The sequence below is a fragment of the Hyaena hyaena genome, unplaced genomic scaffold (assembly GCF_003009895.1).
Source record: "Hyaena hyaena isolate Hyena2069 unplaced genomic scaffold, ASM300989v1 scaffold_116, whole genome shotgun sequence".
In the NCBI taxonomy this organism is placed as follows: Eukaryota; Metazoa; Chordata; class Mammalia; order Carnivora; family Hyaenidae; genus Hyaena; species Hyaena hyaena.
In genome coordinates this window covers 887,349-957,672 of record NW_024080748.1, presented here as the reverse complement: position 1 = coordinate 957,672, position 70,324 = coordinate 887,349, and the positions used below count along the sequence as shown (strand labels likewise).

The window sequence follows — 70,324 nt, the reverse complement described above, 5'->3', positions numbered from 1 at the left end:
CTTTTGATGGTGACCGCTGAGGATGGCCTGCTCAGCTCTTTGTTTGGGCTTTCCCCTCAAGGGAATGAGGCAAGTGATACCTGTTTATCCCTACAACAAATATTTATTGAGCACCTTTTATGTACCCATAAGTATTGTCAGTGCTGGAGTTGCAGCAGTTGAACAAAATGAAATTTTTGTTCTTGTGAAGTTTTTCATTCTAGTGGAGAGACCATAAATATATGATGGGGTGTTACGTGCCCGGAAAGAAAATAAAACAGTGTGAGCAAATAGATGGATGGGGTTGACTGGTCAGGGCAAGTTCTCTGAGAAGGGGAATTTTTTTTTTTTTTTTTTACAAACAGTTTATTGTCAAGTTGGTTTCCATATAAGACCCAGTGCTCATCCCCACAAGTGCCCTCCTCCATGCCCGTCTCTCCCCTCCCCCCCACACACCCATCAGTCCTCAGTTTGTTCTCAGCATTCAAGAGGGGAAATTTGAACTAAGACCTGAATGAAGGGAGGTAGGGCGCCATGTTGATACCCGGAGAAGAGTGTTCCAGGCAGAGGGAGCAGGTCCATATGCAGCTGAAAGCACGACTGGCCAGTTAGAGGAACAGTAAGGAAGCCACTGTGGCTCAGGTGGAGTGAGTGGGGATGGGAGCCACAGCAGCAGCAGGCATCAGAGAGGTAGCTGGGGGCCAGGTGGTGTGGAAGTGTATAGACCACAGTCTAGACTTGTGGTTTCCTTTAGAGCTAGGGTGCCACTCGAAGATTTGCACCCTGGGGACACATGCCTGGCTCCACCTTAGCGCTTCTAGCCCCCTCATCTGGGAGGGGAATCTGTGCCTTTGGACTGAGCCCCCAGGAGGCTGGGTAGTCCCAGCAGGGAAGTGAACAGTCATGTCAGCAGGGAGCCCAGCGGGCCTCACCAGACCTCACTAGCTGCCGTTGTGTGTTTTTCTCAGGGTCGGGGCCAGAGGGCCTCTCAGAGCTGCCTCCTTCACAGGCCCTCATTTTGGGCAGCCTCACACTCCCCAGGAATTGGAACATGTTCCAGAAAGAGTCTGGCAGCAGGGCTGCAGCATTTCTTGTACTGTGCAGACCCCGCATCCTCCGGGATTGCCGCCTCTCCCGCTGACACCTGCCCCAGGCGAGGAGGGCTGGCTGGTGGGTCCCAGCCCAGCGGCCCTGGCCACTCACCAGGCTAAGGGGAGGGTGCCACTTCCCACGGGACCAGCGGGAGACCTTGGGCCGGTGGCTTATAATTATCCAAAAGGGCAATTTTGCTTTCAAATGTTACACATTCTTTTATGAAGTAGGGACATTCACAAAGGAAATTTCTATTTATTAGCCCGTGTAGTATGCTTACCTCCCAGTCATGCGCTTCATTCAAGAAAGAAAGAAAAACAGAAGCTAGAATTCAGAGTGACGAAGGCACCAAGTCAGGCCCTGTCGAGTCACGAGCTCACTGTTGCCTCTGGAGCTGGGCACTGCTCACCTGGAAGCTCCTTCCGCAGTCGTTCCCATACCTTCCCGGTTCTCACTCAGGTTCCTAATCCCTTAGGCTCACCAGAAGCCTGTCTTTTGGGATATTCATTCATTCATTCATTCATCCATTCATTCATTCATCCATTCTTTTATGTCTAATAGGCACTTCCACCTTAAAATGTCCACAGCAGAACTCTCCATTTGCTCCCCAAGCCCAGCCCTCCCCCAGGTCCCTCCACCTCATAAACAGCACCACTGTCTACCATCGCTCAACGAATCCCGTCACTCACTCCCTGTGTCAGTCCTTCAGTAGGTCCTAGACACCCTACTATCCATCCGTTTCTGTCCATTCCCACTGCTCCCAGCCCACTCCATCCTGCCCCCTCACGCCAGGCCCTCTGCAGTGCAGGAGCCTCCTGAAAATCTCCCTGTGTTTCCCCCTTCACAGAGCAGCCTTTTCAAATGTAAGTCAGATCTTATCAGACCCTGCTTAAAACTTTCCAGTGGCTTCTCTGCATTCTCAGAATAAACTCCAGACTCCTCACCAAGCTTCCCTTTCCTCTCAAGGCCTGCCTCTCCCCAGCTCTCGCGACCCCACACACACAGAACTGGCAGAACTTCCCACTTTGGGATTTTATATGTATCATTGTCTCTGCCTGGAATGTTCTTCCTCTGGGTGCTTGTAGGCCTGGCTCCTTCACACCCTTCAGATCGTGGCTCAGAGGCCACCTTATTGGAGAGGATTTCCTGACCACCTGTCCTTTTAATCATATTATTCCATTTTGTTTCTGTATAGCTCTTGTCACTGGGTGCGCCCTGTTGATCTGTGTGTCTCCTTGCTTGTTGCCCCAGTAGAATGTCCGCCCCTGGAGGACAGGGGCCTGTGTCTTGTTCTTCTCTGGGTTCCTCCTGCTAGAGCCGTGCGTGAACCTCACGGGCACTCTAGAGCTGTTCCTCACTCATGCATTCACTTTGGTGGATAAAACCATAAATGAATAGGTGGGGCGCAGAGGCCTAGGGCAGTGGAACTATTCTGTCTGACGCTATTATGGTGGATACCTGTCACTGTGTATTTGTCAGAGCCCATAGAATGTACAATAATGCCACGAGTGACCCCTAATGTAAACTGTGGACTTTGGGCCATAATGATGTGTCAGGGTAGGCTCATCAATTGCAACAAATGTACCACTCAGGTGTGGGCTATTGGTAGTGGGGAAGCAGTGAGTGTATGGAGACCAGGAATTTTCCATACTTCATGCTCAATTTTTCTGTAACCTGAAACTGCTCTAAAAAAATAAAATTTTCCTAAAAGGAAAAAAATAATATATTAATTTAAATTTAAAGGTTTAATCCCTTAGTTTTTTCCTGTTTTGTACTGTTATATTTTCTTTCTTTCTTTTTTGGCTGTCATAGAGTTCAATAAAAATTTACTATCTGAAGAAGAGAAGATAAATAACAGACAGGCTCTGTTCCCAGAGGGGTTTGATCCTTCTGAAGAGTTGGCATGTGTCCCTGACTTAGCGCTCATACTGTGGGGGGGGGCCTAGTTGCTGTGCGCCAAATGCATCGACCTGAATCGGGTACGGCGCCAAACACAGAGCAGACGCTCAGAAGGTACTTAGTAAGTGGTGGGACAGCGAGGGAGAATTCCTTCTCAGGTTTGTGTCATCCAGCGGCTCCTCTCGAGAGCCCTAATCTTCTGATCTGCGTATAGATTCTTCCGGCCCTTACCTCCTCACCCCTGCCCCCACTGCTGCGCTAATGCCCAGCCTCCTCTCCTGCACACTGGTGATTCCCAGACAGGCACCGGGAGGAGGACAGTGTAGGGAGGCTCTGTTGGTGACCAGGTTCCGGGAATGGCAACAGCCCCACTGCCCCTGGTGCCAGAGCTGGATCTGTGCCACTGCCCCTCCACTGGTGCCCCTCAGGGATTTCTCTATTCATTCAATAAGACGATAATGGTGACAACTGGAAAGTTCTGGCAAGGTCCAGAATGGCAGCACAGAAGCCAGGCCGGGGGCCACAGCACAGCTTCTCCTGCACGGTTCAGGAGTATACATGGGCTGTGGGCTTAGCTGGAGTCAGCAAGCAGACCGGGACTCCAGCACAGCTCACGTGGCCTCAGCTAACCGGGCATAGGCAGCCTCCGGGACAAGGTGGACACCCAGAGGGGCGTATGGGCTGTAGAGAGATGTGGCCAGCTCTGGGCACACACTTAAAAAGGGATAATGGCAGCGTGGAACCTACTGAGAGGAGGGTCCCTGGCTGGCTGTGAGGACAGCCCAGCAGCTTGTCAGATCCAGGGAAGAGATCTTAGGGGACAGGAGAGGACTTGCAACACTTATAGGAATGGAACTGCAAAGCTGCCGGCCTGTGCCCTTGGCACTCCTCCCGCCCAGGCCAGGCCCCTGCTGGCCGGACCAGGCTGCGCATCAGGCCCACTCATTTCAGGACCTCTCCGAGCCTGCTGCTTCACCCACAGAGTGTGACCGCAATACCGTCTTCCCAGGGCGGCTCTGTTAAATGGGACGGAGTCATGCAAAGGCCTTGTCACCAGCCGTGGCCATAGTAGGCCCTCAAGAGGTTAGTTGCCTTTTCTCTTCCCTCCCCCTGTGCAGCCAGGAAGCCCAGAAAGCCGGCAGTTCCACAGAGAACACAGCACTCAGAAAGACAGTCCGTGGGGAGGATTTCAGTTGTTTATAAAACAGGCCAACACGTTTCCACCTCGTAAGTTCTAAATCCATCACTCCCAGCTCCCTAGATCTAAGAATAGTCCCCCAGTGGAGCCAACGTGCCACGTGCCACGGCACGCTCTCTGCGCAGGTGACTGGGGAAATGTAGCCACGGCAGCCCCAGCACCTCCTACTCTGGGGTGGGGGGAGGTTGGGGCGGAAGGCTGGCCTCTGCCTCTCCCAGCTTAGCTGTTTCTGAACCTCTCCCAGACTCCGTGTGCTCTTCCATGCAGTGCTGATCCAAATACCTTCCTCGCTGAGCTGCCCCAGCCATCACATGCAGTGCCTGAAGCGATGCAAAGGGAGAGGCGTAGGTGAGGACCTCAGCACAACGCTGCCCCACTCTAAGCCTCAGTTTCCTCTTATGTAACGGGACAGAGATCGACAAAGAACTGGACAACTTTTTGAGATACAGGGTTTTAAAAGAGGTTCTAAAGCAGCCTCCACCTTGCAGCCTCAGAATGAGACTTTGGAGGGCAAACCCAGGAGTTCAACACATTTCTATTTATCATCTGAACCAAGGCCATTCATCTGTCATGTGGGAGGGAGCCAGCCTGAAGGCCTGGGGCCTGGGTGGGTACCCCCTACTCTGCTCTTCGGCCTCACCATCCTCCCTCTCACACACACACACACACCCATCCACACCACCACACAAGCTGTCCATGGTCAGAGGACTTCTGATTTGTCTCATCCAGACTCTGCCCACCGTAGGAGGACCCGTGCCAGCTGGGGGCTCAGAACCTCCAGTAGCAGGCCACCTGCTGCTCCCCTGGGCAGCCCCCCAGCCATCCCAGCCTTCTTCCTGAGAGTGAGCTGCAGTCGGCCTACCCATGGCATCTCCTCCCCACATCCGCAGGCTCTCTTTTGGCCCATTATATATATATATAAAGAAAAATAAAGCAGGTGAGGAGACAGAGATGGGGATGGTTATAGATTGCCACTTCATATAAAGTTCTCAGGGAAGGCCTTTCAGATAGATAAGGTAGCAAGAACAAATACCTGAGCAACATGAGGGAATGAACCTGTGGATCTCAGGGCAAGAGCATTCCAGACAGCGGGAATAGCAAGTGCAAAGGCCTTGAGGTGAGTACTATTTGAAGAATGAGAAGCCAGTGTAGCTGTTCTGATGTCAGTAGGATGGAACACATGGGGCTTGAGGTCAGAGAGGAAGCTGTTGTTTATCTGAGTAAGAGGAGAAGCCATTGGAGCATTCTGAGCAGAGCAGTGCCATGTCTAACTTGGGTTTTAACAGGATCCCTCAGGCTCTGTGTGGAGCACGGATGATGAGAGGCAATAGAGGCAGCAGAGAGACCGGTAGAAAGCCCTCACAGAGTTCTAGTATGAAGTGGTGAGGCTGGTGAGAAGTGGCTGGTTCTGGCTGTGTTTTGAACGTTATCTTCCTAAATCCTTCTTCCACAGGCCCTCATCTTTTCTTATGTGTAAACACCCAGCCCTCCTCCTCTTTGCCTTCAGCCTTCACCCCACCTCCCCTGCTCAATGCATTCCCAGCGCTGCCATGGACCTTGGTCTGGAGGGCCCCCAGGCCGGCCTGCTTCCACTTACAGCCTTCCCTGAGGCAATTCGGGCCACAATCCCAAAACTTCCCTAGAGTGATTCTGTGGGCGCACAGCTCCACTTTCTGATTCTGGAATGGCTCTTTGCTGCTGTCTCAGCTCCTGCCTCAGGGCATCACTGGCCCTGAAGAGTGATGGGTAGACTAGTTATTGAAAGGGCCCAGCACTGTCAATGCATCTTCCCTCAGCCTGGCCCGGTGAGGCCCTCGCCCTCACAGCCATTCTCATGGCCATTCTCTGGAGGAACTGCTCCTCTTCCGGGCAGTGTGACTGGGAACAGAGACTCGCAGCTTTCTGTTCCTGAGGCCTATGGCCAGGGGGAAGTTCTGGCCACAGATCAGGGAATAAAGGTAAGCAGCCAAGCATAGGACTGGGGTTGACGGCACCCAATTTCAGCATTTTGTGTGTGCCCCCCATTTCTACTCTCTAGACAGAACAGGGGGCTCAGAAAGACTGTGGGTACAGCTCAGCACCCAACTCCCGTCCCAGCCCACAGCCTGGTGAGACAGTGCAAATATAAATACCTGTAGAACTGGGAGGGGTCTGGTGTGTATGCTTAGAGGGTTCTGGGTACTAGGCTTAGAAGAAGTGACATTAATAGCCCAGTGGGACCCAGCCCAACACGCAGCCACCATTTACTTCTGCAGCAAAACAGGATGCTGCTGGGATCAATGAAAGCAGCTCAGAATGGGCAAATTTCATTGGGTACCCCCTATTTAAAACTCCTGGGCGCCTGCGTGGCTCAGTTGGTTAAGCGTCCAGCTTTGGTTCAGGTCTGGGAGTTTGAGGTGTGTGTCAACCTTTCTCTGCCCTTTCCTGGCTTGTGCTCTATCTCTCTCTCTCTCTCTCTCTCTCTCTCTCTGTCTCTCTCAAATGAATTTTTTTTAAAAAAGTTAAATAAACCTTAAAAAAAAAAAAGACTGGTGAACATCCTACTCATCCTTCAAAACCCAACTAAGAATTAACCTCTGAAATTTTCAGGGACACCCATCTCTTCTCCCCAATAGAGCATACCATCCTCTCCTCTGTGCCGTCTCTGTCCCTTAGAAATACTGTTATTTTTAAAAATACAATTTACTGTCAAGTTAGCTATAGTTTTTTTTTTTTCTAATCATCATCCTTTGTTATTACTTCTTAAAGTATTTGAACAAATGACAAAATCTTGGTCACCTTTCCCCTCCATTTCTCCCTCTGTTGCTCAGAGATTGTTCACAGTTGGGGATGTATTCTTCAAGATCTGTACACACAGAAATATATAGGGGATCCACATAAATTGAATCGTCCTCTCTCTGTGTTGTTCTGCAACTGATTTTCTCTCTGAAATGTCTTAGATATCTTGAGGTCAGACCATAGAAAGCGATCTCATTATTTTTTTTTATGATCAATTTTTTAATTCTTTTCTTTCTTTTTTTTTTTTTACAAATAGTTGTTTATTGTCAAATTAGTTTACACATAACACTCAGTGCTCATCCCCACAAGTGTCCTTGCCCATCCCCCCCTCCCCCCCACATCCATCAGTCCTCAGTTTTTGTCAGCATTCAAGAGTCTCTCATGGTTTGCCTCTCTCCCTTTCCCCCACCATTTCCGCCCTTCTTCTCCCCCTTGTTCCTCCGTCAAGTTCCTCCTAATCCTCCTATACGTGCAAACATATGATATTTGTCCTTCTCTGCCTGACTTATTTCGCTCAGCATAACACCCTCAAGGTCCATCCATGTTGCTACACATGGCCAGATTTCATTGTTTCTCATTGCCATGTAGTATTCCATGGTATAGATAAACCACATCTTCTTGATCCATTCATCTGTTGATGGACACTTAGGCTCCTTCCATGTTTTAGCTATTGTGGAGAGTGCTGCTATGAACATTGGGGTACATGTGCTCCTATGCCTCAGCATTTCTGTATCCCTTGGGTCAATTCCTAGCAGTGCTATTGCTGGGTCATGGGGGAGTTCTATTGTTAGTTTCCTGAGGAACCTCCACACTGTTTTCCAGAGGGGCTGCACCAGTTTGCATTCCCACCAACAGTGTAGGAGGGTGCCCGTTTCTCCACATCCTCGCCAGCATCTAGAGTTCTCTGATTTGCTCATTTGAGCCACTCTGACTAGCGTGAGGTGGTATCTCAGTGTCATTTTGATTTGTATTTCCCTGATGAGGAGGGATGCTGAGCATCGTTTCATGTGTCTGTTGGCCATCTAGATGTCCTCTTTGGAGAAGTGTCTGTTCATGTCTTCTGCCCATTTCTTCACGCGATCTCATTATTTTTAATAGCTGCATAGTAGCTGGGTAGTGGGGGTCAAGCCACGCTTTCTTCAAACACTTCTCTATTGATGGATATTTTGGGGCTTACCCCAGTCTTTTGCAGTTAAGACTGTTGTGCGTGGCTCCTTGTGCCCACATGCCGTTGGTCCCCGTAATCCTCTCTCTCATGGCTGTCTTCCCCAGTGGGCTGGGAGCCCCAGGGCAGAAACTGAATTTTCCTCATCTAGGTCTTGTGTCCAGCACAGGGCCTAAGAAGAAAAGCCACCACGTAAATGGGCTTGTCTGCGCAAGGTCATAACCATGTAAAAGGCCTGGGTGAATGTGGGGAGCAGCACAGCACCCCTGTGAATTGCAGGAAGCAAGCACAGAGCTCTGGGAAAGAGGGGTGACGCAGCCAAGGGGTACAGAGGGCGTGGAGAGCCAGCCGACAGTCCTGTTCTTGGTCTCCTTGGTGGCAGGAGACAGGAGGTTGTCCGCAGGAAGACCTAGTTCTTGCTGTTCCTCAGCCTGAGTCCTCCACCCAGGCCAGCTGCCTCTGCCTAATGGGTAGAGGAGCTGCCGTAATTGTCCAGGCAAGACGGGGTGAGGACCCGAATTCCTCTCTCTCCTCAAGTCACCGCCTAGACCCAAAACACTCTAAGAGGCCTGAATTCTGGGTTCTTCCTTCGCCATTCCTTGCTCACAGCAGGACCCTAGGGATCGCCCCCGCAATTATTGCCAAAAGGATGGGATCCACATGAGTTTGGTGGCTGGACACTCAGAAGTTTTTCCCAAATTTGCCCAGCTCCAAGGCCAGCTGCGGCCACGATGACGTGTACCAGCTTCCTGAATGCAGAGCCTTCTCCGTGAGGGTACTCAGACCTCACCTGTCGTGGCTGTCTCTGTCTGGAATTGCAGAAGACCAGCCCCTACTGAAGCTCTAGGTCTTTGTGAGGCCTTTGACAGGAGACAAGCAGGGGAACCATTAGTTGCCTGACTTTTTGCCCACATTCCTCCCTCCCTTTCCCAGCCCACCAGATGCAGGAGAGGCAGGGCCTCATGCGGCTTTGTCGGGCCTGGGCCCCAGTGCTCGCAAGAGCTCAGTGAGGTTTGTGCTTCCCTGCAGAGTGCTTCTCTCACCAGCTACTGCTCTTGCCTCCCGCAGCTGATCCTGTCCCCACACAGGCGGGCCGCTACTCTGTATTTTTCCCTAATTACCTGGGAAGCAGCCTTTTTGCTAGAGAGGATAGTATCCTAACAGAAGATGCCCTGGAGTCCCTATGCCCAGGTTGGAACCCAGTTCTGCTGCTTACCTTGCATGGTTCACGCCATCTCTCTGGAAAACGGGGATAATGTTAGATTTTACCTTGCAGGCTTGTTGTGGGGATTCAGTGAACTAAGTGTTCATCACAGGGCCTGGCATACACTAACAATTCCGTGGTGTTCCTATATTTGCACATGGTTTGGCACTAGTGAATGAGCCTGAGATTGGGAGTCATAGATTCTAGTCCTGGCTCAGAATGGCTGTGTGACCATGAACAAGTTACTTCACCCTTCGAGCCTTGTTACATCATCTATAAAATGGAAGTCATAACATCTGGAGTCACAAATGGAGGTTGCTGTGGAGATTAAGTGACGTTTGTGTGAAACTGGGAAGTAACATCCCGAGGTGATAGCCTTCATCCTCATGGTGTGAGATGGCAGCTAGATCTCCAGCCACCACATCCACATTCCTAGTGAGAAGATAGAAAGCGCAAAGGGTACGTGCCCGCTGTCTTTGAAGGCAGGGCGCTATAGCTATTACAGAACATTTTGGCTTACCTCTCATTCACACACCCAGCTGCAAGAGAGGTTGGGAAATACAGTCTTCGTTCCACGGTTCGAAATGAAGCTGTACCGCACTAGCTCCATCACACATGCTCAGGTGTTTGCCCCTCTTAGACAAGGCCCTCCAGCAGAAATGCATCCCCCTCCCTAGTGTTGGGCTGTAGTCCCAGCACCATAAGGCCCTGTAAGGACCCAGGTTGCCAAGAAGTTCAGGCAGGTGCCACAAGGCCTGAACAGATTTGTGTATTGTGTCTAGCCTGTGCCAGGACCCCACCAGTCCCTAGGTTCCGCTGCCCGCAGGGCTCTTAGGCTGACGCAAGTGTGGTGGGCCACAAGCCCATCACTTGTCACAGCCCGGATGAGGCCAACGCCACTGAGCCCCATGATAAGGGGGCCTGAACTCTTCAGAGGCGAGGGAATCCCTCAGGAACTATGGGCTCTCCACCCAAGGCCCAGCCCTGTACCTCAGGGCCAGGAAAGTAGGTCTGGATCAATCAGGTGGGTTTCAGTTCCTCAAGGACCTGATAAGTGCCAGGCACACTGCAGAGAGCCTTCTGTAAAGCCAGAGTCATCCTATAACGTACGTGTTTTGAGAACTGGGTGTTCCACGTCCCAGTTAGCTTAGGGAGAGGCCTACCATAGGCCCTTCTCCTTCCCCTCACTTCCGCATGAGAATGGCCTGCCTAGGAGCAGCTTGCTGAATCCAGGGGGTCTTCGCACCCTCACTGTGCCCCTGAAAAGGTGGCCCTAAGTGAGCCTGGATGGAGGCAGGGGCTGCATATGAAACCGACTCAAAATGCTGGAGGGTCTCTGCTGCGAGTCCCTTCTGTACAGGGCACAGCGAATCTTTCACCTTCAAAGTTCAGCAGCCTGGGTTTTTTCCACAAGAAGTTTGTTTAAAATGTTCAGAAACTCCAAACTTCTTGTCATTCCACCCTAGGCCTTCTCATGTGCTGGTGCCCTTCCCTCTCCTCGGTGCCATTTGACACTGGCATGGCCTTTCTTGCCTTCTCCTCCCCTCCCCGTGGTCTGCCTCATACGTGGCCGTGAGCTGTCGCCGTGTGTCAGGCACTGTGCGGGGCATGTCCACTCATGCAGTCCTTCTCCTAGCGACGTTGTGATGTAGATGGGGACAGAAGTACCACTATCGCACAGCCGTTTGGTGGTGTGGGACCCAGGACAGCAGAGCACAGTCCACAGTAAATAGTGGACGTTGTATACGTATGCCAAGGGTCAGGAAAGTGTGACCCACGGGCCGGATCTGAGCTATGGCCTGTTGCATACGGCCTTGCGAACTAAGAATGGCTTTCAAGGGTTATAGTAATGAGGAAGAATATGCAACAGAAACCAAATGAGGCTCTCAAGCCTAAAATATTTACTATCTGCCTTTTTAGCATAAATTTGGCAAGCCCTGGTATAGGATGCCAGAGTCAGTGCAGATTCTGGAGCAGCACTGCCTGGTTCCTTGTGACTCTGCTTCCTCCTCTATGAAAGGAGAATGATCTCTAAAACATGGCTGCCTCACAGGGTTGTGGGAATTAAATGAGATAAAGAATCGAAAGCACCTGACTTGGAGTAGGCTTCTTTGAAAGTATTGGGGGGAAGCAATTTCTGGCCCTTTGCCAGGCTTCTCGACCCAGTGGGCATGAAAGCCCTGGCTCAAGGCCTCTGGCTACCCCAGCCCCTCAGAGTGTGTTTCCTTTGGCAGGAGGAGAGGGACCTGCCAGCTGCCTGTTGCGCCGCGTCCCGCTGGGAGGTCAGCTCTGCCTTCCTCCCACCCCCACTCCTGCTGGCCGTCAGCTGGTGCCACTCCCCGGGGTCGGGCGCAAAGCCCACACCAGGTGCCGAGCTGGGCCCAAAGGTAGCAAGCCTCTTCCACTCTCCCACTCCATGCCTCATACCAGCCTGGCCAAGACTCCCGTGTAGCCGTAGGAGCTGCGGCCTGGGGTCCGTCTTCTCTGTGTGCATTTCCTTGCTCGCCGGCCAAATAGGGAGACATCTGTGTTTCCCCAAACCCAAGCTTTTGGCCAGTGATGGCCTTCCTACTAGGGAAAAGGAAGAGGAAAAGGAAGGGTAATCCCTGGCCAGCCAGCCACCCCCTGTGAAAGAGTGGTCTGGGAAACAGATTTTCAGTGGAGAAAGGGTGAAATGTAAAGATACACAAGTGAATAAAATCATTGAAAAGTCAAAAAGAATACATTCCCATCCAGATAGGGATGGTCTTTCAGTTCTTAGAAGCAGTAGAAGAAATTACAACAGATCAATGAATTTTACTACAAAGAACCATAAAGGTAATGTTTTATATCAAAAGATGTAAGACAAAATTTTAAGTCAAACTAAGAAAAAACATTTATGCTAGATATGGCAGAGAAAGAATATTCTTAAAATAAAAATCTTTAAAACGATAAGGCTCTTAACATAGAACAGTAACAAATATTTATAAAATACTATGTGGCAAGTACCGTTTTATACCTACTTACTCATTTAACTCTTGTAAACAACTTTATGATAAAGCTTTATCATTTAACAGATGAAGGAACTGAGGCACAGAGACATTAAGTAACTTGCCCAAGGTCATTCAGCTAATAAATAGGGGAGCTGGGAGTTGAACCCAAACCATCTAGCTCTTGAATCTCAGCACTTAAACCCTCCTGTACTAAACAGGAAAAATATATGAAGCAGACAATACATGAAAGAGGAAATACAAATATCTGAGAAACGTAAGAAATATTTTTCTGTTTTTTTAAAAATTTTTTTAATGTTTTATTTATTTTTGAGAGAGAGAGACAGAGTGCACGTGGGGGAGTGGCAGAGAGAGATGCAGACACAGAATCCAAAGATTCTCCAGGCTCCGAGATGACAGCACAGAGCCCAACAAGGGGCTCACACCCACGAACCGTGAGATCATGACCTAAGCCAAAGTCAAACCAACTGAACCACCCACTTAACCAACTGAGCCACCCTGGCGCCCCTTATTTTTCAGTTTTGATGGCAATAATGTACCAAAAAAAAGGGATTTTTTGTGTGTGTGTCTTCAAATTAGAAAAGACTTTGCAACAGCATAATAAGTACTAAATATTGGCAATGCTGGAGTAAAATGGAAACTTCCACAGATTGCCATAGTTGTATTCAGTTGGCCTTTCTGAAAAATATTGTGAAAGCATTAAAAACAGTACTCAGGAATCTCAAAAATGTCCGTACCAGTTGACCAGGAATTCCCATTCTAAGAATCTAATTTGAGGATGCAAGTAGATAGAAAAAGATTCACGTGCAAAGATGTGCACAGGAATATTATTCAAGCTATTCAAAATAATGAAAAATTAGAAACAACCTGCATATCTGATAATAGAATACAGGTTAAGGAAATTGTTGAATCCCCATAATGGACAATTAGGCAGTCATTTTAAAGAAATGTGTTTAACAAAAGATACCATAAGCAAAGTGAAGAGACATGCCATGGACTTGTGGGAGAAGACACAACGCATAGAATAGCAAAAAAAGTATATAAATAAGAGAATACATCCAGAAAACTCACAAATTGATAAGAAAAAGACAAACCACCAAAGAGAAAAATAGGAAAAGAATGTACAAAGGCAATTCGTAAGAGGAGGCAACTCAGGGCTATAAATGAAGTGATGCTCACTCTCACTAGTAGTCAGGGAAATGCAGATTCATTCACTGTGCTTATCAGAATAGCAAGAGTCTAAAGGCAAAGATAGGGGGCGCCTGTGTGGCTCAGTCAGTTAAGCAGCCGACAGGATCTCGCAGTTCTTGAGTTCGAGCCCCCCGTCAGGCTCTGTGCTGACAGCTCAGAGCCTGGAGCCTGCTTCAGATTCTGTGTCTCCCTCTCTCTCTGCCCTTCCCCTGCTCACGCTCTGCCTCTCTGTCTCTCAAAAATAAACATTAAAAAAATAATAATAAAGGCAAATATAGAGGGAAACCTTCAGATCCATCGTTGATGGGACTGGAAGTGACTGCAGTCACTGTGGACAGCTATTAGCCATACCTAAACCTAAACGTGTGACCCCCTCCACTCACACATCTAGGGACCAGCCCTGCTCAGGTGCTACTCTGTACAGGGAGGCATGCTCAAAGATGTTCATGGCAGTGCTGCTTACAATCGCGACACTGTTACTATTAATTGCATAATGTTGTACATTATACATTGTATAATAAAATAGCAACAATTATTATCATTAAAGCACTGTCCCTCCGAAGGGGAATGGGTAAGTAAAATAAAAGACTTCTACATAAGGGGATTCTGAGCACAGTTAAAATAAATGAACTTGATCTGTATCAGCTCAGATAAATTTCCAGAAACAATGCTGAGTATAAAGATACATGTTAGATAGATATTTCAATACTATTTATATAAATCTTAAAAACAAACTAAAAATATTACATGGTATTTAAGGACGTATATGTAGAAAGTATAATACCAGTAACAAACACCAACTTCAAAATAGTGGCTCCTTCCTGGGAGAAGAAATATCTGGAAGGCAAGAATGGGAAGCGGGGCTTTGACTATATCTTATTGATTTATTTTCTTTTTTTAAAGGGAAGAGTTGAAGCAGATACAGCAAAATGTTGACTAATGTTCTAAATCTGGATGGAGTATGTTTCTTTCTGCTAAGTTATTTTCTGTATCTTTCTGCATATTGAACTATTTCAAAATTTCAAACATTATTTTTAATTTACTTTTTGAATAAGTTGCAGTTCTTTGGAGAAATATTTGTGTTGGTAAGGGACAAAAGCAGAACAAAATATACATAAATATTTACAAATTTCACAAGTTAAAGGTTTAAAAGAGATTATCTAAAATATTCATAGTAGTGGCAAGATCAACATCTGCTTTTCCTTTACACTCATCCATATTTTCCATATTTTGTCAGGAAGATGTATTATTTTTATAAACGGGGGGCAAAAAAATTTTAATGACTACAAAAAAATATGAGTGAGTTTAGGCCTTATGAAAGGGTCTAAACCTAGGAAGAGGTGCTGTGATGTGTGGGGGCATCATGCCGGCCTGGACACTCTGGATGTATGACTGAGTTCGTTCCATCTCTTATCTTGTCAACAAGCCCTTATTGAGCACCAGCTGTGTACGGGGCTAGAGATACGGCAATGAACGAAATGTACATGGTCCTTCCCTCCCTGTAGAGCAGATCGGCTAGTGAGGAGGGGACAGTACGCACATGACTACACAAGTCATCTAGCCACCACAAAGTGCGAGAGCCTCCTTTGGGCTAAAGTCCAAGGGCAATAACAAGAATCTAAGTTGGATTGGGTGGCCAGGGAATCTGGCTTCAGAATGACATTTAACTTTAATTTAAAAGATGAGGAGGTCTAGAGCCGGTTAAAAAGAGGACCTCAAAAACTTAACAACAGAACTCCCCTATGACCCAGCAGTAGCACTGCTAGGAATTTACCCAAGGGATACAGGAGTGCTGATGCATAGGGGCACATGTACCCCAATGTTCATAGCATCTCTCTCAACAATAGCCAAAACATGGAAAGAGCCTAAGTGTCCATCAGTGGATCAAGAATGTGGTTTATCTATACAATGGAATACTACATGGCAATGAGAAACAATGAAATCTGGCCACGTGTAGCAACATGGTTGGAACTCGAGGGTGTTAATGCTGAGTGAAATAAGTCAGGCAGAGAAGGACAAATACCATATGTTTGCACATATAGGTGGATTAGGAGGAAGTTAATGGAGGACGATGCGGGAGAAGAAGGGGGAAAATAGTTGGGGAGAGGGAGGGAGGCAAACCATGAGAGACTCTTGAATGCTGAGAACAAACTGAGGGCTGATGAGGGTGGGGGAGAGGGGAAGGGGGTGATGGGCATGGGGGAGGGCACTTGTGGGGATGAGCACTGGATGTTATATGGAAACCAACTTGACAATAAACTATTTAAGAATATAAAAAAGAGGACCTCAAGAGAAAGAAGGCCCCACAAAGTATATGCAAGGAACGGAAAGAAGGCAGGGGGTTTGGAATGTAGTCGGGGTGGGGGGTGGGTGGTAAGGGAACACACAAGGTAGTCAGGAGCCAGGTTGCCCAGGGCCCCACAAGCCAAGGAAAGGCCTTTAAGGGCATCAGAAGTCACGAAGGCTTTTAGGCAGGGGAGTGATGTGATTAGATCTGCGGTTGTCAGAGATCATCTAGATGCTCTCTGAAGATTGGGGCAGATGGTGAGTGGCCCAGTTAGTCCCTTGGCTGTTGGCATGGCCCAACGTGTGGGAGAATGGGGCCAGGATGAGGGGAAGGCAGTGGAGACGGAGAGACGGAAGGATTTGAGCTATATCTGGAGGCAGAGTCGGCAGGTCTTGGATTATTGGGGGGAGGGGAGGTTACAGTGAGGGAAGGTGGAAGGCCAGGTTTGGGACAGGGACAGCTGTGGAATGGTGAGAGTGGGAAACACCAGAAAGGCTCTGGAGGGCAGGGTGGAAGCAGAGGATGCCACCAAGTGTGGTTGAGCTTTGGTCTCATCACATGGAATCCGGGGTTTAGGACACCCTGTGTGTCCCCAGGATGAGTGTTTGAGCCCCGTTCTCAAAGCCACTTCTACAGCAGTCTTCTCTCTTCCACAGGAGGGACGTGCTACTCTTGGGGCTGGAATGAGCATGGCATGTGTGGGGACGGCTCTGAAGCCAACATCTGGGACCCAAAGCCGGTGCCGTCTCTGCAGTCGTCACCGGGACTCCTTGTGGGCTGTGGGGCTGGCCACTCCCTGGCCCTCTGCCAGCTGCCAGCCCTCCCTGCATTGGGCCAGCACCCCAAGGTCACTGGCCCTTCCCCAGATGCCACTGAGAATGCTGAATCCCAAGAAGCCATGGACAGAGAGAGAAGGAAAGAAAGACAACCAGAATCTTGTACCCAAAGCCTGACAGGTCCAGAAGCGGGGGTCTTGTGACAGAGGCCCTTTAATAAAGTGATTTTTCCTACCCAAAGTGTTCCCAGCGAATTGCTTGGTCAGGCTGTGGGGTTGGCCTGAGAAGGGGGGCTGACCACAGGCCGGGATGATGGGAGGCGGCCTGCCCGGTGCCTGGGCTTCAAGGAGATAGGCGTCCTTCCTGCCCAAGAGATGGGAATAGGGACCCCCCCTGGGGACAATAACAAGAGCCTCAGATGGTTGCATGGATGGGGAGTCTGGCCTCTAAGCGACATTTAAACCGGAATCCCCAAAGGCCCTAGAAAACAGCAACTCCAGCCTGTCTTTACCTGGTGGGAACAGAATACCCAGCCCTGTCCCCAGTGGTTATTTTGGTCCAACAGCCTTCGATTCTGCAAGAGAAAGGGCTCCCCGGCCATGCTTCGAGCAGCCACAGGCCTCTCCTGGGGTTTTGTTCTCAGCGCCCGGAGCAGTAGTTTGCTGACCCAAGGATTCGTTTGCAGGTGGATGCTCGGACAGGAAGGAGTTCTTATCTTGGTGACTAGAAGGGAGAAGGCTCTGGATTGGGGGGGGGGAGGGGGGTTAGGGAAGGAAGTGAAGATGAGTAAGTGGAAGAAGAGGCAGGACTCCTGGGAAGACCCAACAGAGGAGACCCTGGAACAGACCAGGGGATCTAGAACCATCTCAGAGGGCGGGGGTCCTCATCCGAGCCAGGAGGCACTCTGCAGCTGGCCTGTGTGACTAATGACTAATTGCCAAGCTGTGTAGTTTTGGGTGAGGGACAGACCACAGCATGGGAAGGGGACTCGGACCCTGACCCCTGACATCTGCCTCTTGGCCCTCCTTGCCTCTACAGAAGGGGGAGGAGGTAAAATGGGGTCCAGGCTAGACCGCAGGCCCCAGGCCTCCCCGGGGCAGCTGTGGCTCCGGGGGACATAGCACCTTTCTCTCTGTTGCCTCAGGAAACAGCTTTCCCTGAGGGACTGTGTGGCAGTGTCACCAGTTAGCTAGTGGTCTGTGGCCCATCCCACACCATCTTTCCTTTGGGACTCAGGAGACAATTGGCTAGACTATGGTGGCTTTAGGAAGTTACAAAATCCCAAGGTATCAGAGCTGGAGGACCTGTACTGACCTTCTAGCCTAGTGGCCTTCAGTGTGCATTTGTTAGAGCCCTAGAAGTCTCCTGAAAATTCAGTGGCCACCTGGCAGTCTATGGGTGAAGGGAAGCCATGTTGACAGAGATCTGGGCCCTCACCCTCCACCTCATTCACAGCAGCTTTATTTTAATTTATACTATATACTGGGCTCCACATAAGATTTCACTTGACAAGGGGTCCTTGAGAAAGTTTTGAAACCTTGGTCTTGTCCAACATTTTATTATTCATGTGAGAAACAGGCCTAAAAAGGGGAAGGGACCACGCCTCACTCCTGGCTCAGTGTTCTGACTGGGAGGTGACCCATCCCAGGACTTGAGCCAGACCAGGTGGCGGGGGAGGCGGGAGATGAGGCTCAACCCTGGGACCAAGAGTGGGTTCAGCTCAATGGAGTGGGGATGAGGACAATCCTGAGCTCCCCAGGCCTGAACCTAGACATCACCCACAGCCATTGGCTGACCTTGAACACCAGTGCACGGAGTCCTGCTCCCTATACTGTATCCAAAAAACAGCACTGCCCCAGCCAGCAAAGGCCCTGGTCCCCCACCTCCTAGAACCAGCAGAGGCTACAACAGCCTCTAATCATTCTCATTCTGCAGTGGGAAGAAGGACATCTCTGCACTCTGAGCTGGTCTTGCCAAGGTCCCCATGCCCTCGGAGACAGAGCAATTGGATGGCCCCGAGACGACCCATACTGGAGCAAGCCCATAGTTATTGGCTGTCCGCACCCCCCCCACCCCCCACCCAGCCCCTGAGCTGTCCTACACACAGTCCAGAAAGCAGTCCCATGCCGGAGAGTACTCAGGCCCATACTTCCCAGACAGGCTTTCTACTCACAAGGAGCCGACACACATGCGCACACAGCGTGGCAGTACAGAGTTCCCTCCTGACTCCCTCAACTTCTGTGGAAGGAACCCCAGTCCCAAGTCTTCTACTGCTGAGCCCTAGTGTCCCTCCCGAGGCCACCTTGTGGGCACAAGAAAGAAGTGTCTTGGGGCTCCTTCCCAGCCTGAAACAAGGTCAGGGGTGCTTCAGCCCTAAGCCTCAGACTCTGGCTCAGAACCTGACTCAGACCCTTCTTGCAGGCCTGCAGGACACAGATAATCCACACATGGAAGAGCGAATGGCTCCCGGCACTAGATGCCACCACAGATAGTCCCGTCACCTGGAGTCCCTCCATTCTGCCCTTCCCACAGCAGCAGGCAGGCTTTCCTAGGTCCATTCACTGGATCTGATGAGTGCCTGAAAGCTCAAGGGGCTGTCGACAGGGTCGCCCAGATTTCTTTCTGGACCCTTTGACTCCTATGGTCATCCTCAGACTTGTAGATGTCCAAGCCCCTCATTCCAAAGAGATCCCAAGCCCTTCCTGATCCCGAGTTGATCCCAAGTGATCAGGTCTTGGTCAGTTCTGGAACCCTTCACCAAGGATGGGCCCAGATACAGTAAATGTTAATGAACTGGTGTGTACACACTCAGAGCCACCAGGGGGTGGGAGGTTAAATGAGGGGGTCATGATCCCTCACATCCACCTGTCCACTGTGTTTCTCTCTTACAAATGTGCGATAACTGTGCTGTGCTGGTTAGGACCAGTTGAGGGTTATTGTCAGTATCCTCCACCTGGTTAGCTAATGAGCCATAGGAGCCAACTTTAGTAAATACCCACTCATTTTTTTTAATCACTTTTTTCTGATAGACTAAGTAGATTGGCCTTTGTATTCCTCTCTGCGGGAAGGGAGAAGGAAAAAGAAGAGGGGAGTGAGCTCCATTGTGTGCTCACAGCTCTTGGGCCTGGCCTCTGGAGTGATTGTGTGTGGTCACCACAAACCCGGTGTCAGTGGGGTGTTTACGTCCTCACCTACCTACCACATGCTCGCCCCTCCTGGTCACAGGCATGCCCTCTTCCCTTGATACCCCCACCACCTTCGGTCCCAGTAGACCATCAGACCCAACTAGATGAGACTGTGCTTGCAAAGGTGAATGAGGCCTGGGGCCTGCCTCTTCCAAAGAAAGAGACCTTGTGATAGGTGGAAATTGGGAGTTGGCAAGTTAGTCGGGGAAGTGGTGGGACCATAGAGGGAGGGAGTTCCAGGTCCTAAGGTGCATGTGTGTGACTGCTACAGACTCAGACTTACAGAGCAACTGAGGCACAGAGAAAAGAGGAGAGGTAGCTGGGGGTGAGGCAGGGGAGCATGCTGGCCAATCAAAGGAGCTTCAGTTTCCTTCCTAGGGCAACAGGTGTTCAGGCTGGAGAGTGAGGTGGCCCGATGTGTGTGTAGAGGGTTTGAGTAGCCTGTGAAGTGGTCCCCTATCATACCCATGACACTTCATGAAGGAGGGCAGGAAGCCAGGTCCTGAGAGTCCTGGGATTCAGGACGAGCCACACTAGGGTTCCTATTGATTCTGCTCCAGCCCCAAGGCGGCCCCAATTAGCTTGAGACAGCTTCACCTAAACTCTGGAGTCAGCCCACCTGGGTTAGAACCTTGGCTTCATCTTTCATTGGCTGTGCAGCTTTGCACAGTTACTTTACCTCTCTGTACCTGTCTTCTAGCTCTAAAATGGGCAGGGTGAATTACTGTGAACTGTCATTAGACAATGTCTCCCAGCTGCCCCCCACGCAGCAGACGTTCAGTGGATGTCAATCCCCTTTCCCCATTAGCTAGTGTGTCCCAGAAAACCCACATTGTAAATGACTTTGTATTAAGTCCACTCGAGTCCACCAGAGAGGCACTGCCTCCAAACTGGATCCCAGGTAGAGTGAACCTGACCTTCCCTGCAGCAGCTGAAGCTGCTTGGCTCCCACATCCCAATAGTTATGAATGGCTGTGACATACATAGTGTGATCTGGCAGCTCTATGGCCGCGTAACCCCTTGGACAGAGGCCTTACTGTACTCACTGCTCCACCAACCCCCAGCACTTGGTTCCCGGGCACCACAGGATGGAAGTTGAGGCAAAGGCCTTGAGGGGACAAGGAACAGTTAGATGAGAATTCAGCATCCACCTTCAGCCTCCCACCTGCCCATCTGATGACTGACTCAGGCCCTGCTGAGGGCATCAAGGGAACTGAAATGGCACCACTTGTTTGTGGCCCTGGGAAGATCATTCTCCTCTGTAGACCTCAGCTTCTCATCTATAAAAGGCTCAGAGGTTGACTACCATGGTCATTATACTTTCCCACCTGTACATTCCTGGATTCTCCAATGGATAAGAGAATTGGAACCCCAATCCCCACTCTATCCCCCATGAGAAACCAAGTCAATAACCCTCACAAATCAAGGCCCCTGAAGGAGGGCTCCTCCCCTTCAAGATGCCTCCAGACTGAGAGGGATGCCTGCTGTGGTCCGACCAGCTAAGCCAGCAGGGTGCAGCTGGGGGGGGCACCCAGACCTGTCAGCCCCCTTGCCCCCGCCGCTATCAGATTCCAACATGGCCCTAGGAGGGAGGTGACTAAGGTCTGCACAGGGGCTGGGAGCTCTGACATGGCCAGATTCAAGGAGTCATCAAAAGGGCATGACTACATAGAAGTTTCCATGTCAGTGAACCCTCGAAAGTATGTGCTTGTTATATGGAAACCAACTTGACAATAAACTATTTGTAAAAAAAAAAAAAAAAAAAAAAGAGTATGTGCTCGTTTTAGGGTCAGGCCCTTCTATGCCCCATCCCTTCTGAGAGCTGCCTCTATCCCCAGACCCAACGGGATCTGCAGAGGGGGGCCCAGAGTGAGGAAACTTCTTCCTTAGGCCTGTTTTTTTTTCCCCAGTGGGAGGACAGCCAGCACCTTGGCTATGTGCTCAAGACCAGAAGGGTGAGGGTTCCGGTTTACCCTAGCCCAGCCCAGCCACAGCAGGCCCGATCACATGCAGAACCGAATCGCAACACGGCCCAAGGCAATAAAAACCCAAATCTGTGCTTCGTCTCAAAAGTCAGCTTTTTATTATTGAGGGCCAGAGCCCAAGGAGGGGAGGGTGTTGAGCTAAAGCAGCATTGCTCTTTCCAGGAAATGTTTCGAGCTGCAGTGAAAGCTCGAGATGTTGCATTTTTTTTTTCAACTCAAGCATGTGTTTTTCAAAAATATCATCCTTCCCCACCCCCCACCCCACCACTAATTTTAGAATCAGACCAAAGCCAAGCTACTGTCCTCTGTTTCTGTTGGGAAAATACTATATTTATTCAAGATGCAGAAGTGGATCTCTGCAAACCTCCGATTGCTTCAGGAAAACAAATCTGCTTTAGACTATACAGAAACCATGATACAAAATTTATTTCATGCTAGAATCGCTTTGCATAACATTGGGCATGCAGTTTTTTACTCTGAAGTACTAAATTGCATACAATGCCAGGTTGTGCCTTAATAAAGGTGGAGGAGGGCCACCCCTCCCGTGGTCCTGATCTTTTGGTGCTCTAAAGTAACACTTGGAAAATCCATACGGTGTTGATTATTTACTACGAACAATTTGTTATGAAAGCTGGTCACACTGGATCTACACACCGAGAAGATGATAGAATCGACCTAGACTAGCCGCTGTCAAGGATCTTGGGAAGATGTCCGCTGGGTCACAAGCATGCCAGACAGAGAGGGAAGAAAGCAGCAGTGCGCGTTTCCACGATTCTATTTGGAGCAAAGTTCTCAGTTTCCACGTGAGAAATGAACTATGAAGGTGAGGTCAATATGACCGATGACTGACCGATTGCCCTTTTTGGAACCTTGACTCTCGATCTCGTGTACAAAAAGGGAAGCCATCCATTCCCCATCCCCACCCCTCCCCCCACCCCCAGAAATGTACAGGTTTCTACCGAACGCCGTTACAGTCTGGCTCCAACAACGTGTGTAAAAGTAAAGAGCTTTGAAAGAAAATAGAGGACTTTTTCCTTTTTCTTGTTGTTGTTGTTGTTGTTTAGGGTGATCATTACAGTTGCAGGGGGTTGGTGGGTTTGGTTTGCTGGGTTTTCTGTTTAACTTCATGCAAGTCATGCTAAGGAACACCGCCACCCACCTCCCCAAATTAAATTAAATAAAAAAAAAAAAAATGAAAAGAAGGAAAAGAAATCCTCTACGGTCAGTTACCATTTGGCCGTAGAAAAAGCTACGTCCGTCCTAGTACAAGACCTGGGCCACTCGGACTCGTCCGGCAAACCTGCATGGCGTGAATTTACTCTGTCCGAGGGTGAGGAGGGGCTGCTGGTCCACCCAGATGCTTAATAGCCACCAGTGTCCTCGGCCAAGCCGCCTGGTCAAGTCACTCTCACAGCCTCTGTCGGCATATACTTAGCAATGACAGGGCTTTCTTTGCAAAGATCTGTATGTAAAGAATACAATTAACACTTGAGCTTCTCTTCTCGGCTTTCCCATCCCGCTTGGTACTTAGTTTTTAAGGAAGGAAGAGGAAAGACAGAACAGCCGCATGCAGAGGCAGGCAGATTCTTCTCCAGCGGGCGTGGTTTTCCCATGCAGTGAGCCGGCCCAGCACGCCTCTCTTTCTCCCTCCTGGGGACCGGGTTGAGGCCCTAACTCTCCTACTCTGCATGTGGCTTATGCACTGGAATTATCCTGCGAAAAGCAAGTCCTCGGCGCTGTCATGACTCCATGAGAGCAGGGCCGAGTGGATGCGGGCGGGGGCACTTCACCCTTGGTGCCTCCCAAAGACTCTGGTCCCCACACCCCTTTGGGATTGGGGAGCAGGTACCACCTGTGGACAGTGGTTGCCGCTGAGCCCCCTTGGCCGCTACAGGGACATGGGGCTTCTTCTGTCCCACACTCCTTGGGCTTTTGGAAGCATGGTAAAGAGCCTCTCCTGTCTGGTCTTTTAGGCCCCACAGATTAATCCAATATTGAAGATGAAGGACAGACACGAAGTCTACCTGCTTTCCCCTCCACTCCCCCAGGCTGCCCCTGCCCCAGGCCTGTCCGTGGAAGGTGCCAAGGATGGGCCCACCCCAGGCCCGCAGCCCTCCACCATGCAGCACCATGCGGGCAGCGTATGCCGCACTGGGGTCCGAGGGACCTCCAGGCAGGGCAAGGAAGCAGGGACCAGCCTGGATCAGGTGGGCACACTAAGCACCAGTGACCAGAAGGACTTCCCCATCTCAGCGTGGGCTGCCTCTCCTCTTCTGGGTTTGGGTTTGCCCTTTACTTGGAGTTCTGTGTTTTCTCCTGTGTATTGTTGAGCCACTTCAAATACTGGAGCAGTTGTGAATGGCCACAGTCTACACCAACTATTGCTCTAAAACACCAACTATCCCTCCGGCCCAACCTGCTCACTCCGGTCAGCATGCACCCCGTGTGAGCATGTGAGGCACTCCCAGACATGCATGAATTGCCCAGCCAGTCCGATATGTCAAGGATGGCTTCCTCCACCTTCCAGGCCAATGCCTGAAGCCTGGGGCTAGGGAGCTCGGGGCCCCTGCCCCAAGCTTCTCTCCAGCCCATGCTCAAGCCCTAGTAGAAAATCTTTTCCTCAAGGACGTCAGCCTAAGATAGGGGTCTGATACAAGGAGGGAGACCTTGAACAGAGGCCACTATGGGGCTCAGCCTTCACCAACCACAAGGGGGCGCTGACCACACCCGGGGCGGTGACCAGGGACAGAAGGTGCTGCACAGGGTCGTGCTTAACCTTCTCTTGGTGAGTTCTCTACCTGTCACTAGCAATATTCTGACTAGCACACATCTTACCTCTGCAACGACATTGGCCTCACCCCCAAGCCCTGAAGCCACCTCTCTTCACCTGTAGTCCCTTCCCACTGGCCTACAGATTCTTTTAAAATGGTGCTCTTCCAGAACATGCATCTTGGCTGGCTAAGCCCCCAGGGTCCTGGCCAGGCCAGGCCCACCCCATTGCCCTCCTCAACCAAGGGACAGGGGAGATGACCTTGCTTTCTTGGTCTCACCTGCCATCTTCCAGAGTGGCCTGGAGGAGTCAAGGCTCCTCCCACATCCCCGGGTAACCCCCTGCCTTAGGGTCACAGCCCCGTAGCCAGCCAGCCCATCCCGGAGTCCCTTCCTTTCCCCTCAGCTCAGGCCCGACCCACAGCTTCCGGGACCTCAGATTCTCTGCCAGCCTGACATCCTACTTGGGAGAAAGGGACTCAGACCTCCAAGGGCCAACCCTGGGAGGGGAGGGGGCTCCTTCTGCTCCTTGCCCCCCCCTCAGCGTGCCTGCCTGCCCCTCAGCACCCCTCGCCCACCGCCCCACCCGCCCATCTGCAGGAGCGCGAGGCGGCCCAGCTGATGCAGAGTGCCCCCGCCTCCTCTACATACCCTTTCTCATTCCTCCACCAGGTGGGCACGCGTACTCCCCGGTTGATAAGAGGAAGCAGGGTCCGTATCTCTCGCGGGTGCCCGAGCGAGTAAAGGGCAAGCCCTCATCAGGAGTGAGGGCCTGGTCTATGTGGGGGCAGTCTTCGTTCGCCAGCGCGGCCTTCGCCACCTCCCCATTCAGTTTGGAATCTTCAAACATATAAGCAGAAGCTATTGAGACACTGAAAACTGTTTAGTGGGGGAGGGGGACAGGCCAGAGGTGGGGCATTGGCAAAGGGCAGCCTGTCCCTGAGGACAGAAGAGTGAGTGGGCCATGGAGGGAGGCAGGTGGCTGGGGGTCCCCGGCTCATTCAGGCAGCCTATGGGCTGCCCACAGTGCAGGGAAGGAGGGACTCCTGGGTTTGCTCAAAGTTTGCAAAAAGATGAGTTGGTGATGGGTCCGGCAAGTGAGGTGCTGGGGGCCTGGCCCAGCGCCCAAGGCAGGGCCGATGAGACAGGATGGTGTGGATGCATCATGGGTGGGGGGCCAGACACAGAGCTCAGGGAGAAGACAAACAGACACGCAGAAAACCTCCAGTCCAGAGAGGAGGCCTTTGCAGACCTCTCTCTCCTGCTGACCAGAGGCTGGCTGCCACCCATCCACATCTAGCTGTTCCTCAAGGCTCCCTTAGCCCCATCTAGACCCCATCTGTCAACTCCACGCCATCCGCCATCGGGATCCCAACTCATCAGGTGCTTCACACTGTCCTCCACACACCCCTATCTCATAACTCATCCTGCCCCGGCCCATATGGATCCAACCTGGTCACTCTGCATGCCCCACCCCCTGTAAAGACTAGGCCTGGTCACACAGTCTCCTCTGTCCCCACACTCACCTTGGTCACTCTGCATGCCCCTCCCTCCAAGCAGACTAGTCCTGGTCATACAGTCTATTCTGTCCTCACAGACTCAGCCTGGTCACTGTATATGCCCCACTTCCCATGCAGACTAGGCCTGGTCACACAGTCTCCTCTGTCCCCAGACTCACTTTGGTCACTCTGTATGCCCCCACCCCCATACAGACTAGGCCTGGCCATGCAGTCTCCCCTGTCCCCATACTCAACCAGGTCACACTGCATGCATCCCATCCCCCATCCAGACTACTCGTGGTCACCCAAGTCTCCTCCAGATTCAACCTGGTACTCTATCGTGCACCCCACACACAGTCCAGGCTTGGCCACACAGTCTCTTGTCCCCACACAGATCCAGGTCAACCATTCGGTCTGCTATGATCCCCACACAGATCATGCCAGAGTCTGTCATCTTGTTCTGCCCCCAGCGGGCCTGGTCAGCTTGCATGGGCACAACAGGGATGTATGCATGAGGCAGTGAGAGCAGGCCATGATTTGGGAGCGGTTCCCATTCCTCTGCCTCCTCACGGCAGCATCCGGCAAAGCAGAGCAAATGGACGTGTAAAGACAACAGTGGCGATGGACTCGGGTGGGTAAAGGGGAGTCTTGGCCTCTGTGAGAGCCTGAGGAGGAACCTGGGAAAAGGCTTGAGGAAACATTTGGTGGGAGGCAAAGCACCACCAGAACAAGAGCTCTCCCTCTCCCAAGTCCAGAAGCAGAGCTGTGGAAGCCTCTGGAGCTGGCAGAGGTAGCTCGTGTGGCCACAGGTCCCGCCCATCACTCTTGGGGACTGAGCCTACCCCACGCTCTCTGCCCTCAAGGCAGAATCTTCCAGGCCAGGGTAAGGTAAGTCAGTCCCCACGGTGGGCTTCCTCAAAGACTTCATCTGGGGTGAGCGAACCTCAGGGGAAGACGACACCAACATGGGTGTGAACATGAGGGGAGGCTTCTCTGAAAGACTAAAGAGGGGACCCTCCGTGGCCCTGTTCACATCATGTAACTACATGCACAAGTGATCCTTCTCCGTGTGCACACACTCAGCGTGCCCACGGGTGGGATCACGGCCCGTGTGCACATCATGTCACTACAAAGAGGCAGTCAGTCAAAAGAGAAATGGACCAATCAGGTTTATTCGTAAAGCAAATCCAAAAAAAAAAAAAATCCCATCATAATTTTGGAACTTAAAAAAAAGGTCTGTCGTACAAGATGGCAAAGCATTTCACGTACAGTGCGTTTCTTGACAAATCCCAGGGGCTTCGCTCCCCGATTTATTCTGAACCAGAAAGGCCAGTTACCAAGGTAACTCTGACACCACGTGACTGGGGCCTCTCTGGGGTCTGGGAGCTGCCTAGCACTTGGGGAGTGTCTGTGGGCACATACGTGTGCGCGCAGACAAGCCCCGGCCTGCCCCCCATTCTGGCTGGCCCCTGTCTTCCCTCCCAAGGGAGGGGCTGAGGGAGGAAGACAGCGGGAGAAAGAAGGGAAGTCTCAGGGAGGAGAGAGTGGATGAGGATGTGGAGGTGGGGCCCACAGTACCCTGCACAAATTGTCCTCCAGGGGAAGACAGCGAACCCTTCCCCGGCAGCATCGCCATCTGGGAGAGGAGCCAGGACTTGCTGTCTCTCTGTTGGCCATCATCTCTCTGTCAGTGGAGACATCTGCAGAGGGTAGTTCTTGCCCAGGGGCGGGTCAAAGGTGGCTGGTAAAGCCTGAGACCCCCTCCTTTGGCCCTGTGCCGAGCCCCCACCCTCCGGCTCTGCTCCTCAGTGCTGTGCCCCTGGAGAATCAAGCTCCCGTGGCCTTTAAGGGGCCCCAAGTCGGGATGGTTTTCCCCGCAGGGGCAGGGGCAGCCATTAGGCATCCCAGGTGGGTGTGAGCTGGGCACCTTTCTCTCCCTGGAGGGGCTCCGGGACACCCCTGGGGCCTGCTTCTTCCCTCAACCATGCTGACCTTTGAGGGGAAGGTGTGTTTAGATCTTGCCCTGTGAAGCCTCCAGCTTCCCTATCTGTGGTTTGGGGTGTACTCAGAAACTGGGAGCATTCTCCCTCCCCAACTCCAGAGGGGGGTCTGGAAGAGAGGCGACAAGGAGGGGCCAACTCTCTAAACCTGGAGAACCTCTGAAAAAGACCAGAGGTGCCAGCTCACCCTGCTGCCCCCACCCCGTCCTTTGCATGAGATGGCCACCAGAAGCCTCGGTTCCCACCTGCTCCCCAGAAGGCTGAGAGCCCTGCCCCCACTGGCCCCGGGCCCCTCCATCCCCACTAGACCCGCCGGCCTGTGATGATGAAATGGCAGCATGGGCAGCGTCTCACGGAGATGGTTTCCAGGCTTTGAAATGGACTGAAATAAATGAGCATCCGCAAGAGGGTCATTTTTTTTTAAACTTTGGAGCAAGGAGAACCGCTGTCCGGGCCCTCAGCCAGCGGGCCGGCTTTTCTGCCCTGCTGTCCGGCACGGCCGATGTACTTACTGTTCACACCAGCAGCGGGCGCCGGGGGGCGCACGCCGGGCTGGGGCAGGGTGGGGGCTGCTGGGCATTTCCTTGGGTTTAGCCCCGAGGGGTCTGCCCAGCTGGGGCTCAGGGAAAAAGTCCCAGGCTAACTGGGGACAGTCTGTGAGAGACACGAGCAGAGTATAATCACGAGAACTGGCACAAGTCATGCAACAAAACGAGGAGAGAGAGAGAAACATGATTAGTGGAGAGAGAGAGAAAGAGAGAAAATGTGAACAACATAGAAAAGAACACCCATGCCTGGCCCTCAGAGTGGGTTCATTTCTCTACTGCTTCCCCCTTGGCCCACCTGGGGACCACGAGGACCCCACTCCGGGCCCCAGTCCCCCACCCTCGCCCTCTAACACCAGCGCAAACTCAATAAGCCCATGTGGAGGGGCCCTGCCCACACCCTGGCTCGTCGCCTCTGCCCCATCCTGTGACCGCCCCCCCTGCTGCCCGGGTTGCCACCACTCCCAGCGCCCACTGCGGCCCAGCCGGGGGAAAGTGGAGGGCTAGGGCTGAGGGCACTCTGGATTCAGCTGCTCGGGGAAGAATCCCCCTCCAGAGATGCCCCAGAGGCTGCAGTGGTAGCTCCTGGGGAGCCCAGGTAGGCACTTTCTCTGGGACTTCATGCTGCCCTACATGCCCGTGGGCAAAAGTGGGTCGGGTCGCCAGCCCTCCCCCCCTGCAGTCCCCTGCTCACCTATGGTGGGACCCCGCAGCCCCGGATGCAGCACCACAGAGGACCAACCCGTATCACAGGAGCAGAGAGATGGACAAGACACACGTGAATGGACATGGCAGGACGGGGGGGGGGGGGCATTCCGAGCTCTCCAGAGAAAGACCCCGGCTGCAGATGGGCGGGGGGAGACCCTTTCTGGGAGACAAGCAGCTTCTCCTGGGCCAAGTCCCTGGCTATGTGGGGTGCCCTGCTAGCATCCCCCCATGAGGCGCTATGGCCCCCACAGGACGAACCCCCCCAAACACTGAGGCCATGCCAGCCATGGTACAGAGGAGGAGACCAGATCATCCCTCACAGACACACAGACCTGAAGCTTCAGGACAGACCAGGAGGTGGAGGTGACGGGAGGTGCTGCTGATATGACTGGGAGGCCTCGCTTGAGTCCTGGAGGTCTGGCCCTGGGGACGGAGGGGTAAGGGAGGCGCCAGAGCCTGGAATGCTGCACTTAGCCTTTCAGCCAGATTCTAAAAGTGGAATTGGAGAACCCAGGTTTCGTGGAGGCCACTTGACTGCCCTTGAGGGTGGAGTGAGGCTGGAAAGGCCTTGCGGGCTGCATCTTACCTCTCTCAATTCTTGTAGGGGTCGGGCCTCCGCCCGGATTGGCCTCCCTCACCTCTGGCCACCCCCACTCACTCATAGACACCCCCACACCCATCTCGGTGTGTAGGTGCAAGCAGAGAAGGAGGCAAATAGGAAGGGACTCAGTGATGCAGAGATGGAGAGGCCACCCCTTAAGGACCACAAACCTTGGTGACAGATCATTGGGGCCTCACACACCAGCTTTTGGAGGGAGGAGGAGTATTCTGGGGGTGGGGGATGAAGCTCACAGGGGACTGGGAACCAAGATGGACGGGCCTGGACAGCAGGACAGCACCTCCAGGGGAAGTGAGTGCTTGGGAAGGGAGGGAGGGCAGAGGGTGGGGCTGGGGAGAGAAAGGCAGGAGGGTGCTGGCATCTGGGCTCCAGAGAGCAAGCTTAAAAGGCCCCAGATCCCTCCTCAGCCAGAGACTGCCTGAGCCAGCACTCTCTGGGTCCCTGAGATCTGGGGCCAGGGCAGGAGGCTCCTGGGAGCAGGGCTGCCATGGCTATGGGGCCCCGGGGATCCACCAGGAGTGAAAGGGCTTCAAAGGTCTGCTGCAGCACGGGAAGAGGGCTGTGTCTCTGGGACTAGCTGGTGTGCATGTCAGAACAGCCACATCTGTACTCAGTGCAAGCGTGTGTGTGTGTGTGTGTGCATGCGTGTGTGTGCGCATGTGTGTGTGTGCACACGCGCTCTCAGCACATGGAGAATACTGGCATTTTCTAGGAGTACAGAGGAGTCTGTGCCTGACTAGAGTGAACTGGGGATCCCTGGTAGGATGTCCTGGGCACCCAAGCCTGGGGGCACTGATCCTGACAGATCCAGTGTTGGGGAGGATGTGACATATGGGCCAAATAGTGCCGTGGTGGTGTCACCCAGGTTGAGCTCTTCCTGTGGGGTCTGGACTGAAGGTGGGGTTAGGCCAGGCGATACCCTCCCCATAGCCCCAGGAACCTTCCTTGCTGTGATGGTGGCTCCTCAGGTCAACCATCCACCTAATCCAAAGCAGAGAGGTGGAATGGGAGATTTCCACCTGCAGGTGCCTCACCTGTTGAGCAGGAGTGGTGCCTGGTGCCCCACCTCAGGACCCCTGTTCTAGCCTCTGAGACCCTTGCCCAACCCCTGGCCCAGCCCCGGACACTAACCACATTCCTCTTGGGTGCCTACAGGAATCCAGGAATTGGGGAGGGGTATGGGGCCAGATGAAGGGGCAGGAAAGCCCCCATGGGCAGAGAAGTGGGCCTTGAGGACACTGCACCAGGCAGCATGGGTGTAGGGTGAAGCAGGTTGGGAGCAGGATGGGGTGGTGGGTGCATCAACAGGGAAGAAAGAATCAATCATCCACTGGGTGAGGCCACTCAAACCGGGGGAAACTTGTTCATCCAGGGCTGAGCTAGCCTGCCAGCCCTGGGCACGGGGACCTCCTCCATAGACTAAATGCTACCTATCACTCACTCAGCCTCCCTCACCCCGGCACTTCTTAGCTCAGCGTTGTCATTCGTCTCTGGGTCATTCATCTCCTTGAAATCCCTGTGTCCACAGAATAAGTCGATGGTATTCCATGGGTAGAGGTAGACTATGGGCTTTATATCTTCGGACCAGAGCCCTGTGATCAACTTTATGTGCTATGTGCAGGTTCTCATAAAACTGAGATAGTCCCATAACAAACCACTAGCCATGGAATATGAGAATATATCCCACGGTGACTAGTATTGTTTCATGGCCCCCCTCCCCCCTGGACTCCCACTGAATTCACGGGAATGTGGTTGTACACTGGTCTGGATGTCATGTATTGCTGCTGCAGTCCCCACTGCCGGAAACGGGGAGAACCCTCGGTGGGAGGTTGTTGCTGGTCTATAGTGCTTTCGTCTAAGCTGCCCGGGGTGGTGGCCCCCTCTAGTCCTTCGCTCACCAGCCGCTTCCATCAGAAGGCCACCGGAAACTCCCACTCGACCATCAACCCAAACAGACAACGTGAAAGCTAGAGTCGCTCCAACAGGTTCCTAAAGATAAATGCTAAACTCTAGAGTGGTGGAAGAAGATGAGTTGGTTCGGCATGCTATGGGGTAAGTAAGCTTGTTACGGAGGGCTCCAGGCGTCTCCTAGGACGCACCCGGAGCTAGGCAGCCGGAATCAGAGCAGTTCTACTCAGCTATGGAGACAGGCTCTGTTGGGGGTGAGAATCCTTGCTACTGCCTTTGCAGGGACCCTCCTGCCAGACCCCATGCACCAACTGTGCTGTCTGCACAGCCTGAAGGGAGCCGAGTAAAGACCAAATCAGAAGCTGTCTGGCATTTCTGAAACACACCCACCCCTGCCCCGCCCCGACACTGGGACAGTGGCCTGAGTCAGAGACTCACGCTTGACTCCTGCCCACCGAGCAGCAGCCCCCTGGGCTCCTGCTAAGAGAGTCCTCAGCAACCTCGCGGGCCATGTCGTCTCTTCAGAACCTCACGAGACCAGCGCGCCAACCTCCTTACCCAGGGCCACCAGTGAGGTTCCTCCAGCAGGCTCTCGCCTTGTGAATTTGGCTGCCCAGCATCTCCCTGGGCCCCCAGGCTCCACACCTCGACACTGAGTGCGGGGTCCGGGGTTGCCCACGGAACTAAGGAAGCAGTCTGACTGAATCTGGAATCATCGCTAAGGGGGCAGAGGTGAAAGGTCAGATCGACATGCCTCTAAGAGGTTTCCTACCTGCTCTGTTAATTTCTAAAATTTCTTCCTGGGCCAGCGGGCATGTGTCACTCTGAGTACTGTGGTGTGGAGAGTTTACGACAGATTTACAATAATTGGGAGATCCCAGCTGTGGTGGCCGTGGAATATGCTTCTTTTTTTTCTTTGGTAGTTTCTGCTTAGCCATGGCTAAGGAGTAATACATCCCAAAATTGTTCACGATGACGGGCACAGGCATGGCGATGGTCAGCACGCCCGCCAGCGCACACAACGCTCCCACCAACATGCCGGACCACGTCTGCGGGTACATGTCTCCATAGCCCAGCGTCGTCATGGTGACCACGGCCCACCAGAAGCCAATGGGGATGTTCTTAAAGTGGGTGTGCTCACTGGCACTGGGGTCATTGGGCTGCGCCCCTATCCTCTCGGCATAGTAGATCATGGTGGCGAAGATCAGGACTCCCAGGGCCAGGAAGATGATAAGCAGCAGGAACTCATTGGTGCTGGCGCGGAGAGTGTGGCCCAGAACCCGCAGGCCCACAAAGTGGCGGGTCAGCTTGAAGATGCGCAGGATACGCACAAAGCGGACGACGCGCAGGAAACCCAGGACGTCCTTGGCAGCCTTAGAGGACAGGCCACTCAGGCCCACCTCCAGGTAGAAGGGGAGGATGGCCACAAAGTCAATGATGTTGAGCGAGTTCTTGATGAACTCCACCTTGTTGGGGCAGAAGACCACACGCATGAGGAACTCGAAGGTAAACCAGACGACGCAGACTCCCTCGATGTAGGTGAGGAAGGCCTCCGTCTCCGCCTCCCGGTAGTAGCGCACTTGTGTGCCATTCCGAACGTTCTCGATCTCTGTCTTGTTCACGATGGGATTGAAGCGCTCATGGGTCTCCAGGCAGAAGGTGGTGATGGAGACCAGGATGAAGAAGAGGGAGGCAAAGGCCACATACTGTGGAGGAGAAACACAGTATCAGAGGGAGGCCCTCCCACCTTGAGCAAAGAAACCTGGGGTACCTTTTCATTGAGCCCAGAGGCCAGGCCAAGGAGAGACGCCTATACAATGCCCCCCTCCAACATGGGCGAAACTGACAGGCCACCTTCGCCTCCTCAGAGCACCAGGTAAGGAGGCTGGGGGGCAGGTAAGAAGTCGTGGAAGAGGTTGCTTTGTCTTCACAAATGCCTTTCCTTTCCTCCTGGCAGCACAGCTAGACTATATTTGCCAAGCTTCCTTGGGGTTAGGTGGGGTCACGTGACTGAGCTGAGGCCAGTGGACGGCACATAAAAGTGTGCACTGACAGGCCTGGCTCACAGAACCTATTCTACTCCATCTTCCAGGCTCTCTTTCTTCCTCCCACTGCCAGTTAGATGCTGAGGGCCTAGGGGCCAGTAGGGCCACCACAAGAATGTAACCTTGGTCCCTGAAAAGAAAGATATCCACTAAGTACCTGAGTGGGAAGTAAACTACTAACGTGTTAAGCTGCTGTGATTTGGGAGTGATTTAGTGAGGCACTTAGCCCACCCTAAATAATAAAAGTGGTGTAGCCTATCGAGGCTGAAGGTGGCAAGGGAATGATGGGGGGCAGCTATGCTGGCATCCGGTCCCTCAAAGGCCACGTGGCCCATGTCTCCTCGTTGCTACTGCAGTCCATTTGCTCTCTCAGGAATCTGTACCTCGTTGATGCGGTCTCAGGTTCCCTCCTATCTAGAACTGCAGAAGTACATATCAGCCCCAGGGCCTTAGATGGCTCTTATATCCCCTCTCTGTCCCCCTAGGAACTCCCACCACCAACTTGGAGGTGAGTTCCCCATTCTTGGAGGTATTGAACTAGAGGCTAAATGGTCTTTGTCAGTGATACCGTGTGGCAAGTTCAGGCATCAGAAGGAGAATTGGACTGGGGGTCTTCAAAGGCACCATAAACCACAGTGTCTGCTTCTCTCCAGTTGCCTGTCAGCCCCAGGGTAGGGGAGTGGGTGGGAGGGAGGAAGGAGCTGCTGGGGGGCTGGAGCTTTCCAAACATATGTGGATGCCTCCTCTTCTCAGACCCCACCAGTGAGAAGGAAATGGCCAGGGTGACCCAGCCTGTCCAGAACCACCTGCTCTGGCCCTGGGCCCCTGGTTCAGGAGCTCTTTTGGTTTGGTTTGGTTTGGTTTGGTTTGGTTTGGTTTCCTGGCCCCATCTCATGACCCTGGGCTTTCCTAGCGCTAGATGTGGGTACCTGAGGAAAGAGAATGGAGCAGCTGTCTGAGTTCCAAACCCTCCTGCTTAGACTGAATTCCAGGCGAGGCCTCTTCTGCCAGCCTCCAGTTGGGCCTCCCGGAGCTCTAGAGGAACCTGGTCAGCGGGTTCTCCTCCAGGAGCCCCGCTGGCCATCCCTGCCTGCATGTGCCCACAGCTCCCCTCCTTTCCCTGGTGCCGCCTTCTCCCAGCCTGTGCAAGACAATGTCCAGAGCAAGGCCATCTTCCTAGAAGTGGCCCCAGGCTACAGTCTGGAAGGGGTGGCCCCTGTGTTCTCCAGAGATGCTGTCCCAGATAACTTCAAGGAGTGCCAAGGGCTCACTCTGTATCCACAAGAGGCAGCCATACTGCTTCTAGAGACCCTGTAGTCTGCATGGATGCACCTCCCCACCTGTGGTGGTAGGCGGGGGGTGGCACTGTAAGTCCAAGAACAGCACTATCTGGGTTGACCATGGCCACGAGACCTGGCACCTAACATGGCATGCTCCTAGAAACCAAGAACTATATGGATCTTTCAAGTCACATTCTGAGTTGGAGGTGGGGGAGAGGAGATGGGAAGGGACAAGGTTAGCATTTTGGAATGATGTAAGAGCAGCCTTTAGAGATTATCTGGTCCAGGACACTAAATGCTATAGGCGGGAAGCTTGAGGCCCCCAAGCGGGAAGAGGTCTCCCTGAGCCATGCACTATGGTATGCTCATGGTCCTGTTGGTTTTAGAGCATTGTACCATTTTCAAACATTTTATCCTAGACTACTACCAAGTGTGTCCTTCCTCCCATCCACTGACTGATCCCTCCTTTCTGTCACGCATCTGTCCTTACTTCTCCCCCTTCTTCCCTCTGTCCCTCCTTTCCACCCCTCATCCTTCCTTCCATCCTCTCTCCCTCCCCCTTCACATCCTTCATGTGTTCATTCTTCCCTTCCTTTTTGTTTTCCTTTCCCCCTTTTTCCTTTACTTCCTCACTCCTACCTCCTTTCCTTATTCTCTTCCTTCCTTCCACCTGCCTGCCTATCCCTCCCTCCCTCCACCCATCCATCCATACTTTCTTCCTTCCACTCTTTTTTTAAATTATTTTTTTAATGTTTATTTATTTTGAGAGAGACAGAGAGACAGAGTGTGAGCAGGGGAGGGGCAGATTGAGAGAAAGACACAGAATCCGAAGCTTCCTTCAACTCTTTACCAGGCACCAGGTTATGACCAGCAGAGTGGAATAAAGCCTCAGCCCAACCCTCAGGCAGCTCCCTGCCCAGCTGAGGGTGAAGGGCACCCACACTCTGTATCCACAACAAGACACATACAATGCAGTGGACTGCAAAGTTAGGCTCCCTCAGCCCTGTGAGGCAGGTGGGGTTTGGACAAGGTGGGGCAGGGTAGCTATGGACTTAAGCCAGGTCTTTCACCTCCAGAAACAGCTCTTTAAGGGTCACTACAGAAGTGGACCAGGAAAGCAGAGTGGAAGCGACTGGAAGAGGCCACCACCTCTGACCCAAGTTGATCCAGCTCCAGAGCTCCTTCCATCACCAGGGCTGCCAAAGCTCTTGGAGCTAAAAGCACATTCCCAAGTGCCGGGTATTTGCCTCCAGAGCTCCTCCAGAGGGCCCCATCTTAGAGCTTGGCATTCACCAGATCCCAAAGGGCAGGCCATGCCCCTCCCTGGACTTTGAGAGAGAGGAGAAGGACATGCACATTATGAGTTTCTGAGAGGCAGGGCCCACGGCACCCCTGGGCTCCTGATCCTGCCAACGGCAGGAGGCATGAGGCACCCTCCTCTCACTGCACCATCAGCCACACCATCCCCCTCCCAAACCTCCCCCGATCTGTCCTCCTCTGTCCCCTCTGCTCACACATGACCCGCTCTCAACAGGATCCTTGCCATGAAAGCTAGCAGGCTTTAGGCTCAGAGTCTCAGCCACCAGTCTAGTCTCCACACACCTACCAGAGGGAGCAACCCATTGGCATCCCAGCTCTCTGCCCAGGCCACCTGACCATGCTGCCCACAGAGAAAAATCCTGACTCCTCAACCTGACACAGGAGACTCTGTGCCCAGGCCCCACTGACTTCCCAGGGCTCTCTTCCTACATGTACCAAACATTCTTGCCACATGTAACTCTTTGCCATTTCTGACCCCTCTCTCCATGTCCCCCCTGTCTCCATGTCTTTGCACTTCTGGAAAAGCCCATTCACCCTTCAGTGCCCCACTAAGTAGCCCTACTCCTGGGACACTTTCTCCAGGTGAGGCTCCTTTTGGTAGCTGAGGCCCTAAGGAGGCAGCAAATGAAGGGATCTCCCCAAAGAGTCTCTAAATTCACCCCTAGGGAGGCAGCAAGACTCTGGCTCATTAGTGCTTGGGGAGACTCATGGAAACAGCCCAGACACGGCACTGATGCCCCAGGGGCCTTCTCACTCCCAGGTGACCCCACAGGCCCTGCACAGCTCTCATCCCATCTGTCCCTCTCACAAGACAGGTCCTGATCGGAGCACTGAGGCCATGAAAGAGGGCAGGTCTTATAAAATTAGGGTAGAAAAATTATTGGTTCTCAGCAACCAATGGGAATCCTGTCTAGATTCCTTCCTCTCTGTGCCCCTGTGCCCAGGGGGTTGGCAGGGGCGAGGTGGCAGTAGCAGCCCAGCCTAGAGCCAGGCACTAGGCCTCCTTCCCCAGGAGGAACCAGGGGAGGTGGAAGCCAGGCCTGCTAACCTGCCTGGGCTTCCTGAGCACCTGCTTACCCAGCCTCTGCTGCTAGGAGGCCTGGTCCTTGGTCGCGGGCAGAGCCCCAGCAACATCCAGATCCAAGTGGGCCCTTAGGAGGGCTGTGGAGGAAGGGGCCTCTTGTTTGCTTGCTCAGCCTGCCACATTGTCCCATGCCCAGAGCCCAGCAGGCCAGCCACAGAGCCCCGCCAAAGCAAGAGCTCACACCCAGCTGAGCCCCAGCTTCTTTCGGTCCATCCTCAGGGAAGCTGAGCACAAGAAGGAGAGAGGAGGTGGCTACCAAAGCGAAGGACCCATTCTGCACCTTTTGTCTTCTCCCTGGCCTAGTGAGACAGGTGGCCATACCCCATTGTGCCAAGAAGGAAACCCAGGGACAGAGAGGTCAGGGACTAAACCAAGGGTTCAGAGCTAGTGACGAAGCTGAGCTGGACCCAAGTTTGTCTTGCTCCAGAACCTAAACTCTTTCTACCACCAGAGTTGCCAAAACTCTTGGGGCTAAAAACACAGCCCTGGACACCGAGTAGCAGGCCCTGATTGTATCTGTATGCCACCATCTTGGAGCTTGGCACCCACACCTCAGACTCCCTGAGGGCAGGTGATGCCCACGCCCTGTGAGCAAGAGAACTGCAGTGGCTGACTCCACGGGTGGAAGACCAGACACGTCCACATCGTTCTCGGGCCTTGCTGCCCAGGACTTGCCAGCGCCCGAGGGTAGGGATGCTGTCCCTACCTTACTCAGGGAAGCATTCCCAACAGCAGCCTTGGATAGCCTGGTCTGCCTCCCCACAGACCCAGAGAGAGCAGGCAGGGAGAGGACCCCAACTTGTTCCAAGAGCTCAGCCCGAGGGATCGGGCAAGTGCACCGGCATCAGGAGTTCCTGGGCTTGGCCGAGCGGCCCCGGCAGGGAGTGAGATCAGGAGCCATCTCTACTGCGATCCTGGGTGGACACCCCCAGGACTGTAGGGTAGGTAGGAAAGGGCAGGGGCTGCACCCCAGGTGACGGGTCACCCAGAGACCATGGACACGCACAACTACCCAGAGCACACACCTCACCCCTCACACACAAACTACAGCCCAGTGTCCCAACCGCACATACACAGATGGATGGTACTGAAATGTATCGCCGCACGCAGAATATAAACACGCAGGTGCCGTACTGTACCGCGAGGTGAACACACCTTCGGCCCCCGACAGCACTCGTGCATGTACACTCAGAGCACATGGATGATGCAGCAGCCATCACCACACAGCATACTCGCTATGAATACAAGAGACTCCAGGCATTGCCACTCAGCTGGCCCCTTCTCTGCCCACCTCACCTCCACCCCAGATGTGACTGACTCAGTGTCTGCCTCTCCCACAGGACAGCAGCTCTGGCCTGCCTTGCCTCTGCCTCCTCAGCCTTCCCTGATGCCCTCAGCCTGCTTCCCCTGCTCAATGGTGCCAGCTCCTGGATCTCCAGTCCCTAGACCTGCCCCTCATCTGTCAGCTTCCTGACTTCCTGCCATCTGCCAGACCTTGTCTCCTTCCCCTCCCAGCAGCAGCCTGGTCCCCCACACCCAGGATCCAAGCCTCTGTAAGGCCAGTCTCTTCTGGGCTACTAGTTTGATGGGAGGCACAAAGAAAGCTTTGCCTGACAGCCCAAGGACAGTTGTCACCTAGCCTGTCCACCTCAGAGGCCACCCAGTGAAATTTCAAGACAATGCAGGCAAGATCGCCTGATAATGCAGCATAAACCCAAGCTGGTAGTCCTGGCTTTTTTTCCCCCCAGAACCAAATCACAAACTGTGAGAGACCCACCAATTGTGTTCTAGAAAGTGGTAGCCATGGCAACAGAATGAGGCATCCCATTTCTATGGTAACCAGGGTGGTGAAGCTGTTGGCTGCAAAGTCAGACAAACCTACTAAAGATCTGTTGACTTAAGAAGATGTTTCATAAATCACCAAGTTATTTTTATTGTAGCCCCACCCCTGAAACCATAAATCAGAAAAGCAATTTACTATCTATTAAAATGACCAATATGTGTGCTATGACTTTCATTTATAAATTATTTATGCCACAGTCATCTGCAGAAAATTGTGCTTGCCTTTCAGAATTGTTCAGGGGTTCGCCGTGGGGATCTGCGCTCTTGCAGTTTGGCACTCCAGGAACAAGACTATGGCTGGAACGTGGCGCGGGGACCGCCATTCTGGCCCGGCGCGCACTTGCTGGGTGACCCTGGCAAGTCACTTTCCCTCTCTGGGCCTCAGTTTCTTCAAGGGCATACTGAGGGATGGTCCCTTCTGAGGATTCTGAGACCAGGCAAGGCTGCAGGCGCTGGGGCTAATCGCGGGAGCCCTGGCTGCTGTCCAGGCCCTGAGCCCCCTGAGGCTTCAGGTCAGTTTTTTCGCCTAATTAAATCTGCCCAGCGGGGGTACACGTTGTTTGAGTTAATCCATGCGGAGTCAGTGATGCAGAGCAGGCGGGATGGCCAATTGGCCTAAATAAATTGTCAGTCGAGTTGAGCTTGGAAACTGAATTACACTCATCTTGACTTCCTTGGGCGGGGCAGGCCTGCAGCGTGCTGGGCTGGCTGGGGGCCAAAAGGGGGCGACTGGGGAGGGGGCGATTTGGGGGTCTAGTCTTTTTTTTTGGTTCATCAATAAACGGGGGGCCCTGAGCACTCTGTCCTGGCATCCGGGTCTCTGCCCTTGTTCCTGTTCACTAATCCTTCCCTAGCTCAGGGAGCAGGGGGAGGTGGGGAGAGCTCCCCATGGGGCTACATGGAGGGTTTGAGCTGGAGTGGGTGAGAGTTTGTGGAGAGAACATAACATGGCCAAGTGGGTGCCTGTTCGGGCAAGTTCGTGTTTGGGGCGGATACTGGGCGAGAGAGAGAGGCTGTGTAAATGAGTAGGTGTATACATGGTGAAGATGTTTATGTGACCTAACTCCAGGCATGCACAAAAGGCTTGTGTAAATGGTCACTGTGTGTAGGTGTGTGGTTCACACTGGTGGTAGAAGTGTGTGTGTATGTGTGTGTGTGTTTATTAGTATACACATGAGCTGAGGTGTGTGTGCTTGTGTGTATATAAGGACATGTATGGGGTGTGATGTGTACGTGTTTGTGTGTATAAGGACACATGTGGAATGGGGGGAGGGCGTGCCTAGGGGAATCAGAGTCTGGGCACTCTGGATATGTGATCTCTGAGGTGAGACCCAGCCGAGGGCCATGACCAGAGATGGTCACTCACACAGTAGTAGGGGTGTGCCCCTTTCTCTGGAACAGTCTGTGACTGAGAGAAAGAGGAGAGAAAGGGCAGGGGTGGGGAAAAGGCCACTGAGGCAGCCCAGGGAGGACCACAGGGAGGCAGGGCTGTGTTCAGATCAGAATCCCCTCATGCTGCTACACTCACCCTGCAGTCCTGGCACCCAGCCTGGGCAGGAGGGGGAACCAAGGCCAGAAAAGGCAGTGCCTGGGCCTCCGGACTTTCAGAGAGACCCTTCGTTGACTTCACTCATAGTGAAGGGCATAGGCCGAGGTCAAGTCCAGAAGGGGCTGCCCCAGCAGTAGGCTGGCAACTTTTGAGGTGGCAGAGGTTCCCATGTTGCTTTCGTGCCAGGATGCACATTTTTTCACATTTTGGAAATGAAAATATGTCATAAAAGGTACACATCCTTCAAACAGTCTCTTACCATATTACCAGCGTGCTGTTATTTAACTCGTGCCATGTCTTAGATCAGTGGTACCTTGGTCAATAGAAAGCCAGAACACCAGGGCAGAGGAGGCCCTCAGAGCTTTCTGGTCTAAAAGCTGCCCCTTGCGGCCGGAATGGAGAACTGGAGAAACAGCAAGGGAAAGGATCTGCTCAAGGTCACAGAGTTCTCTAGGTAGAGCAGAGATGAGAGTCAGTACTGGGCTGCAGCCTGCAGCTTTCAGCATCAGGTCCCCGTCCTCCGAGCCCTTGCTCGAGACGCCCTCCCAGGTCTCTCTGCTGTCCAGGCCCTGCTGCCGGCCAGACCCCAGGTCAAAAGGAGGCAATGGCCGTAGCGGAAAGGACAGGACCTTGCAGTCAGATAGACCTGAATTTGGGGCCTGGATTGGCTGGTGACCTTGGACCAGTTACTGCCCCTTTCTGAGCCTTCATTCTTGGATAGGAGGGGGTGGGAAGACATTCCCTGACCCCCCCCCCCCTCGGGGTGGTTGTGATGATGAAATGAAATAATGACAGAGAGCAAGAAAGAGGTGTCAGTGATATCACTTCGGTCCCCACACAACCCTCTGGCCTTCACTGGCCCTCCTGTCCTGGTCCTCTCGTATCACAACAAAGTGCTTAGGATCATAGTGTCTCAGATGTAGAAAAGTGAAGAATCTTACAGTCACGGGACAGAAACTACCGAGCTAGGAGACACCTTGGGGACTTAGGAGATCTGCCCCCACATCGCAAAACAGCACCACTGCCCTTCAGAGGGCCACCCATGTGGCATGAGTGAGGCTGGGGCCATGTTCCTGCCCGGGCCTGACTGAGCAGCATGGTGACCAGTGTGTCCAGTGAGGGCCAGCCCTGGATGTGGAGGGCAAGGGACAAGTGTTTCCTGTGAACCAGCCCCTACGAGATCCAGGGGAACAGGGTCAGGGCAGAAGTCTCTGCATTTAGCACAAAGGAGAACCTTCTTAGTGGCGGCCAAACCCAGACCCTTTGGAAGGGTGGACAGGAAAGCAGGGAGTAAGAAGCCCTCCCTGGAGGCGCTCAGTGGGGCACAAGGGAGGCAGGAGTGGGCAGGGGTCTGTGTGATGGGGGGAGGGCGGCGGAGCGTGCTGGGGGAGAGTGACTCAGTGGAGATACAAATGCAGGGTCCTTGGCCCCAAGCCCAGAGACGGTTCAGTAGTTGTGGGTGGGACCAGAGATTTCCCTTTAACTTGTGCCCTCAGTGACTCTGATGCCGCCAGCACCATCCTGGCATTTGGGATCCATGAGGCCAGCTGAGACCCGGGTGCCAAGCAGCTCGATGCCTGAGCCTGAGACCACACTGGGGGATGGGAAGCCAGCAGCATGGCAGAAGGAGAAGAGTCTAGCACTTGGCTCAGGTTCAGAGACCTGAGTTCGAGTCCCAGCTCCGCCATTGGCTGTAAGCCTGCAGCAGGCAAGTAACCTCTGGGAAACTCAGTCCCATCAGTTTTAAAGTGGGGACATCACAATAATAACAACACACTCCAGGAAGCAAGATGCTATTAGGGGTCCTGGAGGAAAAGGCCAGGTGTCTAGGGCTTCCCCAGATCCAAGGCAGAATTCTGGGGTAGGGAGAAACCTCCAGACTGCCAGTTCCCTTGCACACTGGTATTCCAGGAGCTGGGCCAAGGCGTTCCTCCACAAAAATCTAAACACAGCATTTTTTCCCCTGAATTATTGGGGGGTGGTAGTTGCAAGGAGCAGCGGCAACAGCTAAATGGAGAAATGTGTTTAACTTTAGGTTTTTTTTTCCCTAATTTTTTCCGCTCCTGCTACCACTTGCCTGCTAACAGACCAGAAGCAAATGACAGCCTCGTGAGAGCCAATGGCATGGCCTCCAGAGCCTGTTTCCAGGTGCCACAGACCAAGGCAGAGCTACGTCCAAGAGCCAGCACTGCGGCCTCCAGCCCGTGAGGGACACCCCTCAGGGAGATGGTGACTTAACATGCCCACTTCCACATGGCTATCTACGTGAGTCTCTGCCGCGGGGCTGGGAGCAGATGAGGCTTGGCAGGAAAGGACACTCAAGGTCATACAGTGAGGGGAGTGTGAGCCAGAGCTCCCGGGCTTTCTGGTCTCACTCTGGTAACAAGATGGAGGCCAACGACGGCAGCTTCTGGGTGGTGAGGAGGGCCTGTCTCCTGTGCTCCCCATGCACTGGCGCATTTAAACCTCACGTCAGCCTCAGAGGTAAGTTCTGGTGTTATCACTCTTCAGATGAAGAGTCTAAGGTTTACAGAGATGAATCTCACCCAAGCTCTCAGACGTTCTCAGTGGTGCTGTCAGCACCCACCTGTTTTGAAGCCCTGCACTTCAGGCCTCCCGTAGCCCCCTCACCCCCACCCCCTCCCCAAACAGCCAGGCTGGCTATCCACGGTGCACGAGAGCCAGACCAGGCTGCTCCGGCTTGGTTTCAACCTTAGGCGGCCCCAGGAGGCACAGAGGCCTGCATGCCGTAGGGGAGAGGGGCTGTGCTATCCCAGAGTGCCCTACAGCCCCACAGGCCAGGAAGGCCGGATGTCAGGGCCCCAGACGGTCTCATCAGGAGCCAACATCCCACCCACTCCTGTGACCTGCAAGTCCCCCCGGGAGACCAGACAGTACATACCCTCACCCATCTTCAACTTGGAGAAATACCAGGATTCCACACAGGAAATCGTTCTATTTTAGAACTTAGAACTGTGTTTACCTGTGTGTGTTGCTGCACTAGGTCTACTTTCCTGTTAGTAAATGTTCAGCAATGGAACCTCTTTTGCTCTGACTGCCAGGGAACTCAGTTAAATTTGGTGCTCATTCTGAACTACTTTTTCACCTGGGCTTGGGGTATCGCTATTTCTTCTCATGTGCCTCAAACCTTTTTGCGCCACAGATTGGAATAAGAAATACATGACTGAGACTCCCAGATCAGGAAGTGAGTAGGATGGCACCCCATAGAGGATATTTGGCCTATCATGCGGGCAGTGCAGTGACCTCCAGATGTCCCTGTTGGTGACCACCGGTGATGGAGACGTCCCAAGGCCACTCAGCCTGTCTTCAGATAGCCCTAGAGATGTGCATTTATTTCACGTTCAAGTCAATATTCCTGCCTTTCTCTGAGGAATCCAGGTCTGGCCCTAGGGGTCACCAGAACACACCCCCTCCTCTTCCCTGTGACAGACTGCCCACACTTGCAGATAGGCCTCAGGACCCACCCCTCCTGCAGGCCAGGCTTTCTCTGGCTTCACCACATTCCATGTCCTGGGCCAGCTCCTCTGTTTAGGGGGAAGCACTCACTGTGCACGGCTACATGGATCACATGCTTTACCTTCACCTTCTTGATTCCCACAACCACCACCTCGGTGATGGGAGTCTTTCACTTTGTTCAGCCTCATTGTGCTCTGCTTTCGAATCATTTATCTTTAAAAACTTCTCTGAGGGAGATGTCATTGCGTCCATTTTGCAGATAAGAAAACTGAGTTTCGGAGGGTTGTTAAGACGTGTGCCCAAAAAACCCAAACACCCACATCGCTTGAAAGGGATGGGCAGGATTTGAAACCAGGTCTCTCTGACTCTAAAACCTCCACGCTCCAGGACTTCCATTTGTAAATCTCTTTCACATCCATCCAGGTTGCCTGGGAGGAAGACATTAGTCTTTCCATTATGGTGACATCGGGGACAATTTTACAGTTTACAACACACCTCACATATTGAAACCCAAATGAATACCACACACACACAGCACCAATAGCTAGACCATCGACAGGACAGTCATGACTGACGCCATTAGGCAGACGAGAAAACTGAGGTTCCAAGCTCCATGGTATACTCACTAGGAATCCAATGGGAAATTATCCCCAGATCCCCCTTGTGTTTTTGCATCGAGTTAGGGATCCTGACTCCCCAACGGGGTATATATGTGTGCATGTATGTGTGTGTGTTGCTGGAAGGGAATTAAAAAGATGGCCCCAAGAGGGACAGCTCAGGGAGGGCAATGGATGCAGTGCAGGTGGGACCACAGTTGACTGCCCCCCCCCCCCGGTCTCCCTCCAATGAGTTTATGCTTTTTCCCAGGTCTGTGCAGGGCACTGAGCACAGAGTGAGCAAAAACAGCCATAGCCCCTGGCAGGGGAGACTGACGTTAATCAAATAACCAAACAGGTACAAGCAAATAGGTACCTCTGTGAAGTGACAAGGGCTTTGAGGGGAAAGCATAAGGCATTTGATGGGCCTTTAACAATAAGTCTTGGGGTTAGAGTGGCTTCTAGGAGGAAGTGACAAGTGTGCAGAGGTGGGAAGGATAGATAAGGATCAACTAGGGGAAGACAGGTAACAAGGAAGAGCATTTTGGGCAGAAAGAACAGTAACAATTTCCAGTCCTCACATCCCCTGACCATCAACAGCATCCAAAGAGAGCTGATCCTCCTTTTTGTCACACTCCCAGGTTCCCACAGTCTCTTGATTTTCTTCCTACCTCATTGGCTGCTCCTTCTTGACATCATCCTCTGCCAACCTCTCCTCCAAGACTTGAACTATCGGGGCGCCCCAGAACCTTGGTCTTCTCCATTCATTCCCTTAGTGATTCACCTGGTTTCCAGGCTTAAATACCATCACCCATTCAAGTATCATTGAACACTCCTAAATGTCTACCTGCAGCTCAGCCTGTTTCCTGAACTCAGGACTTCAACAGCCAACTCCTTAGTGTCTCCAGGTGGAGGTCTGATCGCGCTCTCTCCACCCCAAGGCGCCATCTGAGCTCCCACACCACGCCCACTGCCCATAGCCTCTCTATCGCATGAGACAGCAACTCCATCCTTCTGGACATTCTGGCCCCAAACCTTGACACTTCTCCTTGTGCCACACCTCACATTTAATCTGTAAGGAAATCCCATTGGCGCGGCTTGAAATAAATCCAGTGTTTGACCACTTTCCCACTGTTACCACCTCTGTCCCAGCCAGGATCAATCCTTTTCCCCTAGATTATGGGAAGAGCCTCTTAACTGGTCTCCCAGCTTTCAGTATTCCTGGTGCTCTGGGACTATTTTCAACACGGCAGCCAGATGATCCTTTTAAAATATAAACCTGATTGTGTCATTTCTCTGCTCAAAATCCTTGCATAGGCTCCCCGTTTCTCTCAGAGGAGAAGCCAAGCTCCTCACATGCCCTGCAGCCCCTTTGTGATCTGGTCCCGCACTGCCCCCTCCAAGCTCCTCTTCTGCACTGTCCCCTTCACTTGTTTCAGCCACACCCGCCTCCTCAAACATGTTCTTTAAACATGCCAGACATACGCCTGCCTTAGGGCCCCCGCACGGGCTGTTCCCCCCATCGACGCCCTGCCCCAGGTATCCTCGCGGCTCCTTCCTTCAGCATCTCCTGAGGCTTACTCTCAACTAGCACCACCCACTGATCTGATTTTCCTTCCTCTACTTCCCCTCATAGCACATACCATCTCTGGACATTAACTTCCCCAGCTTTACTGATGTATCATTTACATCCAGCCACAGTCAGCCATCCCAGGTGTCCAGCTGGATGAGGGTTAGCACCTCACACTATCTCCTTTACTTACCTCTCATACTTATTGTTTGTCTCTCTTCCACCTTACAATGTAAGCTCTACAAAGTGGCTGGATCAAGGGATCAGGGCTGGCTACATGCCACACACTAGTAGTGGAAGAGGGTCCCTTTCTCGGGAACCAGGAGCACCGCTAAGCATGAGCACAGGTTCCCCTCTGTGGATATACGTCCTAGGTCTGCTTGTCTCGATTCTTCTATCTATGCAATGGGCACAACAAAGTTTACCCTTTTTGGCCTCCATAGGAAGAGAAGCCCTCCTCTGATGCCCGCTTCCCCTCATCTGCACGGGCATTGTGCACAGTCACAGATCACTGATACGGCGTCTACACTGGCAATGTACACAGATGTTGATTTCACACTGTGTTTACACCAGCACTGACTACTCTTAGAGCAGATTTATGTGTACTCTGGTAAAAGAAAAATCTCTGTCTATGCATCTTGACTCAACTGGCCACAGATGGAGTCACTAGTCACCCAGCTCTGTCCTTATCAGCCTAATTTCCACAGAGATTGTTTGTTATACTGGCAATGGGCACAGTGATTGAGTAGATCCAAGTCTATATTGGCACTGGGGACACTCATTGACACCAGACTCACATGTACCCTGGCAGCAGGCACAATCATGCTCATCTCTTGACAAGGTCTCAGTAAAGACCTGAGTCCCCACTTGCTATGACCATGAATGACCAAGGACAGTGGGCACAAGGGCACAGAGGTTCCTTCTCAGGGAGGGGACAGGCCTACCCTCCACTCCCAGAAGGCTGGCCAGCAGAAGGTGCTCAATCTGGAGTTCAACAATCCGAGTCCCGCCCAGGGGGCATAACTGGCTCCAGAATGTGGAATTCAACACCTGCATGCCGGCACTGGAGTGTGGCAACTGGAATCTGGGACACATGGCGAGGACATGAGACCCTGTCTATTCCCAGCGCCTTGAGATCACTCAAGGTGAGGAGAGACTCAGGCTGTGTGACTCCCCAGTGTCACCCGCCCCCTCCCCACCCCATGCCCCAGCCAGGCCCAGCCGGCCTGGGCTTAAAAAAGCACCAGGAAATGTCACTTTCTTTTTGAGGATGTGTGATGGGAGGAGATGGCCCAGGCCATTTAGCTGCTGACCTATTCAAAGGCTGGGAATGGTGACAGTAGCTTTTTTTTTTTAATTTTAGAGAGAGAGCATGTGCATGACTGGTGGAGAGGGGCAGAAAGAGAGAATCTCAAGCAGTCTCCATATATGCCCAGCGCAAAGCATGATGCAGGTGTCAATCTCACTGCTGCAACATCATGACCTGAGTCAAAATCAAGAGTGGGATGTTCCATCAATGGAGGCACCCAGGCGCCCCATGACAGTACCTTTATTTATTTTTTAATTTTTACATTTAGTTTTGAGAGACGGAGAGGGAGAGGGAGAGAGAGAGAGAGAGAGAGAGAGGAAGACACAGAATCTGAAGCAGGCTCCAGGCTCTGAGCTATCAGCACAGAGCCCAATAAGAGGCTTGAACTCATGAACCATGAGATCATGACCCAAGCGGAAGTAGGACACTTAACCAATTGAACCACCTAGCTGCTCTGACAGTACCTTGAAGTCCTGAAGATTGGGGTGCCTGGGTGGCTCAGTCAGTGACGCATCTGACTTTTGATAATGGCTCAGGTTGTGATCTGGCAGTTGTGGGATCAAGCCCCGTGTAGGGCTTTTTGCTGGGCGTGGCGCCTGCTCTGGATTCTCTCTCTCCCCCATCCCCAAAATAAATAAATAAACATGTTTTTTAAAATAATATTATTTTTTAAAGAATCCTGAAGCTGATTTCCTACCCGGGCTGATTTCCAGCCCCTCCCCTGTAGATGGAGCCCTGCCTAGTGGCAGCCCAGGGGCCCCAGCCTGCCCGACTGCCCAGCTAGCACCCTGACTGGTGCTGCATCACTACTATGTCTGTCCAAGCTGAACCAGGCACCACCCACTGTGCAGCCGTTTCCCTGTCTCCAAAATGGGGAGGGGGCGCACCCAGACACCCTGGAGCTCCTCCTCTATCTGTAGGATCCCTGTGTTACCCACAAGAATATCCTGACCCTACTGGAGCCACAGCTTGGCCAAGAGACAAGTGAATGTGGATGCCTCCTCAAAGAAGAAAGCTCCAAGGACATCCGATCATCCATTGATGCAGCTCTCAGTGGTTTGTTCATTCATTCAATCATCAAATATTTACTGAGTGCCTATTATACACCAGGCACCACTTTTCACAACCACCTCCAGAAACAATAGCTTTAAATAAAGCTCTAAGCACAGAGCTAGGCACAGAGTAGATACTCAGTAGTGAGGATAGGGACATCTACCATGTACTGACACCCACCCTGAGCCAGACCCTTCCTAAGCACTCATAGGAGTGCCATCTCACTTACCCCGACCCCAACTCTAAGGTCTGCATTGTGGTTACCATCCTGACTTTAGAGAGAGGGAAACTGAGGCACAGAGAGGCTAAGTTGCCCGTGATCATAAACCTGGGCGGTGACGGAGTTAGAACCCAGCTTTGTCTGACTGCAGAACACATGCACTCAACCACTATCCCGGCCCCTCAACAAACATTTTTTGAATGAAAGCCTGAGTGAGTGAATGAAGCTCTGTGTTGATGCAAGTAAAAGTCCATGAGTGTCCAAGGCCACCAGTATGCATGAGTGTGGGGAGCATGTGCATGCAGATGTTTCTGTGTTTGCATGTGGAGCTTTTTTATGGAAAGACTTTCCCTGCTGTCTTGGTCTTGTGTGTGCTGGAGCTAAACTTAGCTGCAGCCGTGACTGTAATGAGCAGTTAGCGGCGCACCAGGCACTCTCATTGGGACCTGGTTTCCCAGGGAGATCGCTGGGGCCAGTGCATGTGTGGGGGGTGCAGCCTGGTGCTGGGGAATGCTTTGGGCTTTGGGAGGGAGGCTGGAGCTCACAGATCTGCGCCTTGTGCAAATGGAGAGCCTTAGCTTCAGCTGGAAGGATCTGCTCCAGGCTAGCAGCATCTAAGCCTCTAGGCCCTGCCAAGCTCAACTACTGGCTGCCCATGCCTATGGTCCCGCTACTGGCCTGTGCCAGATAATTAAAATGAAAGCCTTGGAGCTCATGTCTAGAACCTGGGGACTGATGATAAAAAGCAGGGAGAAGATGGTGTATCTTGGTACCTCTGAGCCAGGTGCCTCAGGAGGGCCTACCCCTCAGCCAGAAGAGCTGCACTGTCCCCTTGAGTACATCCTGCCAGAGCTATCAGAGCAGCTTGCTCACTGAGGCTGGGGACCTAGGGAAAAAGAGCAGTCTCCCTACGCCCAGAACATACCGAAATCACAGGTATATGCTCAGTGCTGCCTGGGGTCCAGAGGCCAAACCCCGACTCGCCATCTGCCCTCCGGTGGCCCCAGGGAGTCTGGAAAAACCTTGACCCTGACGCTTCCCCATCACATGGCTCTGACTGCAACTTCTTTCCAGCCTGTCTTGGGGCTGCTCCATCAGAGCTTCTTACTTTTGGGAGGGTCAGTCTCTGAGACCCTTCCCTTCTCCCCGCTCCAAGCTCCCTCACTCCACAAACCATCCACCCCTGCATTCACCCCTGCATCCACCCCTGCACCACCCCTTTTCTCCATTCATGGGCTAGGTTGTTTCCTCCTGCCTTCCACCCTGAAGTCTCCAGCTTCCAAGTCCTACCCTGGAGGATGTTTTCATTTAATGAGACATGAGACTTCCTTTCCTGCCTTGAAGCCAAGTGCCTAGAAATTTATCCATCCATTTGTTCACCCATCCGCCAGGATACACACCTAGCTGGGTGTTCACTCAAATATCTTTCCTTCCATCCATTTATCTGTGTCCATCTATGAACCCATTTTTTAATCCATTCTTTCGTCCACTTGTCCATCACCCATCTGTCTATCCAACCACCTCATTCCTGATCACAGAACTTCAGCAGAATGGTGCAGGAAGGAACATGGCACTGCTCTAGTTTACCTTCTCAATTTCCCAAAGAGGGCTTGGGATCCAGTCCTTCCACCACTGACTGGACAGTTCATATAAATAAATGAATCTCTCTGGGCCAGCTATTCCTTCATCAGTAAGATGGGTGCTGTACAATTGTAATTGGTGCTTATGTGATGATGTTATACGTATGTGTGCACTGTAACACCCCCATCCCTTACCCCTTAAAAACCCTGCTCACTCTTGTTCAGGGCTTTACCTTCTGCCACTACACCGGTAGGCGGGTGAGTCCCTGCTCGAGCTTGTAATAAAGACCCTTTTGTACTTGCATCGGTGTCAGCTCCTTGGTGGTCTCTGGGGACTCGCGAATTGGGCACAACACTTCCACCTCACAGGGCTGTTGTGAAGTACATCCCTTTAGCAAAGATTTGTTGATTCCATATTATGTAACAGGAATTATCTTCCTTAAGCAGGCCGTCATCCTCTAGGAGGCCACAGCTGAGTGGGGAAGACACGTAACCTCAATAGGGCGGCTAGATCAAGGGCAGGAAAAGTCCTCTGGGAGAGCAGGCTGTTCAAGAGGGAACAGAGTAGGCAAAGGCAGGAGGCAGAGGGGAGCTACACAGCCTGCCGGGGGAATGGCCGATGTGCCTGAAGGCCAAGGATGGACGATCTGGAAAGACAGGTTGGGTAAGATTTTCCAAGGGTAGCACAACAGGGTTCAGGAAAGACCACAGACATGGAAAGACCTGGCCAGCCAGTACATACCACAGTGATTCCTTACTCTGACGCCTTTACTCAGATGCCCAGACTTCCAGACAGAAAAAAATATCTGCTTGGTGACAGCCAGGCTTCAGGAGACATGGTTTCTGCTGCCTAGAAGGGAAGCCAGTGCCTGGCCTTGCTGACCTTTGTGCTGCTAAATATATCATTGGTGACAGTGGTTCACGGCCCTGAGGCTGCAGGGCCACTAGAGGAAGCTTCCACAGCTTGCTTCCTTGTCTCTGTGGATCAGCCAGGGCCTTATTATACCAGCCCCCCTGGGGCATCTGAAGCCAGGACCGGGGTCAGTGGTGCCCAGGTAGCCATATCCAGCCCTTGGTAAGCATGTCTCACATGCTAGGCAGGGCGCCTCAGGCTTTGCCCTCAAAGACTCATGCCCACTTCACAAAGGAGAAAACAGGTTGGACCACAAGCCACCCGCCCAAACCCATGCTGAGGCGCAGCCAGGTCCAAGGTCTGTGCTCTCAACTCTACCTGTCCCCTCCTCACACCTCCCCTGCCCTCAAGACAGTGGTCTTCTCCGGTACACAGCTCTGGAACCATATTTTCTCCCTCACAAATGATTTCTCTGCCTCTGTCTCAGTGGATTCTCCCAGCTCCCCCGAGGCATAGGTGATCCCATTATGCACAATTTATAGATGAGAAAACTAGGGCCCCCAAAAGACAAGGGCCAAGCTCCAGGTGTGTGAGCTGGTCAGGCTCCAAGGGAGGCACCTCCCTTTATTAGGACAAGCACCCTGTCCAGGGCTAGCTCTTAGCAGATGGCAGCCACGTAAGCCACCAAGAGCCCAGCCCTCATCCCAGGGCTCTGGTTGGCTCCGGGGGGCCCAGTGGGTGACCGCGTTCCTCACAGCTGCTGAGAGAGCCCCTGAGGCTGAGCATAAAGCATTAATCTCTGAGTGGTAAGATGTTGGCCCTGGCGGGAGGCCATGATCTAAAATATGTTCACAGTCTTGCCCTGGTGATAAGGCCCAAGGGAGTCATGCTTCCCCAGTCCACCACCCTCAAGGGCAGAGAAGATCCCGGGGGCATCACCGAAGCTTCCTGCTAACAGGAAGCTCCTATCTAATGCCATTTAGACATCAGCCTCATATTCTCAGAATCCCCCAGGCGAGTGAGGCCAGTGTCTGCAGAGCATCCTAGAAAGGTGCCTCATGTGCCAGATGGTGAGAATGATAATGTGTAACTTGAACACCTGTGTTGTGCCATGTACTGTGCTAAAGAGCTTGCTGTAACTTATCTCACGGCAGCCCCTGAAGTAGGGATTCTTGGTACCCCCCCTTTACAGGCTGGGGCTTTATAGAGGTCATACAGCTAATAACCAGTAGGGCCAGGTTTGGACCCAGGCAGTCTGGCTCCCATCTGGCCCATAAACACTACACTAACCATCCCCTGTCAGCACACTGGAGTGAGAACCAGGTAAGCGGATGTGGGGGCTGTGTGAAGGGAACTTGCTGACAGCACCTTTGTCTTGAAGGGCCCTTCAACTCTGGCTCCCTCACCAACTTCTCTCCAGCTCTTCACCCCTCAGAACAGCTCCCCCCGCAGCCTGGTGGCAGCCCTGTGTGGTCCTACCTCGTCCCCCTGGGCACAGTGGCCTTTAGGGAGAGGACAGAGGTCCCCCTGAGGCCCAGGGAGATGAGGGCCTTCCTGGAGATCAGGACTGTGTCACCCTTGTGGTCATGGGAGAGGAGGGGCGGGAGGGTATGGCCATGGAGACGTGAACACAGGTGAGCACCAAGCTGTCATGGGCTGAGGGTCCATGGGGCAAAACCCTACTGCCAAGAGCCAGTGGAGCTGTCGGGAGCTGTGCTCTTCTCTTTATGACCTACTATTGTCCTCTGGCTCTCTGAGCCCAGCCCTGGATACTGGCCTCTAGCTGGGTCTTAAATGAGACACATGTCTTAAGATGTATGTCACATGTCTCCCTCCCTCCATCACCTGCTCTGGGAGGCCTTCCCTGCCACACTAGTTAAAGTGTCACCCCCAGCACTTCCTGGGCCCTATGCATACATCTCCATTATATATCTCCATGGCACTCCTCACCACCTGACACACTGTACAGTCATGTATCCATTTATTTCTTTTTATTCTCCCTGCACTAGAATGTAAGCTTCTTGAGGGCAGGAATTTTTTACTGTTTTGGTCTTTGCTCTATTCCCAGGTTCTTGCCTGCCACCTAGTAAGTAGGTACTCAATAAATATTTGTTGAATGAAGGAATGAGAGCATGAATGCTAATAGCCCCACCCCTACCCCACCCCCATGTCCGGCAGGGAACTACATGGACTGTCTTCATGTGTAGAGTAGGGGTGTAGGGAAAGAAGTCCCTTCATGCTCTGTGGATGGAGAAGGAAAGAGGTGAGGTGGGGGCACATCAAGGGCAGGGGGGCAGGGCCAGGGTAAAGCAGCAGCAGGGCTGCCAAGCTAGCAGGGGAAGGTCTGGATCAGGCCAGGGTGGAAGGGGCATCCAAGGCCGTGCCCAGACTTGAGAAAGCTTCCTTTGGCTGCTGTGGGCCAGGCCGAAGCAACAGAGCCTGGGCCCAGGGAAGCTTCTGAGGCCCCCTGAGCTCGGCTGTCTGGGGCTGCCCCGGCTAATATTAGCTTGTCCCCACCCAGCCTGGCGTCAGCCTGGCGGGGCAGCCCAGCCCCAGAGTGGGCACTGCCCACTGGCACCAACGGCCTCTAGGGTCTGCCTGGCCCTTGCTGTCCCTGCTCACTGTGCCGGAGGATCCCCTTGTAAAGAGATGCATTTCAAGGCCCGAAGTTGTGATACGTGGTCCCCACCCACCAGCCCCTTCGCACTGGTACTCTTGTCAGCATCTCAGGTCACCATGCTCAGCTTCCAACCACAGATGTCAGTGGCCCTCCCTGCCCCTCTACCCTGCAGGCGGAACTTCCATCTTCCATCTCCTTCATTCCCCTCCGCACCTGGAGAAGGCGGCAGATCAGGAACCAGTGGCCCATTACAACTGATGGGAAGACTAAGAATCAGAGGGGCCATGATCTGCCTGTGACACACAACAGGTTTGCAGCAGAAACCAAGACAGAATCCAGGCCTGCACATCCCTGAATTCTGGCTCCTGGGAGACAGACTCTGGAAGAAGGGCCTTCCTAGGGCCAAGGTAGGTGAGGTAATCCCCAGAGAGTTATTTGAAAGGAGAGTCAGTTGCTGAAAGAAACAAGCAGACAATAAACAGCTGATGGTTTGGATCTTCTAGAACCAAGCTCCGGGAAAAAGACAATAATGGAACCTACGATAATTAAGCACTTATTATGTTTCGGGTTCTGGGCTAAGTGCTTAACATATTCAAGCCTCTCGACTTCCCTATGAGTCAGGTGCTATTAATATCTCTTGAGATACAGACAGGTTAGGGAACTTGTCCAAGGTCACACAGCTGGGAAGTGTGGGGCTGGGACTTGAATGCAGGCCTTCCTGGCTCAAGAGGCCACACTCTTAGGAGAGAACTGGACTCAGGTCACATTGCCGAGTGGGGCCTCGAGGCCCACCCACTTTTAGCTGAACGCATGACTGAGGGTCAAAGCAGGGGAACCTGGGACACAAAGCATCCTAGGCTTTCAAGGGGAAGACTCTGTTGAAAGGCAGTAACTAATAGAGAAAAGGAGATGATGGAAGGAGCAAGGAAGAGAAGGAGGTGGCCCGGGAAGAAGATGGGGAGGGAGAGGGAGAGAAAAAGCCTGGCTGGCCTATAGGAGGAGTCACAGGAGAAGGGAGACTTCACTTCCAGGCATCTGGCTGGACACATGGACCTGCAAACTCCATCCCCTGCAACATCTCCGTCCTCGTGTGAGAGCTTGTGCGTCCTGATTTGGGAAAACAGTTCCTTAGCCTCTGAGCTCTGGCTGTGGGAAGCAGGCCAGGGGCTCACTGGGCTGAGGCAGAGTGAAGGAGGGGCTTGGCAGAGGTGGAGGGGCCGGATGGGAAGAGCCTCATCTGGCCCCAGGTGGCAACAGTGGCAGGTGGGACCTGCCCTGGCTGGCGTTTGTCCCCCAACCCCCATCCCTGACCAGGACCCTCCAGCATCCTTAGCACAGCCCCACCCTCTTCCTCTGCCTCTCCACCACCTCTCTAGGCTTGAGGATGGAGGGATGTATTCCCAGGTGAAGCAAGGGAGAAAGGGGTCAGCCAGTAACAGGCTCACAGGTGTGATGCCAACGTGTGACCTAGGTCTGGCCTCCTTATCATCCTCTCAATAAATATTTATTTAGCACCCACTCTGTTCTAGCTTCTTCTAATGAGGGAAACAGACAATATACAAGGTATATAAGTAAAATACAGTTAGATGGATTTAATGCCGAGGAAACAGGAGAGCACAAAATGGGGGGAGGGAATGCCAGGGTGTGATCTGAGCCGATGATGTCTGAGTCCACACCCAAAGCAGGTGAGGGAGTGAGTATGTTGGGGGGGAAGTGCTCCAGGTGGAAGGAACCGCAAGAGTAAGGGTCCTAAGGCAGAAGCACAATCATTGTGCTGGTGGAAAACCAAGGAGGCTAGATTGAGGAGTAGGAGAGGCAGGAGAGCAGAAGGGAGATCGCCGGCTCAAGGGGCCCATGTGAAGTCCTGTAGCCTCAGAAGGACTTGGGCTTCTTCCCGAGTGAGACCGGAAGCCAGAGTTAGCAGAGCACAGAGGTGGCTTGGTCTGACTAGCCCCTTACCCTGGATGGCCCCACCTGCAGGTGGAGAAGGGGCTGGAGTGGGGGACAGTTCATAGAAATCCAGGGGAGAGAAGATGGTAGCTTCAGCTAGGGACCTAGTGATGGAGGTGATGTGACAGGGCTGGGTTCTGGGAGGCTTTCAACATGGAGGCAACAGGATTTGCTGATGCGTGAGAGAGGAAGGAATCAGGGATGGTGCCAAGGTTTTGGTCTGAGCAGTTTACTGAGGCAGCTGCCATTTACTGAGCTGGGGCCTCACCCCCAGGCCCATCACCTCGATGCTAATGTCTCTGGCACAGAGAAAGCTCAGAATCACCCCCCTTGAAGCTCTGCCAACCTGCAGACACCCATTCAGGCCTCTCTGTGTCCTGATACTTCCCCTGAGCTGGGAGCGGCTGCCGCCTCAGCACTTCTCAGAATCGAATGTGCATATGATTCATCTGGGATCTTGTTAAAATGAAGGCTCTGAATCAGTAGGTCTCCGGGTGGGGCCTAAAACTCTTCATTTCTAATAAGTGCCCAGGTGATGTTGATGCCACCGGTCAGAGGACCGCACCAAGTAGGTGAGAGCCCCTGTGTCCCAGCCCCCAGTGCAGATTCTCCCTCACTGAGCAGCAGCATTGCCTGAGAGTGGAGCAAACACCCTGAAGACCCTGTCCCCAGATCTAAGGATCAAATTCCTGAGAGATAGAGCCCAGGAGCCTGACCTTTTGGAACCAGCCCAGGTAATCTGAGAGTCAGCCATAGGTGGGAATCCTCCAGCAACCAGCCCTGCAGCTCCCAGAGCAGCCACTATAAATACCCCCTACCCTAGCCTGGCCCCACCCAGCACAGAAGGAGCTCACTGCAACTCACAGCCCCTTGCCCTGCTCCAGCCCCTTCCGGCTGGCACAGCATTTCCTCTCTGAGTCCACCTCTCTGCAACTCCTGGAGGCCAGACAGCCTAGAAAAGGGCCTGGAGAAGAGGGCAAACAGGTGCCACCTGCTGGGCCCGAGCAGGCACACCCTAAAGAGGTGGTACCCACAGTGGGCTGGGTGAGCCAATGACAGCTCACAGTGGTCACAGTGGCGACCCCAGGCAGGGCGTGATTCCTAGGCCTTGAATGAATGAACGGGAGCAGGTTGAGAGTACCTGAATGAATGTAGGAGGAAGCTCTTTAGAGCCCTTCTCCTGGGCTCCTGCCTGTGGGGTATCAGGGCCCTTGCCAGGAGAGCTCAAATGTGTCCTAGAGAGGAGCCGGGCTGAAGATGTGGATGGGGAGATAGGGAAGGACTGACTTGGCTCCCATGGTGCCTCTGGGAAGCCAAAGCCCAGAATTCTTAGACTCCTGGAATGTCAGAACTGGGAAAGGATTTGGTGGTCATTTGGAATGACCTCGTATTTACAGAGGCAATGCCTGCAGACTGAGGGGCCGGTGGGACTTGCCCGAGGGAGCCTGGTTGGTGTAGTGGCCTGGTCACAGATCTTGCTCTGGCTCAGTTGCCGATGCCCACAACGGGGGTCTTGTCCGTGGCCACATCTCTCCACACACCTGGGCTGGTCCCTGATCCTAAGGGCCTGCCCATCCCCAGCCACAGGCCTCCAGAAGTGACTCACTAACCTCCACCTTAAATCATGCAAGCCTGGTGACTCTGTGCTCAACCCAGACCCCTCGCTCCCAAAGGCGGTCAGCAAGGGCAGGAGCAGCCAGGGTAAGCATGAGCGGCCTTGCAGGCTGGATTTTCACATGTAGCAAATCTAGAAAGGCCACTGAGAGAGAGGAATAGATGAACAAAACCCCAAAGGTTGGAATGAGGGCTGAAGACAAGGAGGCCGGGGAAGAGCCTGGCAGAAAGGAGCAGCTCATGGCCAGCTTCCAGAGCAAAAGGCCTCGAATGCTGAGCTGAGGAGGATCCAGCATTACCCACCCCCTCATCCCCTGTTTATCACCTCCTGCAACACAGCTTCTAATCTTCCCTGAGCTCTCTGCCATTCCTCTGTAGGCCACATGGAGCCCCAGGCCCTGCATGGACAGTGGGGACAAGGAGGCACCTTCTGAACCCTTTCCCTGGGGGCTGCCAGAGCGCCTCTAGCTCGCCACCCGCACCTGCCATTGTTCAGGGTACAGAACTTGCGGAGCAGGATTCCCGGACAGGTTGTTGGGAAAGCGAGTTTGCTGGGGCAGGGAGGGAGCCAGATGGGAAGCCAAACCTGGGCCACACACCCCACTATCCTGGCACAGCAACGGGAGGCAGTACTGAGTAGTGGTTATGGACAGAGCTCCAGGGTCAGGCAGCCCCAGGTCTGAATGCTCACCCATGAGCCAAGCGACCTTGGGTAAGTTACTGAACCTCTTTGAGCCTCAGCAGCCTCATCCGTGACACTGGCACGATGATAATAATAATACAGTTCCATGGGAGCTTTGCGAGAATTAAATGAGAATATGTAAATTAAGTCCTTAAGACGGATACATAGTAAATGATTTCGTAAATAGCAGCCGTTAGTATTATGATTCAAGAAAGGAAAGGGGTTCTAGAAAATCCTGCTTGGAGGATGATAAGAACAGAATTTGGGCCAATTCTGTGCTGAATGACCTGCAGAAATTTCAACCAGCTGTGCTGGGTCCTGGTAGGGGAGTGGAGAAGGGAGGTGGGAGGGCAGGTACCTGCTTAACCTCCCTCCTTCCGGGCAGAAAACAATGGGAGTAAGAAAGAACAGCAGGCCCCGGTGGGATCTGGTATTCTTTTAAATCTGTGAGCCAAAAGAAATGCAAATAGCCAGGCCTGGGGCCGAGAGGCTGGGGGTGGGAGTTTGAGTTTCACTGATTGCCTGTGTGGTCTTGGGCAAGTGTCTTCCCTTCTCTGAGCCTGTTTCTCCACTGGCTGAGGAGAGTGGCTAGATGCGGCCCAGGAACACCCATCTTCTCTGACAGTCCCATGCATGTGGAAGACGGTCCTTCCCAAGGGGTCCCCGTGAATAAGGCCTGGGCAGCCAATAGTCGCAGGAGCCTCTAAGGTCCCCCTTTTCTTCTGAGCCTGCACCCAGGGAAGGGAAGCCCAGACCAGGGGGGTGGTCAGGCTGGCCTAGGGACTGACAGGAGGCCCTGACCTTTCATCCAGAGTGAGCACACTGGTCACAGGACTGCTCAGAATAACCTTAGCACTATATTCGGCTGTCTTGGGAGGCCCTGAGATCTCTGGCCCAGGCAGCTGGCCCTGAAATGAGGCCCCCTCCAGACTCCCTTCCCCAGCTCAAGGACAACCCGCCTCTCTGGGAAGCTCAGGCCAATCTTTCCAAAGCTTCTGGCAGATGTCAGGCCTCCTGGTCAGAGTTAGGGAGCACAGAGCACCAGCTTCCAGACACTCCCTGATGTATCCGAAGGTGGATGCCCGGCTCTCGCTCTCGGGCTGCTAAGCCAGGAGTTAGAGATCTGGGTTTCTGAACCTGCCCAAGTAACCTGCTCCCATTTGGCCTTGGGAAAGCACTCTTCTCTGGGCCTCAAGTTCCTTATCTGCATAAGAGTCACTCCTATTATAGAGTATGTAAGAAACTTAGAGTCTGGAGGTAGAGACAAACCTGAATCAAGCAAAGCTGCTAACGAACGTTTTATTACATACCAGGTACCTTCTCTGAAGGGAAGGACTCTGAACCCTGACCTCCGGTGTGGGGTCTGGGAAGGCATCACATAGAACAATGTTTCAAGCAGGGTGTGAAGGATGAAGAGGTGCAAAACAGGAGGAAAGAGTGCCCCAGGGGGAACAGCACGTGCAAAGGGCCTGAAGCAGGGGCACCTGGCACATGCAAGGAACTGAAATGAGGCCAGAGTAGCTTCAGCTCAGTGAGCAATGGGGGGTGGGGGGCCAGGCCAGGGGAGACTGAAGAGCGATACGGGGTTTGAGGGGCCACGGTACGGTCCAGGGAAGCACCAAATGGTTTTAAACAGGCAAGTGAATGAGCTGACAGATTTGTGAGTTGAAAAGGCCTCTGTGGTTGCCAAGCAGAGAATGAACTGGAAGGGCCGGGGGCTGGAGGCAGGAGAGCAGTCAGGAGCTGCTGGAAAGGTGAGGGAACAATGGCAGCTAGAAGCAGGATGGTGGACACGGAGACAGAGAGCAAGGGACAGAATTTAGAGAGCCATGAAGTAAAATGATAATACAACCAATAGGAGTGACAGTAGCAACCAACATTTATCCAGCACTTACTGTATGCTGGGCCCTGTGACTCAAGGCTCTCTACACATTACCATAGTTCATCTTTCCATTAACTCTCTAGGGTAAGTTCTATCATTATGTCCATTTCATTTCATTTTATTTTAAATGTTTATTTATTTTTGAGAGAGAGAGAGAGAGGAGAGAGAATCCCAAGTAGTCTCCACACTGTCAGCACAGAACCCGAGGTAGGCTCGATCTCACGAATGGTGAGATCTTGACCTGAGCCAAAATCAAGAATCAGGTGCTTAATCGACTGAGCCATCCAGGCACGCTTATGTCCATTTTAGAGGTGAACGGGCTAAGAGACCGTGATGAGGAGACACTGGTTTATGATTTTCATTACTGAGAAGGGAGCTGGGGGGGGGGGGTGCAGGTACCATTCAAAAACATAAGGACACCTGTAAAAACATCACAGGAAGGAGAAAAACACTAAGTGGGGGACACATTGTGGTGGGGAGTACATGGGGTGCAGGGGAGGGGAACACCCCAGCCCCTTCTCCACTGCCTGTGGATCTCCTTCACGGGTTACCATGACTAGCGGTGGGGCCCTGGCCAGGGGGGCAGGATCTGAACTGAGTGGGGGCTACTTAGGAAGTCCCTGATAGCAGCTCTCTTCCTCTGAATCTCACCAAGACTCCAAGGCCCTGTCAGCTAAGACCCAATGGAGGAACAGAAGTCTCTTGCTGGGCCCTTCATTCCCACCACCAAGTGCCTTTCCTTCCCTGGGAGCTGAGAAGCTGGGGCTGCATCAGGCCCCAACGGGGAGGGGACAAGGCAGAGAGACAGAGAGTGGAGGGGTGGGCAGTGGGCTGGTGGGGGTTCCCCAGCTTGGGAACCACTGGAAGTTCTTTGTCATTTGGAAGGTCAAGTGACTGTCATTTGCAAGGGGGACAGATGTCATCACACACACACACCACCACATACTAAGGACCCTTTCTAACCTGCAGAACAAGTACCAGCATTAGCCCTGACCTGACACACAACAATGTTCTGATGAAAACATGCAAATCATAGATAAAAGCCAAGGGCTTCAGACCTGTACTGGCCCCCAAGGCAGAGAGGAGGGCAGGTTTCAAGGCAGGGCTGCCCCAGACGTCGCCAATAGCCCTGCTCCCACCTCTCCATGGCTTTGCCTGCCAGGACTGTCATCCTCTGCCATCTGCCTGGCTTATTCCTACCTGCCCCCCAAATCTTCCCCTAGCATTACCTCCTCTCGGACTGCTCCTCCTCTCACAAGCCCAGGAAGCCCCTTCATGGTCCTTACCTCATAGTGTCACCATTATCCTTTGCTTGTGTGCATCTGGGGTAGCACCGCTCACCCCAGAATACAGGCTGGGGTCATTCTGTCCCAGCTCACGTCCCACCCCTCACCCCCTCAGCCTGGGTTTCCAGGAAAGCACAGGAGACAGGCAGCTCTAGCTCAGTGTCACCCCTCAAGAGCTCAGATGGGACCTCCCACCCCAGCCAAGTAGCCCTCTTCTCCCGGGGCCAACAAGAAGGCCTGGGGGAGGGTGGCCTCACTGTCTGATCACTGTACCAACAACTGGCCTGGGCTAGAGCAGTATTTCTATTGAGGACCGAAAATGAGGGGCGAAACCGCTCACGAAGGCAGCTCAGAAGGACCAGGAGATCAAGGGAGCAAGCAGGAAGCTGGTCTGGAGTTTCATCTTCCTCAAGGCACACCCACACCGGGGCAACACAGGGGCTCTCTCACACACAGCCACAGTGACACAGAGCCTCACACACACAGTCTGTGCCACACGCAGTTTCCCCCACCCCACATACAGACTCATACACAGATGGCCTCACACACACAGCCTTACACACACACACACACACACACACAGCCACACAAGCAGAGCTTTACATGGACAATGTCACACTCACCACAGACAGCAATACACTCACACAGTGACATACTCACCTCAAGTTTCTCAGACCCACACTGCATTTCTCTTACACATACAGTCTCCCTCTCTTTCTTATATACGCACTCTCTCCCACGCTGTCTCCTCCTCACACAGAGTCCATCTCAAAACACACTGAATCTGTCTCTCTCACATTCACACAGAATTTCTGATACAGACCCTCACAGAATCTCTTACAGTCTCACCACACACATACACACATGCGTGCACACACGCGCACACTCCTCCCAGAGCCTCACTCACACGTATTTTTATTCTCATACGGTCTTTCTCACACACATGAAGCGTCTCTCACACCCACACAGAATCTCTCTTACACAGATTCCCTCTCACACACGTACAGCTTTTTTTTCACATACACACAGTGCCACACAGATCCAGGATTCTAGTCTAGAATCTAGAATGAAAATTTAAATCCTGACCCACCAGTTTGAGGAGGGGGAGGGGGTAAACAAAGGTAACAGCAGCAGCCGGCCAGCCGAGCAAAGATGGAGGGGGAGGAAGGCTGGGCAGAAGGCTGCTCCCTGCGCAGATGAGCTGCAGAGAGGCAGCGCAATGCAGCTAGGCCAGCCTGGCGTGCAGCAGGAAGCCCGAGTTCTAATCCAGGCTCTGCCCTCGGTTCCTGAGTGCCCTTGGGCAGGTCCTTCCTCTATGGGCCTCAGGGTCCTCATTTGTCACCCAAAGCAGTTGGAGTAACTCTATGAGGCCACTGGGAAAAGAAGGTGCAGAGAGCGGGTGGGGAGGGGCTTCTAACTCCCCTCCATCTCCCCACTACGGCCCTGCTTTTCCCTCAGAGTCTGTTCTTCATTGAACACTTGAGACAATCAGGACTTTTCTGCAAGGTTCAAACACTGACAAGACCCCAGACCACAGCCCATTTATCTGCATTGGGTAAAGGCCACCCCACGCCTAGGAATGTCAAGTGGAAGAAGATGGACAGTATGGGGTGGGGGTGGAACATACCCCACATGTCCCCTGTCTATCTGGAAAGTCAGGAACACGGGTTGGAACCCTAAAACTGAGCCCGAGGGCTGGGGTGAGCGTGCCCAACCTCTTACTAGGGGGCCAGGTGGCTGAAAGGACAATGAGGAGATTGGGCCTACTTCCTTCCTGGGCCAAGGGGAGTGGTGGTGGTGGTGAGATGCTGTCCAAGGTCAGATGCTGGCTGAATGGGTGGCTGCCCTCACCCAGGCCTGTGCCGAGCAAGCCCCCCAGCCCCAATATGCGTTGGTTCAACCTCCCAGTCCCCCTCCTCCGGCCCCTCCCCACAGCTCAGCCACAGCCTCCAGTTACATAATTTCCCTGGCTATGGTGGCCTCTGTCAGGAGGGGAGAGGGGATGGTAGATCTCTGAGGGTCCCAGTCCATTTCAGAAACGGCAGGGAACTGGCATCTGGCTCAGGAGAGGATGGAGTCCCAGGAGATCTGGGTTCTAGCCTTGCTTGGCCTCTAGCTCTCTGAGTGACCTTGTGTAGGGTCTTTCTTGGCAAAATGAAGGGCTTGGTTCTGTGGCTACCCACCCTCCCCCACATCTGTTCAGGAATTTACTGTATAAGACTCTGACCTGCTGCCCCCTCCCTTGCATGCTAAAACACTGAGAGTTGTATCCAAGTAACAAATGTACGGGCCTGTCCCTAACCAGCCTTCTTCTCCTCCTGGGTACCTCAGTGCCCCCCAAGTCCTCTTCCCCCACTGATCCTCAACACTGATCCTGCCCCCTTCCCGGTCTAATCCTCCCCACCTCCAGGGGGCAGGAAGGAAGGGATGTGGACCAGTTAAAGAGAGCAGTGGTTTGCCTGCTAGGGGGTTGAAGAGTGGCTCTGTTTTAAATTCCCAACTCTGACTCTCCCCCTCATGCCTTCGGCTCCCGTCAGACCACAGAGCCAGTGAAGGCAAGGGTGTCTCTTCCAGCGTGGCTGGCTGCGACCACGGTCTCCCTTTTGGGCTCAGTTGAGCAGCAAAGACCCTTAGATTTCACCAGACACCTCCTCCCGTTTTGCGGATGAAGAAACTAATCCGGAGAAGCCTCTGAGAGGCCAAGGTCAGCAGCAGGGTGCCCTTTGTCTCCTACAACAAGCCGCTATCACTAAAGGGGAGTGGCTGATGATGACACACCCACCTCTCACACATCTTTCGAGGTCCCCCTTTAGGCCCCTACTCTGCTCCTGACAGGTCCCAGAGGAAGCACAGTATAAGCCGAGGGCCCCTTCCAACACCTCCCCTTTACACAGGCCCTGTTCCCAGGAGTAGTCTCAGAGTGGCCACATCCCCCTCCCCACAGCCCAGTCCCACACCATCTACAAAGCTATTAATCATCCGTAAAGATTCCCCCTGACCTTCTCTTCACAAGGTCCTGAGGTTGCTCCCTGGGGAGGGGAGTCTGTCTCAAGCAGCAGACCAGGCCCCGAGCCCTCCTCTGTAGGCCCTGCCTGGCTGAGATGCCACTTACCTGGGAAGGAGGAAGAACTCCCAGCTTCCCCCCACCCCACACACACCCCAAAACCTGAAGGGCAGTTCATACCTTCACAGTGTACCTCTGCAAAGACACAAACATGCACGCACAGGCGCTCCTGCACGCTCAAACATACACACGTTCACTCATTCCTACTACATACTTTACCCACCCAAATATACACCACCACACTTAACATAAATATGCACACACAATCTACTCATGCACACAAACACCCCATTTGTACTCACTCGTACATATGAAATTTGGAAATACAGACACAGACCTTACATACGTACAAAACGAGTCACCCTCGAAGCGCAGTCCCTCTCTTAACCCTCCCTCTGATACACGTTCTCATATGTGTATACACACACGCTCTCTCTCTCTTCAGTTCTGGCTCCCTAGGCGCCAGTTCTCCAATCCGCCCCTGCCCCAAGGAGGCAGAGAACCCTGCCTTCACCACCCAGCTCTCCCGATGGGTAGGTTGCACTTACCCGCGCGTAGCGGGAGGAGTAGGGGTCCTCAAAGAGCGCCCAGATGCGCGGCTGCCAGCGGCGCCAGAAGCCGCCCGGCCGGCCATCCGGGGAGTCGCTGAGAGCCAGGCGCTTGGTCATTTCCAGCTCGTCCTCACCGTCGCCTGAGTCTCCCGGGCCGTCGGCGTCCGCGTCGTCGGCGCTGTTGTCCAGGGGTGCGCCGCCAAAGCTATCGAGAGCCTCTTCCGCGTCGCGATGCTGGCGGTAAGTCATCCAGCAGCAGGGCTCCACGTCGGTCTCGTCGATGCCCCAGAAGGCCAGCTCCTCCTCATAGAGTGGCCCGCACACGTCGGCTGGGCAGTGCAGCTTGCCAGTGCGGTAGTAGTTCAGGATGTGCGCGAAGACGCCTGGGTGGCGGTCGAAAAAGAACTCGTCGGCGCGCGGGTCATAGTCGAAATGGCTGTGGGCGTCGGGCTCCGCCAGCCAGGCGAGCCGCGTGCCGGGCAGCGTGCGCAGCGTCGAGCGGTACGTCTGGTGGCGCGTGCCGCCCACGTTGATCACGATGCGCTCGCTCTCGTCCCCTTGGCCCATCGCGGCGCCCCCTTAGGCATGGCGCGGCCCAGCGACACCCATGGGAGCGGCCGCCAGGGGGAGTTGGCGCCGGGGAGGGGGGCGCGGGGCCTCCTCCCCCCTCCCCCCAGCCGTCGGGGGGGACAGTGGATGGTGGCTCTGGCCACCCTAAGAGCGACCCAAGCCCCACAGGGGCGCTTTCTGTCGGGTGCTGGTCCAGGGGCGTGTGCGCGGGATCCCAAGGGTCTCTAGGCGCCAGATGTGGGAGGGAGCTGGTCCGGCTGCGGAGGAGGCAGAGGAGGAAAGAAGGGAGGGAGGAAGGGAGGGAGAGGGACGGCGCTCAGCGGCGAGCCCCGGGAGGAGGGAAAAGATGGTTGGGGGGCCGGGCTCCCGTCCCCATCTCAGCGGGAAAATGGAGAAATTGACACAAAGCTTTTTGGGGGGAAGGTCAGCTGCTCCAAAGGCCGGACAGATAGATCAGCCCCCGGAAGGGGGAGGGGAGGAGAGGGGGCCGGGAAATTCGCGCTCTGCTGTGCGGTTGTCGCCGCAGCGCGCTCTCTGCGCTGGGGAGATGGATGACCGCTGCCTTCCTCCCTGCGTGGCCGGGCTGCAGCTCGGGGCGCAGGGCGGGCTCCGGCCCCCTCCCTCTCTCCTTGCCTGGCTCCCTGCTCCCCCCGGCGGCGGGCGCGCCTGCCTGCCCGCCCGCCCTCCTCGCTCCTTCTCCCCGCCTCTCGGAGGAGATGGCGGGCTCCCTGGGCAGGGGCACCCAGGGCGCTGCTCGGTGCGGCGGCCGCGGGGCGCTTTGCTCGGTGCGCTCCGGCTGGAGCAGGAGCTCCGCGGGGCTACGCTCCGGCTCCGGCGGCGGTGCTGAAGGGACAGCTCCCGGGCTGCTGTGGGGCCAGGCACTGGTTCTCGGGGCTGGGTTCGGTCTGCGAGGCCGGTGGGCACTGGCTCCGGTGCCTCTGCGCCCCGCGCTCCGCGCCCGGCTTCTGGCAGGCGGTTGAAGGTGCCGGTCAAAGCGAAGGGGCTGCGGCGGTCGCGCCCGGGAGGCGGGGGTGGCGGGTCCAGACGCGGCGAGAGGCGAGGCCGGGGAGGCCGAGGAGGCGAGGCGCGGAGCGGCCGCCGCCGCCGCGACGCTTCTGCCGCCCGGGCTGCTGCTAGGCTCGCTTGCTCGCTTGCTCGCTCGCGCGGTCCGCGTCCAGCCCGCCGCTCTCCGGACACAAGCTCTCGGCGCGCGCAGCCGCACTCGCCCCCGGAGGGAGGCGCCGCTCTGGGTCCTAAAAAGCCCCGATTCCGCGCCCCCCTCCCAGCTCCGCGCGCAGCCAGCCTCCCTCAACCCCGGCGCTGGGGGCGCCCGCCCCTCGTGGCTCCTGCTGCTCTGGGGGGACCCGCCGACGCTCCGCCCTGGGGGAGCGCCACTCGATGGACGGGGGCTCCGGGAGACGTCTAGGCCTGCGCCCCCCGTGTCAGACTGAGGTGAGAAGGGCGTCGGCACCCTTTCCTCTCCTTCCAAGCGAGGGACTGACTGTCCGATCTCCTAGTGAAATGAGACACCCTCGACAGCTATCAGAGACACCTTGACCTGGACGCGTATTGGCACCTCCAAGCAACGTTTCATGCCGACCCTTTCAGTAGCGAACCTGGAGCCCCCACGATCTTGTCATAGGTTCCTCTTGAATGGACTCCAAAATAACATCCTCCAAACACAAAACACACACTCTGTCCTCTAAGGCTTCTCCTAAGAACCCAATAATCCTGAACCTCTATGGACGCCTTTTGACCCCTTACTCACCCTGGGTCCTTCATAATTCCAGGCTGACTCTAGTCTCCCTTGAGAGCCATACACTCTGCCATGCTGATCCCAGCTCACTGATCCTCCCACACTAGCTCTGGATCCCTAGGTGGGTATCCTTTATGAAAAGGGTATTCTGCCCTTAGAGGTCAGAAGGAGCAAGTGCAACCCCTCTCCCCATTGGGCTTCAGCTGCCCTGAGCGGTAAGCTGATGCTGTGTGCCTGGGAGCTAGATGGGTGCAGCTCCTGCTGTGATTCCCACAGCTTCACAGTTGATCTTGGGGGTGGGGGCTTACAGTCTAGGCCTCCAAACCTTCCTGGCCCATGTTTGCTGCCAGTGCCTCAGTTTACTCAATCACTCTTTTCTTCCCTCCTTGTTCCGCACTCTGTCTCAGGCACAAGGGCACAAGAGACCTTGCCCTCAAGGGGCTCCCAGGCTTTTGGGGGAGTGGGCAGGTGGGCCTGGGCAAGGCTGGGGAGGTCAGGCCCAGCTCCAGGGTTGGCTGTACCAGGAAAGAAGCTTATTGATCCCAGCCCAGCCCAATCGAACACAAGGCTGCCTGGGCAAAGGGCGATTTAATTAAGAAGACAGGAGGCTCTTATTTACCTGTCGGCATTTGCTAACTGTGCAGACAGCTGTCCCTCTACACTGACCTGCAGACACGGCTGTGAGCCTGCGGACAAAGCTGTGCCTTGGACATCTCTCTCCTCACTTGGCCAGGGAAATCCCGGCCCAGGGAAATCTGTGTGTGGTAGGGGAAAGGTTTGGAGGAGCGGGAAAGGCTGAAAAGGGTGAGGGGCAGAGCAAAACATGAAGAATGGGGGGACAAAGGCAGAAACAGGGGCAGTGATAGCCAGAGGCAGAAAGACACCTGGAGTCTGGGACCAGGATGGCACCTCTTCCCACCGGAGATTGATCTAAACCGGAATTATTTCCCCTTCAACCTCAGAGTAATGCAGAGATGAGAGTGCTTTTGAGTGTCTCTCTCATCATGACCAGTGTGATCCCCCTCCCCTAACCATGAAGAGGCCTGAAATGGTGCAGCTTGGCCTCACCCAAATTCAGATTCCCCAGGAAACAGGCTCTCAGAAAGCTCTGCCCCAATCCAAGGAGGTGATAAACCAGAGGAATGGAAGGAAGAGAAAAAGATGGACACAGAGAGATGGACACACACACACACACACACACACGTGGCTGGGAGAAATCAAGATGGGGAGAGACCGGAAAGAGGCCTCTCCAAACCTTCTCTTCTTTCCAGCCAGGCGTCCAAACCCTCTTCTCTCTCAGAAAGCTTTCTGTGTTTCCACAAGCCACACAGGCCCAGGACTCCCCACTTCCCTCTCCTGTGGGAAGGATCACATTGGATCGGAGTACGGCTCCCCAACCTTCACTGTAGCTCATCTCTTTCCCCCAAATGGACTATCAGCTCTTCCAAGCCTACTCTTTGTTTGGTTCCCTCCGCAGTGCACACAACACGGTAGCTCCTTGTTAAGGACTAGATGATTTGAGAGAGGCCAGAGAGGGCCTAGGATCCTAGCATCCCAGTGTCGGGGGCCATGAGAATCTGGAGCCCTGAACCAAGGCTGAGTCAGGGGGAGGGTCATACCCACGGTCTCTCGGGGCATCAGTGCAGAGCGCACTCAGGCTACTATCCCAGTAGGAAGCTGAAAGGTGCCCCACTTGGTGGTCAGGTGGGGAGGTGGAGACACAGAGAGAGGCTGCTCATAAGGGGAAGGTTGATGATTAGGAGCTCTGGTACAGCCTGGCCCTGGAGGATGTGCTAGAAAAAGAGAGGCAGGCAAGGGTTGGAGGGAGAAGAAATGTGAAAGGGTATCCACTACATCCTTATAATCCCCTACATGGTAACTGGAGAAGGCTTGGAGAAAGGATCCTCCCAGGTGGGAGAAGGGAGCTGTCCCTGAGGTGCCCCATACTGCCCCACTTTAGGATTCTCACCTTGATCCTTGATGGCAACCCCCAGCCCAGGCCCCAAAGAATGCCCCCCTCCTTCTCCATCCTAAGCAGTGAGATAAAAGTCCCTTCTCTCACTTCCTTTTCACACTGTAAGAAGGCTGGCATTTGCAGAAAGCCCAGAAAAACTGAGAGGGCAACACAGAAAGAAAGAAAAAAAAGCCCCAGAGAAATGGGATTGGGGGGAGGAATTGCTGCATGAGCCTTAGCTTCTCACTCGCAACCACTAAACACAGCCCCTCAGCCAAGCCAAGACCCTCTCCCCTTTCCGCTTGAGTAGTACCCCTGTTATTCATAGCCATCTGTCCCCTCCCCTGCAAAGGAGGCCTATATCCAATGCCAGAGGGTCATTGGGATCAGTGGCTGGTGAGAAGAGTGGGCAATGAACTCCCAGTGGGTTGGTATTGTTCAGTGGTCAAGAGCATAGATTGTAGGGCCAGGCTGCCTGTGTTCAAATCCTGACTCCATCATTGACTTAACTATGACCTTGGGCAAGTTATTCAACTTCTCTATGCCTCAGCTTCTTTATTGTTGGATACGAATAATAGTAAACCCTATGTCCTTAACGCCTCAATTCTGGGATTTCTCTTGTTCTGGCTGGAGGGGAGGGTGTGCCGGGCTCCAGTAAGCTCGGGGTGAGAATGGCTCTAGGAGGAGCTGGGGCTAGGAGTGGACTAGAAAAGGTGAAGGGAGTCCTGAAGCCAAGTTTGAACTATGTTCTCACACTTGGCACTTGTAAGCCTTAGGCCTGGTCCTGCTAGGCTCTGGAACTGGCCCAAGTCCGGCCCCTGGGCCTTTGTCCAGCTTGGC

The 70,324-nt window shown here is 53.5% G+C and overlaps 2 protein-coding genes across 5 annotated transcripts in view; one reads left to right on the top strand and one right to left on the bottom strand.

Moving 5' to 3' along the window:
- SERGEF (secretion regulating guanine nucleotide exchange factor) overlaps nucleotides 1–16,799 on the top strand; it is a 231,267-nt gene extending 214,468 nt beyond the window's left edge. For all 4 annotated transcript variants that reach the window (XM_039236806.1, XM_039236805.1, XM_039236804.1 and 1 more), the window contains one exon: nucleotides 16,440–16,799. In XM_039236806.1, the coding sequence (XP_039092737.1) occupies nucleotides 16,440–16,762 (323 nt within the window). In that variant the 3' untranslated portion in view covers nucleotides 16,763–16,799. The remainder of the gene's footprint in view (nucleotides 1–16,439) is intronic.
- A 5,338-nt stretch (nucleotides 16,800–22,137) lies between these two features.
- KCNC1 (potassium voltage-gated channel subfamily C member 1) lies at nucleotides 22,138–65,771 on the bottom strand. The gene is made up of 4 exons (XM_039236720.1): nucleotides 65,202–65,771; nucleotides 32,550–33,483; nucleotides 25,150–25,338; nucleotides 22,138–23,191 (listed from the first exon to the last, which is right to left on the bottom strand). Exons 1-4 carry the CDS (start codon nucleotides 65,769–65,771, stop codon nucleotides 23,127–23,129), a joined length of 1,758 nt encoding a protein of 585 aa, XP_039092651.1. The 3' UTR covers nucleotides 22,138–23,126.
- Nucleotides 65,772–70,324: the final 4,553 nt, after the last annotated feature.

Bases quoted from the DNA above. Each gene is read 5' to 3' on its own strand.
- KCNC1 (XM_039236720.1), bottom strand. From the start codon at position 65,771: ATGGGCCAAGGGGACGAGAGCGAGCGCATCGTGATCAACGTGGGCGGC. The intron at 33,484-65,201 runs GTAAGTGCAACC...TCTCCTCCACAG, and splicing joins ACTCCTCCCGCTACGCGCGG to TATGTGGCCTTTGCCTCCCT. The intron at 23,192-25,149 runs GTATGTAGAGGA...CTTTACATACAG, and splicing joins TGGTGGAGGAATGAGAAAGG to ATCTTTGCAAAGAAAGCCCT.